At 35.4% G+C, this 51,612-nt stretch overlaps 1 protein-coding gene across 1 annotated transcript; it reads left to right on the top strand.

The window, feature by feature from the left end:
* The first annotated feature begins 5,107 nt into the window (after positions 1–5,107).
* On the top strand, positions 5,108–47,653 carry LOC110027148 (ABC transporter G family member 31-like). Its single transcript, XM_020728459.1, is given in 25 exon segments — positions 5,108–5,643; positions 6,103–6,223; positions 7,126–7,214; positions 7,297–7,381; positions 20,620–20,779; positions 20,850–20,926; positions 21,008–21,061; positions 22,830–22,920; positions 23,048–23,349; positions 23,444–23,725; positions 26,344–26,660; positions 26,753–26,913; positions 27,031–27,134; positions 34,261–34,417; positions 34,499–34,618; positions 38,081–38,175; positions 38,261–38,593; positions 38,675–38,965; positions 39,271–39,354; positions 39,483–39,616; positions 39,687–39,914; positions 40,116–40,287; positions 40,369–40,623; positions 47,251–47,458; positions 47,461–47,653. Coding segments are annotated over 25 exon segments (4,332 nt in total). The 5' UTR covers positions 5,108–5,368; the 3' UTR covers positions 47,598–47,653.
* The last annotated feature ends 3,959 nt before the right edge of the window (positions 47,654–51,612 follow it).

Raw genomic sequence — 51,612 nt, 5'->3', positions numbered from 1 at the left:
CTTTTTGATTTTCATCTTTAATACACTTTACTTGAGTTAAATCTTTACTTTTCTTTTCTCTTTATTTGGCTAGTTTATACATATATTTTTCACCCTCTTTAGTATCTAATCTATTATAAAGATCATTAAAAAGAGAATTTTTAGCGTCACAGATTGTTCTTCTAGACTCACTACGTGTTGTTTGATATTTTTCCCAATTCTCTAAGTTTTTACATTTAAACCAATTTTTATAACATAACTTCTTATATTTTATCTTTTCTTGCACATTATTATTCCACCGCCAACTATTTTTATTTATAAAAACTTTTTCTTTTGATTCTCCAAGCACATCGATGATGAGTCTTAGTATTCTTTATTTAACAACTCTTAATCTTAAAATCTAGAACTAATAAACGTTGTTAGGTACTTAAATTTTCACTTAGAATGACCTTTTCACTTGGAATGGTACTTAAATTTTCACTTGGAATGACCTTACAATCTTTACAATCGCGACGATCTCTTCTTTTCATAAGAAAATAACCAATTTGTGTTTTATTAGAGCCACTCTTATAATTAATAAGAAGCTCATCTCTTTTCTTGAATAGAGTATTAGTAATAACAAAATCATACGCTAAAGCAAAATCTAAAATAACTCTACCTTCTTCATTAGTTCCTCCAAAACCGTATAATTAATAAGAAGCTCATCTCTTTTCTTGAATAGAGTATTAGTAATAACAAAATCATACGCTAAAGCAAAATCTAAAATAACTCTACCTTCTTCATTAGTTACTCCAAAACCGTAGCCACCATGAGTATTTCTGAAGTCTTCTACCACTCTACCGACATGTCCATTTAAATCTCCTCCAATAAAAATTCTTTCCTCAAGAGATATCATTTGTATTAAGTCTTCTAAGTCATTCCAAAATTTATTTTTAGACCCTGTATCTAAACCTACTCGAGGAGCATAAACACTTATTATATTAAAAATCTTAGTATCAATGATAATCTTAAGGACTATAAATTTATCTCCAACTCTATTAATTTTTATAACATTATCTTTCAAACTCTTATCTATAATTACACCTACACCATTTCTAGTATGACTCTTACCAAAATACCAAAGCTTAAAAACTAAATTATCAACCTCCTTAGCATTTTCTCTAACCCACTTAATTTCTTGAATACATAAGCTCGTAATATTATATTAATAAGAAATTCTATTGAATGGTTACAATTTAGTTTATATTTAATAAGTCACTAACAATAATCTTATACACCATTTCAACAAAAATGTGACTAAATGTGTGAAATGTTTAAGAAATGCTTATAAGCATATAAAGAACTAAAAAATAAAGATGCAACATCAAAATGACATTTATTAAATAACTTTAGTATGAAAAAAGTTTTATTTAACTTGATTATAAAAGTTTGAATGATTTGTACAACTAAGAAATAAGGAAAGACAAATGATGTCTAAACTTCATTATAGGTCTGTTTGAGGCAGCTGCAGATTATGAAAAAACAGTTGTGAAAGCTGCTAAAAATAATATGATGTTTAAAAACCTGCGGCGACTATATATATATATATATATATATCTATATATATTATCACCTATTCACCAATTCAATTACATCATTGTTACTTGTAGGTAATTAATCATTCTTAATATAATCAAATAAGAATGATAATGGATTAGAAATTATTTGATCATATAAAGAATATATTTAAAAACGGGAGGAACAATTTTTCCAATTCCTAAATGATAAATTTATTTCGAAGCTCTTAAAAAATAATGGGAAATTATCTTTACTGCTCGTTGAAATTATTCTGCTACTGCTATTTTAAGTACTTATTTTGTAATGAAATGAACATAAATAGTGTGAGCTGCTCCATAAACTCTTTAACAGTACACCATTTTGAAGCTTTATATAAACTTTATCTCTTCATCATGGCATATAAATTCAAAAAACTAAAGCTTTCTTTTTTAAATTCATCGTAGTGGTAAACCGCAGAAGTCGAAGTTTGTAGTGGTGAGGAGGGAGCTTTAGGATTTCATAGAAAGAACCTGTCGACGGGGTATTGTTACATTATCTTCGGGGGATATCGTTGCACCGTATGTGGGGTAGATGCGTACATGTTTACACCATCGTTGAGGTGTGTAGTTATGTCATATTTAGGGTGCATTGTGACACTATCTTTAGGTCGTATCGTTACACCATCATCTGGGTGTGTTATTGCACTGTATTCAAGATGTGTTGTTACATCATCTTCTAGGCATGTCGTTATACCATCATTGAAGTGCGTGACGTGTGTCGTTGCACCATTTTCGAGAGGTGTTGTTACACTATTATTAATGTGTGTCGTTGCACTATATTTGTAGTTTGTTGTTACACCATCATTGGGGGCGTTGCTACTTGTGTACTGGACGATGTATTACTCTGTCGGGCGAATCACTGCTTCATACTGTATATTGAGATTCCACAATGCACATTATGACTCCACAAGGGACTATTGCAAGGAGCAAATGGTGGCTAAATGTGGTCGACGATGGATGGCATACAACGCTCCGAGTTGGATGGAGGCGATGGTTGGAGCTAGTTGGAGGGAGCAACAGTGGCTGTTAGAGGCGACAATCGAGTTAGCCGACGACGTTGGCCAAAGGCAGCGGCGGCTGCTTGAGTTGGCGACGACGGTTGTTAGGGTATGAGTTATTTGCTGGATTTGTTGTGTCAAATCCATGCAAAACTTCAACTCCTCTACCAAGTTTTAGTCTTCGTCTGACTCCAGGTTCGAGTCCCCTCTCAAGAGTGGGGTATGATTTATTTATAGAGTCCAGATTGTACATACGAAAATAATTCAGACCGTTCTATTGAATGACTCGCAGATATTCCCTTAATCAAATAACTACTGGTGGACCTTTAAGTGTCATAATGATGTCAGAATTGAGTGATCATGTAGGATTCGTCTTGTCGAGACGCTCAATTCAACTATAAGCATGTCATATTTGAAATCTATTTGACTTTTCAATTATACAATGAAAGCTTTCAAAAATAGTTTAACTGCTCGATTTGGGCTTTATTTGACTCAAATTGAATAAATTTTGGCCCCATTGTTCTGGCTCCTTGAACAGATCAATTTGACTATAAGTTTACTAAAACATGAGTTTTTGAGGCCTTTTGATCGAAGTTTGAATATTTCCTGCTCAAAAAATTGCTGATGAAAATTTGTTGATGGCATATCAGAGATGGATATTATTGCAATCGTTTTGGATTTAATTGGTTTGTTGAAAAAAAAAAGTAATATAAAAGAAATGTAGTGAAAATTAAATTTAATACATTGAAAATTACATATTGATATTTGGATTAATACATCACAAACACATCGATTTTATTACTATTTTTTTTGAACCAAAAATCAAATGTTTTGCAAAACCCTCAAGTGATAGCGGACAGTGACGACAAGGTAGTGGTGGATGCTGGCTGGCTAATGATAGTCGGTCATAGGGGCCGGTAATCGCTAGATAATATAAACTTATGGTCAATGATGACAACTAGTCGTATGGACAATGCGATGGCATATTGTCAGTAGCGGCTAACAGTGATAATGATAGTAGTAGTGTTTGGTAGTCGGTGGGCAAAAGTGGATGCCCAATAGCAATGATCAATTGATTAATGACCATGTTGTAAAGGGTGGCCATAATGGTTGCAGCTGATTTTATGACCAATAATAATATTGCTGACAACCGCAATTTGTACTGTATTTGAAAATGACAGAATCCGATGAATATAAAATACATTAAAATATTGTAAAGGGTGGTCATAATGGTTGCAGCTGATTTTATGACCAATAATAATATTGCTGACAACCGCAATTTGTACTGTATTTGAAAATGACAGAATCCGATGAATGTAAAATACATTAAAATAAACATAAATATGACATTTGAAATTCATTGCAACTTTACAATCCATTCATTTTTTCCTCAAATCACACAACTAAACTTTTAAAACCCCTTCATTTGGAACACAATACTCTTTTTTTTCCAGCAAATCAAACAACCACATGATAAATATGTCAAACTTCATTTAAATTTTACTCATTTATTTAACAAATGAGATTTAATATAATTAAAAAATAATTTAATATAATTAAAAAATAATATGCCATTATTTATTTATTTATTTATTCATTTTACATTTAAGTAACAAGCATTGATGTTTTTTCTGACCAATTGGGCTGCTTTGAATTAAAGTGTCCATCACTTTTTTTTGGGACTTTTACACACATATCACACAAATCTTATGTATTTACGTATCTCATATCTAATTTTCATATTTACTCAAATAACAGTTAAATTTTTAACATTACATAAAAATAATATTATTATCACTTTTAAAAAGAAAATACATATTTTCATATCAAAATTTAGAATAGAAAATGCATTATATAGACATATGAAAACTTAAGATGTGATATATATATAAAAGGAAATTAATATTTGGTAGAGGCCCAAATATCAATTTCCTCTACGCAATCCAGCCCATGATGAGAGCTCACGCCATGTGCCTATAATTCGACTTCCCACGCATCACGATAGAGATTGAATCCTTGCCAGAGGGGACTTACGGTGACCCTGCTTACCAACTGGACAAGGAATATATGAGTCATGGTAAGTTATTTTATTTTATTTTTCTTCAATAAAGCGAGCATTTTAGCCACACTCATTAAATTTTATATTTTATTTTCAACTTACACCCCATCCACCATAACTTTAAGATATACTTTAATTTTTCAAGGAATAATTACATCAACAGCATAAGAAACACGACTATTTACAAATTAAGCATATAGCTGATTTCTTGAATTATGAAATCGATATATTTACACGTGTCATGATCAAATCATTATAAATTTGTTAAAGAAGAAAAATCTGAGTTGGATTTTTATCACGACGTTTGAAATTTGTCTAAGTAATTAAAAAATGGGTGAAAGAGAGGGTTTGATTTGTAAATAATAGTATTTTGTGTGACCTGATTGTAATGGCTTTGTTTAAACGCCGCGCTATCTATCCCGCATCGCGATAAAACCCTAATAGTTCCCAACTGTAAAATCTTTAGACCTGTCGTTTTCTCTTCTCCATCTGTTTCTCAACTGCCTGTGCTCTTTTTCATCCAAGTGGAGAAGACAGCGAGAGAGAGAGAGAGAGAGAGAGAGAGAGAGAGGGTGTGTGTGTGTTAATGCGGGTTCGTCTGGAAGACCCCACCTTCGCTTTGTTGTGTATTGAATCACTCACTGGGCGCTGTCCTCCACTCCCCATGCCTGCGTATTTAAAACCTCACTCACTGCTCATCTTCAACCAGATTTGGCCGAAGGCTTGGGTTGCTCGGAATGTGGAGCTCCACGGAGACCGCTTTCTCACGATCCAGCTCGTACCGAGAATGCGCGGAAGAGGAGGAGGAGGCGCTCCGGTGGGCGGCACTGGAGCGACTTCCAACATTTGCTCGTATCCGTCGTGGGATTATCCGGCGCGAAGCTGGCGATTTCTCGGAAGTTGATGTGTCGAATCTCACAGCTCGTGAACGCACCAGCTTAATCGACCGCCTCCTCGGCGACTTCGGTGATCCCGAGCGGTTTTTCCAGAGAATCCGGCAGAGATTTGACGCGTGAGGCTTTTTTCCTTTCTTGCTCGCATTGTTCTCACTTTAGAAGTTTTGCTTATTGAGTTAAGTTATGAGGTATGTTTTGCTTGCATTGCATTTTCATTGGATATTTTAATAATTTTTGTTATGTTGCGCTTGGATTTTTTAAGTTGGCTTGAATCCTTGTTCATCTTCAACATTGGTTTGTATCTCTGTAGTTGTGTGCTTAATTGGTCTTACCTTTTTTATTGTCTGTATTTTAAGCTGTATTTGGCTTACTAGTTGGATGTGTCAAAGCTCTGATTTTGATGATTTTTCTCAATGTGTTTGCAAGCAATTCTGAGGAAAGTAGAAGTCATAACTCTGTGTCGCATGTCGTTGGGTCTTTTGTGACACCATTAACGATTTGTTGGAACAGAAGCTTACTTTATGCTTTTATTTTATTGGTGAATTCTGCGTCACCTTTTCCTCATTATTTTGTAGAGTAAACCTTGAGTTTCCCAAAATTGAGGTTCGATTCGAGGAGCTGAAAGTTGACGCATATGTTCATACGGGAAGCAGAGCTTTACCGACGCTTCCTAATTTTATTTATAACATGACAGAGGTAATTTATTTCTCTTTTGCTTTTTATTTCTTAATTTTTTTTTATCTTGTTGCATGTTCTTTTTTAAAATTTTTATATTTTTGCCCCTATGATGAGAATTAGTCAGCGTATCCTTTGGTCTAAAGCTGGATTATTAACCAGATTTGCGTTTATTTGGCCTTCTTTGAGTGTTCTGATGCCTTAGAGTGCTTGTCAGATCATATGGGTCAGCACTTTTAGATAATAAATGTATTTTTCATAATATTTTTGAATTAGCACAGCATGATTTTAATCATAATATCGTGGAAGATTGAGTTTATGGATTAACTTCATGTATTATGTATTGGTTTCATTTTCATCTTCATTTTAATCCGCTCAATTCGTAATGGAGTCATTTAAAATTTTAGTTCTGAATACAGTTTTTTTTAAAATGAAATTATTTATTCTTTAGCAACTCTTTATGTATGTCAATGGTACCATTTTAGCTAACTATCCTACAATTACTTTGAGTCAAAAACACAGCCAAGGCAGCTTGTCTCATGATGGAATGCCCCATACCATCTCAAGTCTTAAGTGACAACATGCCTTGTGTATTATAGCCCTTTTTTTCAGATGATTTTTCTTAAAAGTGATGGAAGATTAACAATGTTATTTACTCATGCTGCCGTTCAGGTTGAGTTATTCTTCATTTAATAAAGAATTCCATGCTTTGTGTCAAAATTCTTAATGAAATCTTCTTTTTATGCCCTAGCGGGTTCTCATAATAACTATTTCCTAATTTTAACAATGGATTCACTTTATAGGATGCCCTTTATGGATGGTATTTTTATGGAATACATGCTGCTAAAGGTTTATTATTTTATGAATGTGGTTTTTGAAATTTATTCTGGATTATCTGACCTGCTTTTAGCTGTCTTGGCAAGGCCTTCTTGAGGCAGTTAAAAATTTTTCCAGGTAGGAGAAAGAAATTGTCCATTCTGAATGATGTTCGCGGGATAGTGAAGCCTTCTAGGTTAGTGGCAATTTCACTAAAATTTATCCAGCATCAAAGTGGTACCTGCTGCTAGCTTATATGTTTTTTGTCACTACTACAGATTGACACTACTTTTGGGTCCGCCGAGTTCTGGAAAGACAACTTTACTTTTAGCTCTCGCTGGCCGGCTTAGTTCTGATTTACAGGTAAATGATCCTTAACGAACTTCTGAAATCTCAAATAACTTACCAACAACATGCTTGTGCATCCTCTTTCTGTTAGGCCTTTTGCAAAAGTGTAAGAATAGTCATGTATTACTCAAAAATTAGCATAAGAACATTTATTATAATCTGTGCATAGATTTCATACGCCCCCTCATAGTCCTTTATTGGTTTAAGGATCTAGTCATAGTAATTCACTTGTGTTTGTTTGTTTTTAGTCTGTGGGAATGACATTGGTTGTCTTCATTGTAAATTAGAGGTCATGCGTTTCAAATCATGTGAATTCTACTCTGGAATGTACATGTAATTGTATATGCCAAACTTTAGCAAGACAGAGACTAGAAAGAGCCTCGTGAAATGAATACAGCATTTTTTTGTTTTTGGATAATATAAATTATTGAATTTAGTCTTATTGGGTGTAATTTACCAACTTTACCTTCAGATTAGTCATTCAGTTGATGAGAGTACGAGTCGATGTAGGATTTAAGCGTATGATTAATCAATTGCTATATTAGTATGTGTATGCACCTATTAGGACATTAGATTGTCCTTTTTATCATTTTGATTTTTTGTATTAGAATTTCTTATCATTTTAGTTGAAGTATTTAAGTATAAATGTAATGTAATAGATTTAATTAATAAGAATAGTATCTATTGGGGTTCTCTTTAAAACAATGATTTGACTTAGGACTGCTCATTTATAGTTTCAAAATTTATAGAATTTAGAAGCAACTTCTTCACGGGTTTTCTTACCCAAGTTCAACTACATAAAGTCAATACCATCCCCCAAATCTATCATAGACCACTTTCCATTGAGTCAAGGATCCAAGTCTAATCCCACCACCTGTTTTCATTGATCTTGGAATTGTTGAAGTCATTTGGTGATGTCTCCTGAACAAAAATGTATATGTTATTGTTAAAGGGCCATAAATCCGGGAGGATTGGGGAAAGAGCTAGATAAGAAAAATTAAAGGTCATGGATTTATTACTTATCAGGGAATACCTCTCTCATAGATTCATACGCCAAAAGGAAAGATAGAACCTATGGATTGCTCCCTTGGAATCAATCGACAATCCCTAAATGATCAATTGTCAAATAGCTATGGGCATTTTTTGTGTTTGTTATTGTAATTATTTATTTATTTTTTATTTCTGTGTCTATTTTAGGTAGATAACCATTGATAAACAATCTAAGCTTTCTTAGCCATTTGTTTTCTACTGAGTGCCGGAGCAATGTTATGGGTAATTTCTTATTACCTTTTTTCTTCCTACTTTTTTTCCCATCCTTTTCTCATCGGAGCTCTGCCTTTTTTTATTTATATATGTTTTTTTGAAACTTCTCTTTCGATGAGGCAACCATCATGAATGGTGAAAATAAGACTAAAGGTTCAATTATAGAAATTATTGAAGTGGCATTAAATCGTGAAGCCTTTCTTGAAAAAAAGTAAAAGATCTTCTGTTTTGTGTATACACCTCCAAAGTTGAAAGACCAAAGGTTTATACTTTGGGAAGAAATATATTCTATGAACATCACATTGCTGTGGAATACCATGATATTAGAAATCAATGGGCCATATATGTTTTTATTTACTACAAAAGAATATTTGGATGCTGTCAAACAAGCATACTAAAAAATTAATGACGCTACACTTCTTTAAGAGATTAAAATGAAAATTTTTACTACCAAATAAGGTAATATTCCCGCAGTTGAATATTTTAATGACATGAAGGTTTATTGGCTTGTTGGATTATTACTAATATCTCAATATCACTTGCTGTGAGGATGTTATAATTCTCAAGCAGTTTGTGGTAAGAGAGAGAATTTGAGTTTCTTACATGACTCAAAATTGATCTGGATCAATTTTGAATTCAAATATTAATAACTAATACCTTCCTTCTGGAAATGAGATTTTCTTCTCCCATGCAAGCTGAAGAATGAAGAAAAAGAATGATGTTCATCTGTCATGCAACCAGTAAATCCCATGATTAGAGATTTGCTGCCATAATTTTTTTGTGTATTTTAGACCTCACTATGAGAAAGATTGCTAGGTAAGCTAAAGAGAAGAATGAACTATAATTTTTTTGAGGATCAAAATTAGTTTTTATACTCCTTCATTTTCATCCACAATGTTGGCATAATCTGAGACATCATTATAATTTAAGACATCCATTTTTTGAAACCCTTTATTGTATTTTTCTTTTTCTTTTTATGAATTTAAATATTGAGAATTTCTATTATGAGATCTTTTAACTTGCAAAATATGTTCATTTTGCTTTTCTTGAAAGCAATTTTAGATCTCCTATTGTTTTTATTTAAATTCACTTTGATATTTGACAGCCCCCCAAAATTTTTATATTTTTGTTACTATCCCATTTGTCACCTTCACTGATGATTTGTACTCCAATGGATTAGGCATATTTATTAACCAAAAATTCGATATCAACATTGCTCTTCTCTTTTTTATTATCATAATAAAAACTCATTTTAATATAAATATTAACATACATTTGGATTAATAATGCTCATTATTAATTTAATCACACATTATCAATTTTTTGTCATAAATAAGGTATCATACACCAATCATCATGGAGTGACATGATGGAAACATAGCTACCTTTTACAAGTCAACATGATTCTTTTCCTCCATAACTATGTATGAAATCTGTACTGGATAGAAGCTATTCTTAGTATCACTTATCTGATCAATAGAATACCCTCCAAAGCGATTAACTCCAAAAGTCCCTTAAAATATCTGACTGTAATCTGACACAACTCACTTTATCTTAAAGTTTCCTTGGAAATTTTTTGGGTGTATTGTCAATGTTCATATCCACAAATAATATTGGGGGAAGCTAGATACAAAAGTTTTCAAGTATGTGTTGGTCAAATATTTCTCTACTTAGAAAGGATACAAAATCTATCATCCCATAATAGTTTAAATAAAAATTTTTTTCTTGTTAAAAGTGACTCCATTAAAGCAACCAATATATATATATATATATATTGGTTGCTTTAATGGAGTCACTTTTAACAAGAAAAAAAATTTTATTTAAACTCATTTTTATGGGGGAAAATGTCCAGAAAGAACTAGGTTTGGGGAAATTTTAATCTTTAATGCTGACATCCCTTGACCTAAAACCCAATAAAATTCTAGCAATGTACCCTTTCAGGTCTATACAAGGAGTACACCCAACTAAAATCTCTAGTATGCTTAAAAGTTAGTACTCTTATCTGGTAACAATGATAAAACCATCACACTCTTTTTTATTCCATCTCTTAATATACAATCATCCAAAGTTTTTTCTTTGCACATAAAATTCACCTTTTAAATATCAGTTCCAACTCTATTACAACACCACATACCTATTTGAAGCATTAGACAATGAGAATTGGAAGAAGGTTATGAGAGAAGAGATAAATGCTTTAGATCAAAATCATGCTTGGAAGATTTCAGACCTATCAAAAGGGAAAATATGGAATGATAGTAATTTTTTTCTTATAAAATATTATGTAGATGGGGGTTTATAACGCTAAATGGAAAGATTAATATGCACAAGATGCATCATTTACATTATGATTTCCTTAGCTACTAATTTTGATTTGTCCATGCAACTTTACAACGTGAAGAATGCTTTCTTACATGAGAATTTTGAACACGAGGTCTCTATGAATTCACCCCAAGATTCAATTATACTTTCACAAAGACTAAAATGTGCAAATTAAAAATGGTTTTATATTGACGAAAGTAATCTCTATGAGCTTATTTTGATAGATTCACGAAAGTTATGATGAAAGTTAGATATAGACGAAGCTAAGGAGTCATATACACTTCATAATGTACTTCTCTGATGGAAAAATTTTAATCTTCAATATATATTTGTCAATGAAATCAAAGAGCTAGGCAAATTCAAATAATTTATCAGGCATAAAAGTTGCCCAATTTGAGTTACAAATATTTTTCTCCCTGCCAAAATATGTCAGATCTAATAAAGAAAGCAAAAATGATGAAGTGCAATTTGTGGGAAATCCTAACTAATTGGTTTAGAAGTTGAAAATAGACAAAAAGAAAAGAAGTAGCACGGTATAATATCAAATATTATTTAAAAATTAGTTTCTTTATTTCACACCCGGTTTGACATCATATTCACATTAAGTTTTTTCATCCAATTAATGCAAAAATCTAAGGAATCTCATTTTTAAGCTGTCTTTTGAATTCTTAAATATCTTAAATCAAATTGAGATAGAAATTCTATATAAAAAGCAGAATATTTTATAAATTGAAGGATATACTTAAAGAGTAACTATGACACCCAAAAAAGGGTGGGTAAATTGAGTGATTTTTTTTTAAAAATTACTTTTAAAATTACTTTTGAATAAAAATAGGTTATCCTGATTGAAATCTTTTTTTCTTACAATGTCATGATAAGATAAGTATGTGTAGTAAACAAAAGAAAATGGCTGGAGATGATCACATTCACAAATGCCAAAAAAATAAAAAAAATTGAAAAGAATATGCATAAAATTTTTTTTATGATTTAGTCTAAAAATAACTTTAAAGCCTAATGTCATGCCTAACCAACCCTAGGTTAAAAAAATCATTGTCAACCAATAATCAATTATAACCCAAGTGTTCATTTCACTTGGCCTATTGATAGTGGAGTTAACCTAAACCAAAATAGGAAAAACAAATATTATTACTGAAAATAAATTGACGTTTACAACCAACATACTTGAAAGGAAAAATACAACAACTCACCACTCGAAATCTAAAATAACAACAAACATGCACAAACAATCAAACTAGGCTGGGATCTTGGGGTGGTGATCAGCAGGGGCTTGTAAGGTGGGAGCGTGGAGCAAGTGAGCATATATGACAATGGAACAATGTGCCCTTGTTGTCATGGGCGGCAACAAGGTGGAATTTGGGTTTCTGAGGGTTGGAATGGCGGATTTGTGGTAGGGAGATGGTACAAGAGGGCTGAGGCAGCGGTTAGGTGGCAGAGACGTGGCCCGAGATGAACAAAACAACAATTGGTGGGAAGGGGAGAGGATTTGTGGTTTTTGGAATAACGATGATAGAAAGTGGGAGCGCTGAAATTGCAGGAAATGTGGGTTGGAATGCAGAGACTGTAGGAAGAGTAGTGTGAGGAACTGTTCCGAGTAGTTACAACAGAAAACTATGACAAGGAGTGATGTGGGGAGGCTGCAGAAGGGGAATAGAGAAGATAAACACCACTTCGGAAGAAAGATACAGCCGGAGCACCACCCAATCTCTCTAATATAACCATTGAAGGGAGAAACGGACGCCGATAGATGTTCTAAGCAATACACATCAAACTACTGACTTTGAAACCCTAATACAACACATATATAGAAAATGTCTAAAAAAGAATGAAGGAGAATAAGAAAGAAAACATAATAAAGGAAAACAACATTATTTCAGCGCAGTACTGTTCCCACGGTACTGTAGCAACTACAATACCAAGGTAATTTTTTTTTTTGCAGTAACATTCCGCTTCAATCTACCAGGGTTGGGGGGAGCTTCTATCTCATCGTCGAAACTTCTCTCATCGTATGACATCAGGTCAATCACATTGAAGGTGACATAAATATTGTAATCTCCCGGTAAGTCAATCATGTTGGTGTTGACATTCCAAAGAACAATTTGATATAATGGGTATCCATCCTATTTTGGCACAATCATAACTAAAATTGTACGTGAATGAGTATCCTCACGAAGCAAGCATCAAGCTAAAAGCCATTAAATATGTAATTGGTTTCTTCAACTCTTCGTACTCATCCAAGTGTATCTGATAAATAAGTATGTTAGGAGGAATCAACTATGTAATGAAATCTATGGCACACTAAACCACGCTGAAATATAATCACTCAGGAGAGGTCTCTTCTCATTATTCTCTGAAAGAACCTGAATCCCATTGGAGAAGTTTTTTCCCCATAAGGCTCTAAAGATAATTTTCAAAACCGTGGTTTATCTTTTCTGTCTCGACATTTGATGATAGATACACTGCTAAACTGAATCTAATACCTGAACAACTTCATAATGTAATCTTGACATAAATGGGTCTCTTTCCTGACATGATGGATCTCCTTCAGTAGTGGGCAACTCAGAAAGGAGTATAAGTTTGAAAAACCTAAATTTCTCTTATCCAACGTTGTCATGCCTTTGGTATCGGTTCCTTGAGCTTAGGACTGCCTTGGATAATCGCTGTTAATTTTGTTGGAGTCTCTCTCACGGGCTCAACTGGAACTATTTGCTTCTTTTGCATATCATTTGAAAATTGGTACTCTTTGTCACCATCTTATTTAATGTCTAATATGTCATTACTCCTTTCTTGAATAGCTCCCTGCTAAGTGAAATATATCATCCCCTCTGGTTGTACAATCTGCTTCAATATGCCCAAATCTATGGCACTTGAAATGCTTCCTGGCTGGATTGGATTTGGGAATGCAGATTAGTGCCCTTTGTTCTTCACTCTGAACTCGTGTCTCCTCAGGCGTGTTCAGCTTGGATGTTCCCCGGGGTGTATTATGGATATAAGATGCTGTGGTTAAACTCTGTTTATAAGATGTGGTGGTCTCCCGTCGATGCGGCCTCTCCACTTCTAAATTTGGTGTCTGAACATCCAGTCTACAGCGGGCTAGTAAGAACTGACGCTACATCTCCTCTTTCATTTTGGACGATGTAAAATTTTATTATTTCATTCTCGTTGTCGAAGAACCTTCAAGTATGGCCACCACTGAGATGCATTTTCTGTTATTTCTTTTTATTTGTATTTCTTAATTTATGTCTTTTCTTTTTATCTTTTGAATCTTATTAGAAAAGATTTGGGTATTGTATTTTTCCTTTTCTATTTATATCCCTTTTGCTGTTCAATAATATCATTTTGTTCTATTTTCTAATTCTACATAATATAAGAGCATGGATTTAACCCTAGCTACCTTCAGGAGATCAACCTAGCCCCCAGTCACTTCTTCCTGCAAGTCTTCCTTGCCTTTTTAGAGCTGACGCTTTTCGTTTCAGCTGCTGACACTCTTTTTTCCAGACTGTTGCCCCCTCCTTCCTGTAGAATCTACTGCTAGTCTTCCCTGCAGGCCCTCCCTTCGACCTCCCCCTGCAGGCCTTCTCGTCAAGCTACCCTGCAGGAATTTGCCGCTGAACCCTTTAAGAAATTGTCGTTGAACCTGCAAGCCCTCTCGTCAACTCATCTGCTGCGCCTACCTACTTGCAGGTTGTTTCTAGCATCCTGAAGGACCTTTTATTTATGATCTTGTCAACCATAATCCTTTTATGTCATGACATCCCAACCTCATCTTTGGCTCGGTTGGAATCATAGTGAACTCCTCCCCCATCAAACTTCCTTCTGGCGGTGTACTTGAGTTCTCCGAAGGATCGACACCAACTGCAATCCTTCCGCAGAGCAAAGGATCTGAAAATCACATGAATTTCTTGATCACTGCCCATAAACCCAACAACTCTAATTTTTTTCCAATGGTCCCAAACTGTGTCATTGTTCGTCAATGGAAGCTAGAAATTTGGCAATCTAACAGGGATGATTCGTGAAACTTCGAAAATTGGCGTATGGAACATGAGAAGTGGAGAATTTCATCGTCATGTCGTGGTTGATCAATTTCATGGAGACTACGATTGGTTGTCCGTATCTGTTTCTTCCATCTACAATTGCACTATGGAGGACAATTTGAAATACCTACTCGAACATAAGAAACTCTGGCCAACTTTATGATGTTTCCAAGAAGATCAGCGAGGGATCAAGGACTGCGACGTAGTACTACTGTGGTTTGGTGGTCTTATGGATGAAATGCGATCTTTACCTACCGACTACACATGAGACTCTCAAGCTGATTTTTTCCTCTTTCAGAAAATTTTGAAAAAGTATCGTGTTCCAATTCCTGGTGGTTCTAAACAAGGATCTCGACGAAGTCCGGGGTCGTATTCTTGGCTCGAATCCCTTCAACTTGTGCTACATTCATCGGGGTACGCCGTGAAGAAATCTAGATGTTTCTCATGCTCAACAGTTACACTCCTTCAACCAAACTGCCCGCCTTGGTCTCTAATAGTGCTCAACCCTCCACGCAATCACGGGTCAATCACTTCACTTGTGATTACCGTCACAAACCCTATCATTCTCACAACAAGTGTAGGAAGCTCTACTGGAACCTAGGGAATAAACCTTTGACCAAATCTTTCACTACTAAGGGTCTCGCTACGACCTCAGAAGCCACGACAATACAACCGACTCCCAACATTATGAGGTTTTCAAAAAGATCCATGAGGCAAAAAAAAGATAGAAGACTGTGACCCAGTACTGCAATGACTTGGTGGCCTTATGGATGGAATGCGATCTCTACTATGACTATACATGAGACTCTCCTATTGATCTTCCCCTTTTATACAAAATTATGGAAAATGATCGTGTGCTCCAATTTATGATGGGTCTAAAAAAGGATCTCGACGAAGTTTGGGGGTCAAATTCGTCGTCGGGATCTCCTTCAACTCGTGCTGCATTCACCAAGGTACGTCGCAAAAAAAAAGCCGGAGACTTGTCATGCTCGACACTTCCACTCCTTCAGCTGAATTGCCCACCTTGGTCTCTAATATTGCTCAACCCTCCTTCATGTTATCACGAGTAAATCACTCCAATTGTGATTACTGTCACAAACTCTATCATACCCATGACAAGTTGAAAGATTCATAGAAAATCGACAAATAAACCTTCGACTAAATACTCACCGCTAAGGGTCTCGCTACGACCTCAAAAGCCATGACAGTTCAGTCAGCTCCACTGGGAACATCCCAGATTCACCAAACTCCATTAAAAGTCAGAGGGAGACTTGATCAAACTACTTGGATTTAGTCAGATTTCCTCGGGCCCGTCGACCTTCCATATTTGTCAAGGTAACATTTTGATGTCATGCTCTTTTTGTTTCTTCTAATTCGTGGATTATTGATTCAGATACCACGAACCATATGACTGGATGTTGTCACATATTTTTCTAGCTCTGGGAGAATTACCATTAAAATTATTTATGGCTCATATAGTTTCATTGTTGGTAAAGAGTCTGTTGTTCTAACAACAACGTTACTCTAGAATCTGTGTTACATTTAGCTTCGATAAAATGTATTCTCTTGTCAGTCAGTAAGTTGACATATGACCTTGATTGTGTTACTCATTTTTCTCTTGATATGTGTGTTTTTCAGGATAGTTATTCGGGGAGGATGATTGAAACTGCTAAGCGGGTAGTAGAGCTCTACTTTTTTTCAAGGCAAAAGAAGTGTTCATGAGGTCACTCCATTCAGTAGTTTTAATCTTTCCTAATAAACTGAATGCCCTATTAATGCTTTTACACTGTCATTTGGGCCCCATCTCAGTTTTCAATATTTAAAACATTTATATCCTTTGATGTTTACAAATAAAAATTTATCTAGTTTTAAATGTGAGATTTGTCAGTTAGCCAAACATTATCGAGAACCATATCCACCACGCTCTTACACTCCTTTCACTCCTTCACTACTTTATAGTGACTTGTGGGGACTCTCTCGAACGCCTAATTTACCAATAAATGGTGGTTTCTTATTTTGATTGATAATCACACTCAAATGACGTCGATTTATATCTTAAAAGAAAAACTTAAGCTGCTGGCACCTTAACAATTTTTATTTCTACATTTTGATCTAATTTAAAACATCAATTCAAGTCCTTTGGACTGACAACGACTGTTAAATTTTTAACTCTATATTAGGGGATTTTTTTTTGGTAAGGGCATTCTCCATCACTGCTTCTATACAGATACTCCTTAACAAAATGGGCAGCCGAGTGAAAAAACCGTCACTTTCTCGATATTGCTCATTCTATTATGTTTCAATCAAATATCTCGAAATGGTTTTGGAATGATGACGTACTTTCCGCCACATATCTCATTAATAGAGTTCCCACAAAAATTCACAAATTACGAACCTATTAGCAGTCTTTAGGTCGTGTTTTCCTACCATTCGGTTCTTCTCTTTAGACCCCAAAATATTTGGGTGCACGACTTTTATTCGAAACATTGCCCCAACTCATGGTAAACTTGATAGTCGTTCAATCAAGTGCATTTCCTAAAAAATTGTCGCTCAAAAGGGCGATTGGTGCCTCTATCTTATTGCAAATAAACTCTATGTGAGTGCTGATGTCTCCTTATTTAAAAGTATTCATTACTTCCCCATCAATGCCTCAAGTGAGGGGGAGCTAGATACCTTGGACGCTACTCTTTTCCCAACTCTGTTGGATATGCCACCTGCTTCTCTAGCCACTGTACTCGAGGATTCATTTGCCACATTGGATTGATTTACCCGACCGACATCTCTTCCAATCACTCTCCATGTCTATAATTGGCACATCAAATCCTCGGTTGAGACCCGTCCCAATACGCCTACTTTTGAGCCCGCTGCCTCTTTGCAGGCTTTGAATGTGCTCCGAATGATATCCCTGACACTACACTTGTGGAGATTACTCTTGCTCAAAATGATGAGGTGAGTTCTACCATTGTGGTATGCAATCAGTCTTGCTCTCTTTATTCCATGACAAAATATGTCTCATTTCAGAGCTTCTCGCTTACCTACAAAGCTTTTTCCACTTCCTTGATGGATGCTTGTCTTCCTACTTGTAAGGCTGCAGTAATGGATGAGTTAAATGCCCTTCGGTGAAATCATAAGTGAGATGTGAATTTTTCTCAGGGAAAGAAAGCAATTGATTGCTGATGGATCTTCAACACCAAATTTAACTCCAATGGAATCTTTGAATGTAGCAAAACACGATTGGTCACCAAAGGCTACTCACAAATCTATGGAGTTGACTATGAGGAGACGTTTGCTATGGTTGCTAAACTGAATATTCGAGTCCTATTTCCCCTCACCATACTGAAGTTTCTCTTCAGTCGGGCCATTCAACTGGATAGCAAGAATGTCTTTTTGAACGGCGACCTCACAAAGGAGATGTACATGTCTCTACCTCCAGTCTTCGACTCTACTTTTTCCCAGGGACAGGTGCGTCGATTGCGAAAGTACTTCTATGGATTGATGCAATCCCCTTGAGCATGGTTCAACAAGTTTACACAGTTGTTAGTGGGCCATGAGTTTTTCATGCCCAATTAGATCATTTCTCTTCTTTCGGCATTCCTTCAGGCCAAATTGCCATTGTTATCGTCTATTTCGATGACATTGCGCTCATAGGTAATGATCTGCTAACCTTGGAATCTCTTAATGACATCATGGTCGCATCCTATGAACTTGTATTCTCTCTCATACTTCTTAGGCATGCAAGTTGCTTGATCCTCTCGGGGCATTTTCCTTTCCCAATGCAAATAGGTGATGGTCCTATTGACAAATTCTAATCTTCTACTTTGCCAACAAATAGTTCCAATGAACCTCAATGGGAAATTGACTGATGTTTCCAATATGTTCCTGTGAACAAGACACACTACCAGTACCTTGTTGGGAAACTCATTTAACTTGCCCATACGATATTTGTCACTCGGTAGGTATTCTAAGTCAGTTAATGCATGACCCCTATGAGCGGCATCTCATAGATGTCCATCGGATCCTCCACTGCTTAAAAGACACACCAAGGTTAGGTTTGTTGTTCTCGTGCCACACCTCGTTTTATTGAAGTTCATACTGGCGCTGATTGGGCAGGATTTGTTCATGATCGACGATCTACCTCGGGGTATTGCCAATTCATGTAGGGGAAGCAAAACAATTAGTGGTCGCTCGAATCAGTACAGAATCTGGATTTTGTTCTATGTCCTTGAAAATTTGTGACACGCTTTGGCTATGTATCATGCTCCATAAATTTCATATGCTGGTCTCTGCTCCTCTGCAGTTGTTCTGTGATAATAAAGACACAATTAGTATTGCTCATATTTCAATCCAACTTGATTGTACCAAGCATGTAGAGATTGACCGTCACTTTATCAAGGAGATGCTCGATTATGGGGAGATTTGTGTTCCATTTGTCTCATCCAGTGGTCAACTCACTGATATCCTTACAATGAACTTCCCTCGGTCGTTGTTTGACGACTTTAAATCCAACTTGAACGTGATTGACTTGTATGTTTCAAGTTGAGGGGAAGTATTAGAAGCAATTTCATTTTATTTTGTTGCATTTTATATAAGTTGTTTTTATATGTATTTCCTAACTTATGCATTTCCTTTTTATCTTTTCGGTATTATTAAGAAAAATTTGGGTATTATATCTTTACGTTTCTATATCTTTTGTATCATGTATTTATACCCCTTATGCTGCTCAATAATATTATTCTGATCTATTCTCTAACTCTACAATATTCTTTCTGTGCAGTTATATATATATTGTAGAGTTAGAGAATAGTTCAGAATAATATTTTTGAGCAGCAAAAGGGGTATATATATCCATTGAATTAATGAACAATTTAAATTTGCCTAGCAACATGGTTTTTTAGACAGCTATTTTTTTTTCGTTGGCTACTCTCTATTCTATTTTCTATTATTTAACTTCAAACTATATGTTTCGCTGTCAAAGGATTCAATTATTTATTTTCCAACTGTAATTGCAATTAATTTAAATTAATTTCACGAAATGGCGATTTTAATTTCTAGGGGCATTTACATACATATCACACAATTCATATGTATTTACATATCAAACATCAAAATTTAAATGTTTTTATTTAATATCACATAAAAATTCCATATTTCTAACTTTTAAGATTGATATACACTTTTTCATGCACAAACAAATTGTTATAAATGTAAAAATCGAAGTTATTGTCTTAGATATGTCAATACATGGGAACTATGTGGTATTTATGTAAATCTTTCTTAATTTTATTTTTTTTGAATGAATCCAAACTTGTTATTTCCTAGAACTTACTAGCATATGATTGTCTTTTGCTTTTCATTTATTTTACTATTTGGTTATAACTTGTACTTGAAATTGATTTATAGTATACTTTTTATGTCCATCATTAGATTGATACTATTGTAATAATGGTATAAAGTTATTCAAAAATTGATATAATTTATCATAAAATGATTATAATCATAATATTGTTGAAGATTTAAGGTTAAAGTATTAATTTGACTCTAGAAAGTTAAACCTGCCATCTTTTCGTTTCATGAACTTTTTTTTTTTTGTGTTGTTAGACTACCTACTTTTTATGACAGATGTCCGGTAACATTTTTTACAACGGACACAGTTTAGATGAGTTTGTTCCTCAAAGAACATCGGCTTATGTTAGCCAACTAGATTGGCATGTTGCTGAAATGACAGTCAGAGAAACGTTAGAATTTTCAGGTCGATGTCAAGGAGTGGGAATAAAATATGGTAAAATTTATAATATCGAAAATTGATTGTTTTTTTTTTAACATGTTGCTGAACATAATTTTTGCCCCAGATATGCTCACGGAGCTTTCTAGAAGGGAGAAGAATGCCGGGATTAAGCCTGATGAGGATCTTGATATATTTATGAAGGTATGCGGTTGCAGATGGAAACTTTTCATTTATTATTAGATTTTTTGGCTAATTTAGATTAGTATTTTTTTTCTAGTTTAGGCATTAGCTTTGGAGGGAAAGCAGACCAACCTTGTAGTAGAATATATAATCAAGGTACGAAAGTTCTTTAATCATATGCTATTTATATTTTAGTAAAAATGTTTGATGGGCATAAATCCAATTGATTAAAAGCTCACTTATTTGGTTGTCTGTTTATTAATTTTGAAGTCTATTAGGGTAATATCATTTATATTTGAAAATCATATCAGGAACCGGCTATTTGAACTAATCAAATTTTATCCAAAGGAATCAACTATACTTATAAACTGTGATTTAAATTCAGTGGGAGCGCAGGGAATATTTAATCTCCTAATGTGAAGCACAAAAGCTACAAATAATCTCCATGAATTCAACTAAACCTAAATATCAAGAGAAGTAAAGCCCAAATATCTCAGTACAAGCAATTAGAAAACTCTACAACAAGAGAGGGATAATAGACAGAATGTTTACTGTAGACCTCCTGTTTGTATTTTAAATAATAAAAAATAGAAATGCAGAATATTATGCAAATCCTGTTGATGGGTTATGCAGTGATAGTTGGCTTAAATTTCTTATGCAACCCCTATCTGAAATCCAAAATAAGCTTGATATTGCTATATTACAAATACCATTGCCATGATCTTGGATGACGGTCAACCGCTTGATGTTTAAGCAAAAGGTGCAGATACTCAAATGCTATGCATCTTATGCATTTCATTAGAGGTATATGATAGGTCCCTTGAGATATTGCCTCCATTGATCATCTTTTTGATTCTATACCCACACATTCAAGTCAATCAAGCAAAAGCAACATGGTTTTGGTTCTGTGTAGTACTTTAAACTGCCATTGAAATTAATTATAAAAAAAAGTTGAAAGTGAAATGAGAATCTGTAAATTCAATAAAACAACCCTTGTTCAAAATTGTATGTCTTGTGCTTTTCTTGTTTGAACTTAACTTTTCCTAGGGTCAATTTTCCAAAAAAATTTTCATTCATTACAATTGGGGAGTAAACATTCTTTGAAGCTTCATGGTAAGGAATTTGACAGATTTCTCTCAATCAAGTAAAAATATCTTCTGTAGTAGCTGGGAGAGCACATTTTTCATGTTAAGTGGAAGCCTGTTGGGGTCAATGTGGTTTGGAAATCCTGTTGGTTTTTGGAATCCCATTCTCTAATGGTAATTTTGCTTCTTTTTCTAAACAATGAAGCTTCTCCTTTCTATTTATGAAAGATGCATGTGCTACAACTAAAAACTCTCATATCCATATCATTTTTCCTTGAAGATGATTTTATTTTATGAGATCATCATGTTGTTCATGCTGCTTAGTCCTACATTAGTTTCTTGGTAAGACTATGCTTAAACCAATTATTATATGATAATTTTTTTTAGCTCAAAATGAAGAAGAAAAAACTTTAGGCTCTTATTTTATTCACTTTCCATATAAAAAATTTTAATTATGTTATTCTGTTTAAGCTAGAGTATTTATTGAAGAAGCAGGCAGCTTTTATTTTTTTCCTCATTTTTCTTTTCATTTAATGTAAAATATACTAATTGACGGGGTGATCAAAACAAGATAATATTCTGAAACTTATAGAATTTTTGTTTATTAATCAATTAGCACGAACTAATAAATATTTAAATTTAGTCAGAATTATCGCTCAAATGTTTTAATTTATTATAAAAGAATGTCTTACAGATGTAATACAAAAGTGAAATGATCATTGAGAATTACTGACATTCATTTAGTTAGATTTTCAATATATTAGATGTATTTTGGAAATATTTTCATTTGTGAATCAGTTCTTAATATTCTCTATAGTGCTAAGTTTTACCCATGAAAGATTTTAGGCCTAGATGTTTGTGCTGATACACTGGTAGGAGATGAGATGATCAAAGGGATATCCGGTGGTCAAAAGAAGCGTCTTACCACAGGTTTAAAAACATTCTGATTTTCTTTTTATTCGGATCACACCTTTACATTTCTTCATTCTTAATCACTGCTTCCTGCAACTCAAGTTGCACCTTATGTTATGGTATAATCGCATTATCGATCACCCAGGTGAATTACTAGTCGGTCCAGCTAGAGTGCTATTAATGGATGAGATATCTACAGGGCTTGACAGTTCAACTACTTTTCAAATCATCAAATATCTTAAGCATTCAACCCAAGCTCTTGATGGGACAACAATCATATCTTTGTTGCAACCAGCTCCAGAAACTTTTGAATTATTCGATGATATCGTACTTATATCTGAGGGACTGATTGTTTATCAAGGTCCCCGTGTTGCAGCTTTAGACTTTTTTGCAGCCTTGGGATTTAGATGTCCTGAGCGAAAAAATGTGGCTGACTTCTTGCAAGAGGTTAGTGATTTCATTTCTTTCTTGGTAGTCAGTGTGTTTTAGTATTCTATAATTTACATGATATCTGTTTTCTATTCTTAATTTGGTAATCCAGGTTATATCTAAGAAAGACCAACAGCAATACTGGTCTTTTTTGGACAGACCATACCAGTTTATACCTGTAGCAAAGCTTGCTGCATGTTTTAGATCATCAAATATTGGCAAGATATTGAATGAGGAAATGGAAGTTCCATATAACAGAGAACATAATCATCCTGCTGCTCTATCAACTTCTAGCTACGGAGTTAAAAGGTTTGAGCTTCTCAAGGCAAATTTTCTCTGGCAGCTGTTACTGATGAAACGGAATTCATTTGTTTACATCTTCAAGTTTATTCAGGTAGATATGACTATGCTCTTGTAATCCTTTATATGAAGGAATAACTGAATTGGCTATATCAGGGTTGGAGATTGTCATAGTCAATCCCTTACAAGGAGGAAATAACATGTTATTTGTAATTTGATCATCTCTATTCTTATTCTTAGGGAAGAGTTTGCTTGGCTAACTGAGGCGAGGTTTTTTTGGATGAAACTTTCAATCTTCAGAATTACCAATGACATTATATTTCTCTGCGAAGAAATTTAATGTTGATATCCAAGTTTTATTAATTTTAACGTTAGGGATAACAAAGAACTCAAATATATAAAAGACAAAATAAAAACAAAAAAAAACTGACACTAATGCCCCTTAAAATGGAATTGACAATGTGGGTTCTTCATGCATTCGTGTAAAATACCTTGAAGTAGTCTCAACTTAAAATTGCAAATGCTAGGATGTTGCTCTTGTTGTGTTATTCTGAAAGTATGAGAAAGGAAATGACTTTGGTCTAAGATTTCTAAGTGGTGTAGAAAGATCAAGGGATGGGTTAGGATATTACTTGGATGGATAATGGCGGAGAAAGGGGTAATGTCGGCTGAAATTCATATCAAATGACGGCTGGACAGCAGCTTGGTAGTAAGAACCGCAGGGAGACAACAATGTGGGTGACCTAAAAAGTTTTCAAACATCTAGGAGAGATCACCATCCTACACGTCACTTGAGAAAGATCCAAGGATACAATATTTTGTCAAGAACTAGAGAAAAATAATCTCTATTGCAAAAATTAAAAGCTAAAAGTTCCTGAAACTAGGTTCTACATAATATATTTATATTAGGATAGATATAAAATTCTAATTATAACTCAAAATAAGCAAACTATAGGGCCCAAAAGACCTGTCAAAGTCAAATAGTTGGGGATCTCCCGCTAAGGGACTCCTGGGACGGAAGTTTTGTCTCCCACATCTATCTCGCATAAGAGGGGATGCTCCTACATCACTTTTTCAGGGTAGGAGGGGCTTTTTCTTCTTTTCTGATGTTTCTAGATACTTGTACCATGACAACAACGTAACAATTTTAAAGGTAGCAAAATTATTATAGTCATTCGACATAATTAATTTCGTATGTATTATTATTGATCTTAACAATTCTAAATGGGTCTTCAACTCTAGACTTAAACTTTCTAAATAAATCTACAAAAAATTGCTCATTGTTTATCCACTCTAAGTCATCCTCCTTATTGGGAAGTTACAATAGGTCCAACACCCTTAAGATTATCTTCTTCAATAATAGTGAGTGGTATAAGCACATTTGGATCTGTATATGTTGTATGGTGTTCTTCATTAGGAACTGTGGTGTTGGAAAAAGGATCGGGTTACACCTTCTCAACAGGGAAAGTAGATGGCTGATCTTTTGCGATATTCAGCCTTAAATGAGAATGCAAGCGATAACAAATAGTAGAACTTTGGCCAAACATACTACAATGAGAGCAATAAGGAGGGTGTGGTTCTATTTCAATATTTTGTCAATACCCGTTGTGAGTGGTGTCAATCTATACCTCATCCGAAACTGATTGAGTGATATCTCTCTCAACTAACACACAAGCCACAGAGGGTCTGGTGACAACAAGCGTATGACTATCCACCTTGAGAGGTTTACCATAAACAGCTGCTAATGAGTAGAGAATTTCCAAGTTGAACAAAAGTAATTTTAACCCCGAAAGTTTTTATCCAAACAGGAATGATAGGGGACTCCGCTTTTGGATCAAAATAGATAGTCTACTTCAAAATTTTCATAAAACGGTTGTCGATTTTGATAACTTTTTGAGAAAAATACGAGTATAATCGACATCGTGAGATAACTGAATCATTATATATTGATCGTTAAGTAAATCAATATTCCAACTACCCAATAGCTTCATAGCATCAAAATCTTTCCGAATAATATCAAATTTTGGGTGACCATAGAGGAATTTCCCCACTAGAGCAAAACGCTAAAAGGACGCGAGAGTACTGGTTTCAACCTCAGTGAGAATAAGAGCAGACTTTCCATTTTTTTAACCAAGCTTTTTAATGAAAGTGTGATCACCGCCACCTTCAAGAGCCTCGTGGAAGGATTGTAAAACAATGCAGAACTTACCAATACCAAAACAAGGCTCTGAACCCGCAAACACAGCAGCGGCGTAACTCCGCTCCATCAAAGCAAGAGAATCGCAGGGGCGTGCAGAATGATGGGAAGTCGAAAAGGATAACGTGAAACCCTTCTTCGTCGGGCACGAGGAAGCCGGTGGAGTGAAGCCGAGAGATTCAACGGAGGGATGTCGTCAAAGCAAGAGAATCGCAGGGGCTTGCAGAATGATGGGAAGTCGAAAAGGATAACGTGAAACCCTTCTTCGTCGGGCACGAGGAAGCCGGTGGAGTGAAGCCGAGAGATTCAACGGAGGGAATACGGAGGGAATCGCCATGAGGCGAAACCCTAGCTCTGCAGCCCGCCATCCTTTATGTATCTATCTATCTATCTATCTATCTATATATACTTTCTTTAAGAATTAAATGATACATTTTTCTTTTGGCTTAATTGTTTCTTGTGAGCCTTGTAATTTGATTATACTATAATGTAACTATTCAATGCTGTTTTTGCAGCTTCTGCTGGTCGCTCTTATTACGATGACTGTGTTTTTCCGGTCAACAATGCATCACAATAATGTTGATGATGGTATTTTCTATCTTGGGGCATTATATTTTGCGACAATTATGATTCTGTTCAATGGGTTCACAGAAGTTGCATTGTTGATTGCAAAGCTTCCAGTGCTTTACAAGCACAGGGATTTGCATTTTTACCCTACATGGACATATGTACTTCCTTCATGGATCCTTAGTATTCCAACATCTTTCATAGAGTCTGCCATGTGGGTGGCAGTGACATACTTTGTGATCGGCTTTGATCCACATATTAGTAGGTATTATTTTCAATTTCTTTTGCAGTAATTATGATTGGGCCCTGTAATTTGGTGTATAAATGAGTTTATAATCTTAGCGATTTAACATGCAGATTTTTCAGTCAGTTCCTATTGCTCTTTTTCTTGCATCAGATGTCTTTGGCCCTCTTTCGTGTAATGGCAGCCTTGGGTCGCAATATTATAGTTTCTAACACCTTTGGATCTTTTGCTATGCTGGTTGTCATGATTCTTGGTGGATTTATCATATCTAGAGGTCAATGCATATCCATTTTGTTTGGGTTGCCTTTTACGTGCCTGACTGCATCTTCTTGGTCTTTTTTATTCCTTCAGTTGTAGTTTTCATCTGTTTTTTATTTTTTGCTTTTAACAGAAAGTATTCCAAGCTGGTGGATTTGGGGTTATTGGATTTCACCATTGATGTACGCTCAGAATGCTGGTGCTGTAAATGAATTCCTTGGGCATTCATGGGATAAGGTATATTCTTATATAATATATTAAGCCTTGGTTCCTGTTCAATATTTATATGTGTGTGTGTGTTGTGTCTGTTAATTCTGACCTGGCGGTATGAACCGGTAGAAAATAACTAATATATTCTATGATTTTTAATAGGAGCTATTTTTTCATGATAACAATTGTCTGAGTGTTTTTTTGAAAAGATTGCAAAGTAATCAACATGAATGGCTAAATCTTTGTTTACTTGGGAACTTAAAGATCTTAAAGAGGATGCAAGTGAACTAAAATGTTTGATAAACAGTTTGATATCTAGTCAGTTTTTTTCTCTTATGTTTTTATAGTCTCAGCTAATCAAGCCTAATAAAAAATAACGAAGCTTGATATATATTAATCCACTAAACCATGCTTTTTTATGTTTAATGCTTATAATCATTTGTTTTTCAACAAATGGTTTCAGCATCCATTGAAATCTTATCAACTCAATCGTAGATATGCTTAGCTTTGGTTGAATCTCTATATTCTTAGTCTTTTGAATGCATATTATCGTATCTCTTGAAATTCCATTAGTCTTTTGAATGCATATTATCGTATCTCTTGAAATTCCATTTGTTCACCTATTCAGGCCTATATTCCTGCATGGCTAGATATGTCCACAGAAATGACTCTCATTGATATTAGCACTACTGCTATGATCATTCGATTTTTCTCGCGCCGAAATCAATATTTTAGACCATGAAATCCTTAACCAATGAACTTTTGGTAGATTCTAGATGAACATTAAAGATATCTAAAAACTTTAAATTAGGACTAATATCACTATTTGTTGTATTTTTACTAGTTATATCCTACTCTAAGGTGGTGATGTATCTTCCATTTTTTTCTTCCCTAACCCCTTTTCCACTCATCTTAGTTGTCGGCTTGCTGTTAGCTTTTTCGGCCTTTGTTTTCCCTCATCAGTTGCAATCCCACGACCTTTCCCATTGTTGTCTGAACTTCCCCGCTTATTGCTGTACCACCTCCCAAACTTGCTACTCCACCTGCAAACCTACCTCCTAGACGCCCAACAAACCTTTTTGGCCACCCTAACTTGCTGCTTCTCCTCCAGTTCACCTTCCAACCCCTGTCGACTCTCTTCTGCATTCACCCTTGTTGCCCCAAGTCGCCAAATCCACCTCTCTGATCTCCACCTCCCTTGGACTACACCTTAGAGATGTTAGCTTGTGTCGTGTATGTTTTGTGTTAAATTTTTTTGTGTTGTTGTGTTGTAAATCTATCTCTACATTAATAAAAGTTTGTTCTGTGTGTTTCCACTGTTTTTTCTACTAGCTCCAGTATCAGTCATGTTGCACATGATTTTTGGCTATATGACACAGGAGCTTATCGGGATACAGTACTGTAACTGCTGCAATACAGGGGGGCGCGTTACTGTAGCTACTACAGTACTGCAGTCTCTTTTTCTTTGTCTTGTTTAACCCTTCATTTTATAGTACTTTCCTTGTCTACCTTCTTCATTTTCCATCATTTTTCTATTTATATTCCTTACATATTCTATCTATTATTCTTCATTGTATATAGGTGATGCTTGCTTTGGTTAGGGTCAGTTTTTGGTTTTCCTTATTTCATATTTTTGTTCGAACAGACGCCAGTGTCTGTTTTCTCCTTTGAGGGTTGTATCTGAGGGATTGGGTGTGCTCCGACTGTATCTCTTTCTCGAGGTGGTGATTGTTTTCCCACTCCTTTTCGCATTCTCCCACATCACTCCTGATCAAAGTATCTTGTTGCAGCTACCTACAACAGTATTTCGATTTCTGTTTTCTGCAGGCGCCAGCCTCCAAACAACCTCCCCCTTTCGGTGTTGCTGTCACCCACACCGCTCCTTGTTCCTGTTGTCTTAACCCTCCCACTGCGCCGCTGCTGCTCAGGACAGCCAGGGAACGCATCCTTCTTGTTGTCCCGCCCCTATCCACCCCAATTCCTCGCTGCCATCACCCAAGACAGCCACCATACTGCTGCCTCTACATTTTTACACCTTCCCCTCGCCGCCACTAGATTTCCTTTGTTGCCGCTACCCTTGCCAGCCATTCTGATTCGCCTAACCGACTTTCACAACCCTTGGGATACACTTTAGTGGTGTTCACTTATGTTGTATTATTGTATTTTCCCTTTCAATTGTGTTGGTTGTAACCAATTATTTATTTTAGTAATATTATTTGTTTTTCTGGTGTGGTTTAGGTTTACTTCGGTATCATTATAGTAATGGTTGATTGGCTTTCCATGAACATCTTAACTGTATCTTTCATCTCAACTTTAAGTTCCTTAATAGCCTTTGAATCCACATTTTCTCACATATTCTTAGATTAAGAGCACTATATTCATATTCCGCACTAATCTGAGAGAAAAACATGTATTTTTTACTTCTCCACGTGACAAGATTGCCTCAAATGTGTGAATAGTATCCAATAGTTGATTTCCTTTCAATTACCTCTCAAGCCCAACTAGCATTCGTGTATATCTCAATCTCATGGTTTTAGATCTTTTGAAGAGTAAAACATATCCATGAATCTTCTTCAAGTATTTCATGATTATGTTCATTACTTCCAAATGATCCTCATTTGAATTATTCATTTGTTGACTTGTTGCACTGACTGAGTATGTAATATCAGGTCTTGTGTGTGATAGGTGAATTAGTTTTCCCACAAGTCGTTAATGGCTTCCTTTATCAACATGGTTGCTTTCTTCACTTTTGTTAGCATTATTTGTTGGAATCCATGAGTGTGTCAGCAGATTTACACCCAAGCATACCAATTTACCTTAAAATAAGTTTAAAATATACTTTCTTTGAGATATGAAAATCTCTCCTTAGATCGAGACACCTCCATTCTTAGAAAAAATCAGAGATTCCCGAAGTTTTTGATCTGAAATTCTATTACAAGCATTTTTTATAGCTTGATAATTTCCTCTGAATCATCAATCATCAAAATAATAACATTTGCATATACTTTGAGAAAAAATAATTTTGCCTCTAGTATTGGATCTAACAAATAGTATGTGATTAGCTTGATATTGGTGATATCCATTTATAATCACAATCTTAGCAAACCTACCAAACCAAGTACGGGGATATTGCTTCAAGTCATATAAAGACTTCTTCAACTTGCAAAACAACCTGTTGTTCGATCTATTTTCCAAACCTAGAGATATAGTCATGTAGATTTCTTCATCAAGGTCCCCATTCAAGAAGATATTTTTGACATCCATTTGGTATAAAGGCCAATCCTGATTTACTACAAGAGGTTCCTGATGGTCAATCCCATATAACTGAGTGAAGCCCTTTGCTACTATTATGGATTTGAATCTCTCTATATTTTTATTTCCTTTCTATTTGATTATGAATATCCATTTGTAGCCTATAAGATTTTTTCCATGAGGCAACTCTGTTAGTGTCCTTGTTTTATTATTTTCTAGAGCCGAATTTTTTCCTCAACAACATGTTTCCATGCTAAAACTTTTAGAGCCTCTTGAATAGAGTTGAGAATCTGCACACTATGAAGATTTGTCATAAAATTTGTACGATGGTAACAATTTTCCATAAGCTACATATCTTTCAAGTTGATGATCGGTGCACCTTTGATCATGAAATAATGAATCCATACCATTATGATTATGAGATGGAGGAGTACTTGATTAAGATTCTTGATAGTTCCTCATCTGCATGATGTGCTCTATATGCTCAGTGGTCATTTTTTTCTCGTATCGACATGAATTTTTTTATCACTAGTGTCACGTTGAGGTGGAGTAATGACAATCCACACAATTTCAATAATTGAGTTTGGATCTTCAATCGGAGTCGGTTGAGTGGTAGGATTTGGTTCAATTGTTTAAGTGATTAGATTTGATTATGTTTTAGTCTCTTGGAGAAGGTCCCAACTTTAATGCTCTTGAATTCTCCCCTGAATTTCAAACTTGGGAAAATAAATTTTATTCTAAAAAAAGGGTGACATCAATGGAGTTATATATTTTTTTAGTAATTGGAAAGTAAAATTTATATCCTTTTTAGTTGGACGAGTAACCGAGGAAGATGCACCTGAGAAATTTGAGATCAAATTTAGTGTGGTGTTATTGGTGGATGTGAACAAATGCTGAACACCCAAAGACTTTCAATAGTAAATTAGAAGAAAAATAGTGGATATGAGGATAAAATTTCATGAGAACTTTACTAGGAATTTTGAATCCTAGGACATGATTAAATATTCTATTTATAAGATATGCAGTTGTGAGTATGGTTTCTTCCCAAAATTGTTTAGACACATGATTAAAGATCATAATGACACAGACCACTTCAAGTAAATGCCAGTTTTTTCGCTTTAACGTCCTCATTTTGTTGAGGAGTCCACACAAGAACTTATATGGATGATACTATGCTTGGAAAGACAAGGAGCAAGAATGAAATAAAAATATTCTTTAATATTATCAATTTTAAGAACTTGAATTTTATTTTGGAATTGAGTAAATTTCATGGAGTGAAAGGATTGAAATATGGTGGCGGTTTTAGATTTTTCTTTCCTAAGGAATGTCCCAAGTCAATTTATTATGATCATCTATGATTGATATAAACCATTGTACCCCATTTATTTATTTATTTATTTATTTATTTGTTACTTGGAAAGGTCCCTAGATATCACTGTAAATTACAACAAAAGGACGTGATAATTTGTATTGTAGTTTATAATATACTTGTTTGACATGCTTTGCGAGTTGACACGTTTCAGATTGATTAGAATGATTTTTTTTGATAAATTGATGTGAAAATATTTTTTCAATATAAGCAAAATTTAGATGACCAAAGCGATAATGCCTTAACATAACTTGACTTCAACTAAAACAATCTTGGAATTAAAAACTAGATTAACAGATGTTGTAGTAGACTTAGAAATGTAACTTGACTGATGAACTTATCTATCAATGAGATTATTTTTTTAGCAGATATGGGTCATCATGCATCTCATCATTGCTAATTACCTTCTTCGAATCCAGTCCCTAAAAATATCAAACAATTAAAATAAAATTTAATTACACATTTTAAGTCACGAGTAAATTTGTTGATTGAGAGTAGAATATGCAAAATAAAGTAGAGATGATGGTCCTTTGTCAATTCGATTAATTCATTTCTTGTTACTAGAGAGAATGAACTGTCTGTTGTTCGAATTGCAGAGTGACTGGTGCATAGGTTGTAATTCTTCAAGACATTGATATCACCTGTCATATATTCTATGAAGTTCCGGAGTCAACTATCCAAGGTTTTAGTATTTTTGTTTTGACCAATAAGAGCATGGGGTAAGATACCTTGGTGTGCCAACACACCGATCATTTGCTCAGTAGAAGATTATGTTACTGATCTATAACTGTAACCATGACCTAACATTTTCTACAATGCCTCAATTTGCTCTTTGGTGAATGGATTGGATTCTACATTACTGTTGGTTGTGGCAATTATATTTGTACGATTTTCCATATCATGTCTTCTATTGGATGACTTCCAATCTGTAGGTTTTACATGTAATTTCTAACATGTTTCCTTCACGTGATCAGATTTCTTACAATGATTGCACCACCATGATTGTTTCTGGGTTTTATTATTCTGAGAGCAGTTGTGAAGGCTGATGGTGTGATATAATTGTCAGTCACATTAACTTATTTTTGCCTTCCTCCATTCAAACTTCAGCAAATGCCTTCTGATTGGTAGGAAGGGGTTTAATTCTCATGATTCTCTCCTGACTTCATTTAGGACTTTATTGAGGCCAAGAAGGAATTCGATGGTCCTCTTTTGTTAAATAATTTTCTTATACAAGGCAAAGTCGTCAAGGCTTTTCCAAGAATAATCCTTATACGTGTCTAGTTGCAGCTAACAATGTGTGTGTTGAAATATTAACACTCAATTCCTCTTGTCGTAAATCATGTAATTTGGTCTCAATCTCAAATAATTTCGAGGAGTTTTTAGTTGCAGAGTAGGTCTCACATGCAAGTTTTCATAAATCCTTGACATTCTTATAGAGTGAAAAATTTTCTCCAATCTCCATGGTAATGAAATTTATCTACCATGACGTAACCAAGTGTTCGTCAGTTTTCCATGCCTGATATTTAGAGTTTATTATTTATGGAGCCAAAATTTCACCTGTAAGATTCCCATCTTTCCTTCATCTGTAGACATACATGAAGGTAGACTGTGTTCATTGAGGAACATTCTGGCCATGCAGTTTATGGATAGTCCTCTGAAGAAGAAGATGTGAGGCCATGTCGTGTTTGACCATGATGAGGTTGTGAAGCCGTAATGGTGAAGGCTTGATGCTCGAATGAAAGCGAGAAGAGTTCTCTTAGTTTAACTTTGCTTGACTGGACAAGAAAACATAAACTAGAGGAAGAACCCTTGGTTCGACTGCTCAGCTGGACAAGCGAACAAGAACTAGAGGGAGGACAAATTCATTACTCGGTGAGTGGTGGTCAGGCTGGCGACACATGTAGTGGTGGCTAGGGCAAGGATGAATTTTCTTGAGTGGCGACTAGTGTACAAGTCTCATTTGGATTCAAGAAGAAATAAGAGAGGATGATTCGTGAGTGGTTGCAAAACTTAATGGGTCATTCAGACAGAGCATTCTATTGAATGGTTTTGCAATCCATTCGAATGGATAAGATAAGTATTTCATTCGATGGATGAGGCGAGCGAGGGTTGTGCTCAAGTAGGAGACGACGTCAACCATGTGTCTGCGTACGAGCAACTTCACTTCGAGTCGACATTCAAACAAATTAAGTTTGTAGCTCTGATACCATGCTGTAATTCTGAAAAGAATTTTATTACTCACTCACTTTCATGCATTATACCTTGCTACATATATGTAATAATGAAAGGAAATCAAATAGGAATCCCTCCAAAATAAGAAAAGAACATAAGAAGGAAATATCTAATAGAAAAAATACAATTAGTGAAATATATTCTGAGGAAAGGAAACAAATTCTTAACTAATGCAGATTGGCACTTTTCAATAGTTTTGTTGCAATGCGGGTGAGTTTACTTGCAAATGTAGAAATCTAGAATTTAGTGATGGCAAGAAGTTTTTTTTTAATTTTTTAATTTGCTGTTTTGCTTTTGCAGACGGTGGGAAACAACAATCTATCTTTGGGGAAGATAATTCTGAAAAGTCATGGCATGTTTACTGAAAGTTATTGGTTCTGGATCGGTGCTTGTGCCTTGGTTGGCTATGCTGTCATACTCAACATCTTATTCTGTTTTTTCTTGTCCTGCCTCAACCGTGAGCTTTTTTCTTGACTTATCAGCTCTCTTTCATACCAGTCAGATCACTGAACTTCTTTTTTTTTTCTCATTTTAAAAGCTCTAGGAAGGCCACAAGTGGTTGTTCCCAAGGATGAACTTCATGAGAAGGGTGACAAGAAGAATGGCGAGACTATGATTGTTGAGCTAAGATCTTATTTACGATCAGATGCATTTGCAGGTGAGGTTTAGTTTGAACATTTTATAACAACATATAGATGGCCTCCACATGGTTGTAATGAGATTTATTAATTTTAAGGAAACAGATGATAGTTATGACAGAGCAGAAAACAAAGGTTAAGAGAAAAAATCCTTCGCACAAAACTTTACTGGTTTCACTAGAAATCAACCTACATCAAAGTGGTGAGGAGGCAAGGAAAATCTAACGCTCCTGCACCTATAAGTCAAAAAGTGTCACTAAACAGTTTACTTTTTTTCCTCCGACATAATTATCTCACGCTCTCTCTTCTCTTTGCTTCAACATTCCAGCCTCAATTTCCCTTATCTATTTGGTGGGTGCGACTGGAAGGTGAAGAGATGCTAGGGATAAACAATTTTTTTTTCCTTTCTTGTTCTTTCCTATTTCTCTCATTTCTAATTAGTTTATTTTCTATTAGGGGATCTTTATGTAAGTTGTATTCTGATTTTTTTTATTTTTAACTTGAGTTTATGTATTTCGATAGTTCGATCTCTAATTTTTTGCTCTTTGGAGTGTTGTATCTTTTTCCTATTGCCAGTGGTGTGCTGTATGGTTCTTCGGAATAGGTGGTGAACCTCCTGGTCACCTGTTTTATCCTTCGAAGATTCATTTGAATTTGGATTTAATTTAGATAGATGGGGTATAATTATAGTTTTAGAAAATAATGTTTAATTTTGAAAAGTAAAACCGAGCGGACCTCCCATATTTGATAGTTTAAGAGTTCGAGCGTGATACCACAAGTAGTACACTATCCCGAAGGATATGCATACAACTTGTTGGCAGACTTAGCCACCTAAACTAAAAGATTTGTGATATCCGTTTGGTCCGTGAAACTTTTTTAATAAGCCGACAAGTTCCCCTATTTAATATAGGAGATTAAATAGGGTTTATTTTAAGCTGGGTTCTTAAGTTCCCTATAGAGTCAAACCCCTATAGTTAATTACATTTTAAATAATTGAAATCACTTAAAAAGACTCTTGATTAAGATCAGTGGTTTTGCCTTCAAGATTATAAAGTTTAAGTTTTTAAGGATAAAATATGAGGCAATCAAGGGGGGGGGGGGGGGGGTAACTGTTATTTTCAGGAGTCAACAGAGTGAAAGGTAGGGGATATCACAGATCAAGGGAGAACCCCGACGACTGCCCAACTATCCTACGATTTGACCTTAACTCTAAAGAGACATCTTACACCTCGTCGTCGTGGTCTTGATCGGCGCCCTCCGTCCGCTTGCTTCCATGCTCCGCTTCTTGGAAAGACCACTCTAAGCTTCTTAGCAGATGGATTATAAGTTCAGTGTTGTGGTGTGTATAAATGTACAATTATTGGGTCAGTGGCTCGCTACAGGGTACCTCCTAAACTAGGTGTTCTACTGGCCTCTAACCTAAGTCCCCTGCAAGTCTGTAAAAACAACATGAGTTATAAAAGGAAACATGCTACGAAACGCAATAAACAATAAACATTAATATTGCATGCATGAACTATGTGTATATGCAGTAGCAAAAGTAAACGATGTAAACTTAAAAGAAACCTGTATACCTGACGGGTCGGCGGCTTCTGAAAAGACTAAAAAAAAGTGGCAGAGGACCCACAGTAACTCGAAGAAAACTGTCGAAAACACGAGGAAAATTCGGAGAAAATCACAAATGCTTTACAAAGATTTCGATAAAATTGTTGGGCAACACGTAAAAACCTGAAGAAAGAAAGAAAGTCGTAAGCATTTGGGTCGGGCTAGCCTCAGAATTAGGTATTCTCGAGGGACTCCGAAGGCAACTATCGGTCACCTATATGTATAGAACTCAACATTCAACTAGAAATGTGTCATGCTATACCAACTTAAGAGAACACTCTTTAGCCCAATACCGACGATTAAGAAGTGGACAATTGAATTGTGTTATTTAAAACTTATATTTTAGCATGCATATAGGCTTCATGCATACAAGAAAAGTAGTGTCAATTTTAGTAGCTAAAATACTTTAGAAAATAGTGTATCATCGTATTTGTTCTTATCATATCTTTTTTTTTTTTTATAAAATATGATTGTCCACAAGTCGATCGAACTGTCGGGCCGGGAGCACCAACAACTTAAGAAGGCAATGGTGCCCTACTAGCCTGGTTAGACTTTGTGTGATAGAAATGTACCGCTTAGACTGAAAGGAAAATTTTATAAGATGATGGTGAGACCTGCAATGCTCTATGGCGCTAATGTTGGCCTTTAAAAGAGAAGCACAATACTAAGTTAAGTGTTGCTGAGATGAGAATGTTTAAGCGATGAGTGACTTTTCACTTAGAGACAAAATGCGAAATGAATATATCCATGATAGGGATGGTATAGCTCCAGTGACAGACAAAATTAGAGAGAGTCGTCTTAGATGGTTTGGTCACATTAAACGTCGACCATCTGATGATCTGATCAGGAGAGTAGATGTTTTAGATTCGACTTATGTTAAGAAAGGCAAAGGTAGACCTAGGAAGACTTGGGCTTATTGTATAAAAAATTATCTTAATTTATTAGAACTAAATGAAAATATGACGCTAAATAGGACGCTATGGAGATTAAGGATTCATGTATTCGGCCCCACGTCGTGGGATTAAGGCTTTGTTGTTGTTGTAATGAAAATTAAATTCACGAAAATTTTAAAGAATAACGAACTCTGTCATGGAATTGGTCCTAATTCATTGAATCATAGGTAAGTTCTTAGGATTTAAGCCATGATGAAATCTCCAAATTTTTTGTTGAATTTGTTAAAACCATAATTCATTTTAAAATCCTTGAAATTAATCCATAAGCCTACTATTGAGGGGTATAAATACATAAAAGAACTATTTTATTATTCATTGATGATAATAGATTGTGTTTAAGTTTTCATCTAACTTTTTTTGTTTTAGGGTTTTGGATTTTCCTTCTATAAACAGAGAATTATCGTAAATTTGACTAAATTCATGAGTTCCTCACAATGACTTGGTCTCTAAGCCCTCAAAATGCCGAAGATCCAATGGCCGATGATCTGTCGTCAACCAAAATAACAGGAAAACGATGAATAAAGGGAAAAGGTGAAGGAAGATCCAAGAAATAAATGGAAGTATGGAGAGAGAGAGAGAGAGGGAGAGAGAGAGAGAAGAATGACTTAGTCTCACCCTTTGCTCATCTAACCTTGTCTGCTTCCTCATTTTGTTTGCTAAACACTCTCAAAATGCAAATGTGGCTAGCAGTTTCGTTGATGGAAACCACCCACCACTTTTTTCTCGTCCAGTTCAGTTATCAGGGAGAGGGTAGCAACTACTCTTCCATCCCATTTGGCAAAGCCTGACTATATTTTATTCTGGTTCATTTAGTAAATTTTTGTTGATCCACCTGCAGTATATCTGGTGTTGTGTTTTCTATTGTCCAACCTAAAATGCTTCTTTGTTTACCCCAATTGGTATATTTCTTTCTTCGTGCTGCAGAAATGGGTGGCAAGGAACACAAAGGAATGGTCTTACCTTTTGAGCCCCTTACCATGTGCTTTAGCAATATAAATTATTTTGTGGACGTACCTGTGGTAGGTCCAAACCTCTGTATTTCTTATGGATGCAAATAGAAGATCTATTTAAGATGTCTTTATTCTTATACAGTACTACTAGCAGGAACTGAGACAAGAAGGCATTTTGGAAGATCGATTACAGTTGCTCGTAAATGTAACTGGGGCTTTCAGGCCTGGAGTCCTTACGGCTCTTGTTGGAGTGAGTGGTGCTGGTAAAACCACCCTCATGGATGTTTTAGCTGGGAGGAAAACTGGAGGTCTCATAGAAGGAGATATAACTATCTCTGGATATCCTAAAAACCAGAATACTTTCGCAAGGGTCTCTGGCTATTGCGAACAAAATGATGTTCATTCTCCTTGCATGACTATTGTAGAGTCACTTTTATTCTCAGCATGGCTTCGGTTAGCATCACATGTTGACCAAGAGACTCAAAAGGTAAAATTTTATCCTTTGCAATGTAGTTTGCTTTTACAGAATTGACTTTTAAATATAAATAACAAGAATGGTTTTATGCAGCTCTTTGTGGAAGAAATTATGGAACTAGTGGAGCTTAACACATTAAGAGGTGCACTTGTTGGTTTGCCAGGAATTAATGGTTTGTCAATAGAACAGCGCAAACGATTAACAATTGCGGTGGAACTTGTTGCAAATCCTTCCATCGTTTTCATGGATGAACCAACATCAGGATTAGATGCCAGATCTGCGGCCATTGTGATGAGAACTGTTCGGAATATTGTAAATACAGGGCGGACAATTGTGTGCACAATTCATCAGCCTAGCATAGATATTTTTGAATCTTTTGATGAGGTTTTCCATCTTTGCTTTGTTTCATAATTGATAGTTAATTGCAAAGATTTGTATTTCTTTATAATTATAAATTGTGCATTTCACAGTTCCTTTTTCCACTATTATAGTTTTAAAATTTTAGTCCCCAATACTTGTTTTGTATTTCATTGTTGTACCAAAATGTACCCTACTCATGTTTTGTTGGTCAACTCCATTTGTATTCTTATGTCTCGTTATTGAAGGAGTTATGAATTTATAAGCATTTGCTAAAGGATGCATATTATATTGTAGTAATAATATAAATTCTTACTGTCTTTATTTCATAGCTTTTGTTCATGAAGCGTGGAGGGGAACTTATATATGCTGGTTTGTTAGGCCCGGATTCTTGTAAGCTAATTGAATTCTTCGAGGTATGTTTTTCAAGTATCATTAAGTTTCTAGTTTCAAATAAGCAAATTATCTTCTTGATTCATTAAAAAATTTCTGGACGGAAGTGCTGTTTTTGTTGTGCTCATGGGAAGTGGTACTTTTTGTCTAGGCAATACCTGAACTTCCTAAGATCAAGCATGGTGAAAACCCTGCAGCTTGGATGCTTGAAGTAACAAGTCCTTTGATGGAAAATCATCTTGGCGTGAACTTTGCAGACTATTATCGAAGTTCGAAACTATTCCAGTATGTATGGTCTTTCAAAGATCGTGCCTTCCTTCAAGCTTTTTTTTATCTAATTTTGTTAAACTTTTAGACAAAACAAGGAGTTGGTGGAAAATCTTAGCAAGCCTGAAGATGGTACTAAAGAGTTGAACTTCCCAACAAATTACTCACAACCATTTGTTTCCCAGTATCTTGCCTGCCTTTGGAAGCAGAATTTGTCTTATTGGAGAAACCCACAGTATACTGCAGTTCGATTCTTCTACACTATCATCATCTCATTGATGTTTGGTACAATCTGTTGGGGTTTTGGTTCAAAAAGGTATTTACATGGACACCTACCATTTTTATTCTGCTGCCCATCTGTGAATTCTGTCACATGGCGTTAATAAAGCATCCTATTTGATTCAGTTTAGTTAAATCAACCATGAGTATTATGAATGGTTTCATTTAGCTAAGATACTATCATCACGTTTTAATTTTCTTTTGGTAATGCCTAGCATATGATCTTCGCTAAATGCAGGGGAACTCAGCAGGATATCTTCAATGCTATGGGATCTATGTATGCTGCAGTACTGTTTATTGGAATTACTAATGCAACTGCTGTTCAGCCTGTGGTATCCATTGAAAGGTTCGTCTCATACCGAGAAAGAGCAGCTGGAATGTATGCTGCATTATCTTTTGCATTTGCCCAGGTTTGACCCATTTCTTAATCTTAAAATTGCTTGTGAATCTTCATATGAGCTAATTAATAGCCAACTTCTTTTTGTGGTCAGGTTTCCATCGAGTTTCCTTATGTTCTTGTACAGACACTTATCTATGGTACCATATTTTATAGCATGGCATCATTTGAATGGACAGTGCTGAAATTTTTCTGGTATTCGTTCTTTATGTACTTCACTTTGTTGTACTTCACATTTTTTGGCATGATGACCATAGCAATCACACCTAGTCATCTAGTGGCACCAATCATTGCTGCTCCATTCTATACTCTGTGGAATCTCTTCAGTGGATTCATGATTACACGAAAGGTATAAAGCATATTACCTAACTTTTATATATTCTTTAATGCTTAAGCAAAATTTATGGTGTTAATCTAGACTCTCTAATAATGGAACATATTTTGTCGGATGTGTACAGGACATATTTTGTCACAAGCCAGCCTCGATAAATGTCGAACACATAATCTACTCATCCAATTATAATACACATCCCAAAATAATAAATTTTAATTTAAAATATGATTTATAAATAACTCTAGCCATATGTTCTTTTTTTTTTTTTTTAATATGTTACTTGAATAAAGTAATAGCTTTTCAATACTAATGCAATTTTTCTTATTTTGCTTAGATTTTTTTTTATTTTTTAGTTTTTGAATTTTTTTGTGAGTATACATTTTTTCAACTTCAAATTAATAATATATAATATTATATAAATATTTTTTAATTGAGGTTATGGTATTTAATAATGTTAAATATAATTTACTTCATGTGTTATTGAAATAAATTTATTATTATATGAATTCATTTCATATTTATTTAATGAGTGTTATTGTATAATTTTCTTAATTTTATAGATTATATTAGCTAGCATTCATTTTTTGGTTATATTTATTTTAATTAAAATATGCTTGATTTTTGTACCACATTATGTTTTTGCCATCCTGTTTGTATTAGTGTTTCTACTATTGATGATAGTGGCAGCGGGAATGCATTTTCAATAGTAGTTGCCAACAACCACCGAGAAGGGCAAATTTGATTAAGAAACACCATTTTCACTTCTGTGGAATTTATTGCTTGATTCATGCCCCATGTAGAACTACTACATCGCAATAATCTCATATGAGACTTTGTCATGATCTATCCCGAAAGCCGTAAATGGCTAGATGAGAATAGAAGATCAAATCAAAAATTTAAGAAGATTCATAATATCATTCAAATGTTCAATCTTCTATTGTTAAAACATCTAATCAAAACATACAATTTTAATTATAATTTTATCACAAAATGAACTTTATTTCTGAAGTACATTGTTACAAAATACAAGTTAATATACATGCTCACTAATTAATCTTTAGATGTTATCCTTTTGTTGTAAACGAACTTTTTTTTTCACCTGTTAAAAATAATGGAGACTTTCCTCGATGTATTAACTATTGTGTGAGTTAAACAATTCAGTTGTTAATTTTATTTCTAAATTATAGTAATTCATAGAATAATTTATATATGCATGCTAATGATTTTATGTAAATCGTAACGCATCGCATTATCAAGAGCATAATTTAAAAAATGCATTTGTAACTTTCTCAATGGTGAAACAATGAATCCATCATTTAGCAGTTTTTTATTCTTTTTATTTTTTTTTTTGAGAATTTTATACATCACCTTATAGTATGATACGCCCAATAAGAGCATTTTCTATATGTATACCACTAAAATCACATTCATCTCAATTGCCTTGTTCAGCTTAACCTTTTGCTGTATGTAATTAGTTTTTGTTCAAGTACAAATCTCCCCAGCTTGTAATATCTAACTACATCTTTCAACATATGAAAGCATTTTTTCCCATATAAAATATGCTCTTTGCATTTTTCTCATCATGCATTTCCTTAAAGTAATAATTTTTGCCTATCATATCATGATATAATTGTTAGAGGTTGAAATGTGAAGATCATTAAGTAAAATTCATATTATAATCAACATTTTGTGTGAGAAATAAAATCAATTGGAACACTTTGTCACACTCTGCCACTTTCAAAGAAATTGGCAAGACAACCATGAGATGAAATATTCTAGAAAAGACCAAATGGAGGAGCACAATCCAAGTAACTCTAGAAGACTCCACCACTTTCTAGAGAATATTAGAATGAAAAGCTCCAAAGATCTAGGGCTATGTATGTAAGAGAATGGTGTAGAACTATCTAGAAACTAGGTTATTCTAATGTAATCTAGAAGATTCTCTTAGACTTAGAGAGGACTGTAAATGGAAATCTCTCCCCCTCATTTAAATCCATCCAAGGGTTCCAAGCATTCAAGTGTTGTAATTACTCTTTCTTAGTGAAGTGTTTATTTCTCCAATACTTCTTCCTAATCTACTTCCTAGAATGCTTTCTGCTTACAAGTCCAAGCTTTGTGAGAGTTTAGCTGATTAGTGCCAATGAAGAGTACTAAAGCTGCACTGGTGACTTGAGATAAGTTAATCCGTGATAGTTGGTATTAGGGCCTTGATTTGAAGGTATGACAATAAAACATCAAATAGCACATAATGAAGTCGGAAGTCACTATTGTGAAATCATCTCAACAAGGGCAAGGTCGTCAGGAGCAACGAGATCCAGTTGCATCCAAACCACATGAGAGGTCCAAGGAGATCATGCACGGCTTTGATTCACGTCTTGCTCGGGTGGAGGAGGCAATGAATGGCATGGAGACCCAGATAGAGGACCTTGGCTAAAAGGTTAATGGAATCGAGGAGGAGGACATCTCAATTCATTCGACGATCATAGGCGTGATGCTCCAACTGGAGGAGCCCTTAAGGGACCAAATGACAAAGATGTGGAAGGACTTGATGGAGGGAGTTCTAGGAGATACGAAGGGACTATGAAGACAAGATGAATGACGTACGTGCTAGTTTGGAGGAGATGCGTGGAGATATTTTGCTATGCAAGAGGACACTAACAACATCTACCAGCCATCATACCTTTGAAGCCAATCGTTTTGAAGTGACATAATCAAAATAGTCAACTCAGCAGCTAGGCCAATCCATGGAGTAGTCAAAGGTGTGTCGGAGATTGTTCAGGTACGCTGAATTTCTCCATCATTCCTATGAATGATTTCAAGTTAGTCGTTGGTCTAGAATTCTTGGATCAAGTGAGAGCGTTCTCAATAACATTTGTCAATAACATGTGCTTCATGGAGGGCAACCAAACTTGCCTAGTACTGACAGTATGGACTAGGAAGCTAGAAACCAAAATGCTATCGGTCATTCATTTCAAGAAGGGCATCCGACAAGAGGAGAACTACATGGCTATTCTTTATGACTCTGATGAAGAATTGAAGCCCAAAGAAGACATGTCAAGGGAAGTGGTAGCAGTATTTGAGGAGTTTAAAGATGTTTCATCACCGGAATTACTAAACGACTACGACCAAGAGTGGAGATCGATCACCAGATCGAGCTGGAGCCACCTCTAGAGCTGTTAGAGCTACGCAAATAATTGGAGTTGCCAGAGGCAGGATTCATCCGACCATCTAAAGCCTCATATGGTGTCTTAGTTCTATTTCAGACAAGGAAAGATGGTTCCCTACGCATGTTCATAGACTACCGGCCTTTAAACAGAATTATTGTTAGGAACAAATACCCAATTCCTCTCATCGTCGACTTTTTTGATCAACTGGTCAGTGCAACATACTTCTCAAAATTGGATCTCCGATCAGATTATTATCAAGTGAGGATAACAGAAGTGGATGAACGGAAGACCACTTGTGTGACCGAGTATGGATCGTTTGAATTTTCGCCTATGCCTTTCGGGCTAACCAATGCTCTTGCTACATTATGCACCTTGATGAACAAACTATTCCTACCATAAAAGAGCTAAAAGGAATCATTAGTATGGATTGTTAGGAACATAGTTCTTGCTACACTATGCCTTTCGGGCTACCATTATTGTTGCCTGTCTGGATGGCATAGTGGTGCATAACAACACACTTCAAGACCACCTGAGACATCTCCGAGAAGTATTCAAAGTGCTAAAAGGAAATAAGTTATACATCAAGAAAGAAAAATGCTCATTTGCCAAAAAAAAAGTGATATTCTTAGGGCATAAGATAAAGGATGGAAAGCTTATGATGGAAGAAAGCAAGGTCAAGGCCATCTAAGATTGGGAGCATCCTACTAAGGTATATGAGCTAAGATCCTTTCTGGGGCTTGTAAACTACTAGCGACGATTCATAAAGGGCTATTCTGCAAGAGTTGCTCTGTTGATGGACCTACTAAAAAAAAATAAGTCATGGGAATGGAATAGCAGGTATCATGAAGCATTTGAAGTTTTCAAGAAGGCAATCAGTGAAGAGATATTAAGGCATATGAAGTGCACACTAATGCATCTGACTTCGCTATAAAGAGAGCTCTCATGCAAGACGAACATCCAATTGCCTATGAAAGTCAGAAACTTATTGAGACAGAGTGTCGCTACATAGTCCAGGAAAAGGAGATGACGCTATCATAATTGTCTTAGGGTATGGAGACACTATCTACTCGGCTCTGAATTCATGGTCATGACAGATAATTTTGCCACCAGCTACTTTCAGACCCAGAAGAAATTCGGTCTGAAGCAGGCAAGATGGCAAGATTTCTTGGCAAAATTTGATTGTATCTTAAAGTATAAACCACTAGTGTAGTAGCAGACACACTAAGTCGAAAAGCAGAACTTGCAAGCATTTCACAAGTCTCCAGCTCTCTCATAAGCAAAATCAAGGAAAGATTAAACTCTGTTCTACAAGCCCAAAGTATTATTGCTCTACTGAAGGAAGGAAAAACCGGAAAGTTCTAGATAGATGAAGATGGCATCTATATATTAAAGGCCGACGCATCTACATATCAAGGTGGTGCAACTTAAGAAAAGAGCTAATCAAAGAATGTCATGACTTTTTATGGGCAGGACATCCAGGTATGAAGCGAACCCAGCACTTCTAAAAACAAATTATTATTGGTCAGGGATGAAGAATGGGGTAGAAGAATATGTTGTCTTGTATGCCAACAGGACAAAGTTGTCCTTCAACAACCAGGGGGGTTGTTGGAACTACTACCTATCCCTTGAAGACCATGGGAGAGCGTCTCTATGGACTTCATCTCCAGCTTGCCAAAATCAGATGGATTTGGAAGTAGCATAGTCGTGGTGGATGGGTTCAACAAGTATGCAACATTCATTGTTGCTCTCACCGACTGTACTGCCGAAGAAGCTGCAAAGCTCTTTCTGTGCAACATGGTAAAGCTCTGGGGAATACCACAAAGCATTATCAGTGATCGTAATCCTCGCTTTCACTGGTAGATTTTGGACCGAACTATTTAAGATGTTGGGGTTAGATCTAAACTTTTCTACAAACTTTCATCCTCAATGTGGTGGACAAACCGAGAAGATCAATGCCCTCTTAGAGCTATATTTGCGTCACTATGTGAGCGCAAATCAACAAAATTGGGCCAAATTGCTTGATGTGGTGCAATTCTCTTTCAATTTACAAACAAGCCAAGCCACCAACAAGAGTCCTTACAAGATAATCATGGGAAAGCAACCCACAACTCCCCTCTCCCTTATAACCAACTATGAAGGAAAAAGTCCAACAACCTTCAAGTTTGCCAAGGGAATGAGCAAAGGGAGCTAGCTCAAGCAACATTACACAAAGCTACAAGGAGGATGAAGAATTGAGAAGACAAAAAGTGGAGGCATATCAAGTTTAAAGGAGATCTAGTCCTTGTAAAACTTCTACCCCAACAATTCAAAACATTTCAAGAGGTACATAAAGGGTTGATTGGAAGATACGAAGGACCTTTTGAGGCAATGAAACAAGTGGGAAAGGTTTCTTAGAAAATTAACCTTCCACCAAAATTAAAGATACATTCAGTCTTTCGTGTAAGCATGTTGAAGCCCTATCATGAAGACATGGAGGACCCTTTAAGGGACCCTTTAAGAGGGATTTCCACAAGTGAGCGTCTACTATCGTAATCACTTCATTTGTTAAAGAAGTTGAAGAAATACTGACTGACAAAGTGATCAAACGACTAGGGGTGCAAAACTACATGCACTCACTGATTTGTGAGATAGAGGTTTCAAATTTGAGACAAGCTTGCAATGCTTTAGTATACTCTTTGTATGAAGCTCATGAGTTTATAATAAACTTTATGCCCTGATATAATCACCAAAATTGTATAGAATAAACTCTAAAAAATTAAGAAAAATAAGAAGGTAAATAAGGAGAGCAGATGACTCCATGTTGCCTGTAGTAATTGGGGTGGCCTCTCTGCACATGAAATTCTTTTACTCAAATTAAACCCTTGCTTATGATTAGCTCAAAGTTATTTGATTTGATCTTGAGCTGAGTTAAATTTAGCCATCAGTTGGTTTGTCTCATTTTTTATTAATGCCAAGAAAGACTTTTTCACTGCACTTAAACTCATTCAGCGAAAAAAGAAAAGCATGGTCTGATTTTGATCAATTTTCAATTTCTGATACAAATTCTTAGTCTACATGCATAGCTACACTAATGCATGTTCATGTGTTCATAGATGCAAACCATAGATGCATACATAATTAAGTCAAATCTTAATTGTTTTTCTTAATGTATGATGAATATAGATTCCATTATGATCTTGAGCTAGCTCTATCCAATCAATACTTGGCTCAATGCCAGTTTGATTATGAACCAGGCTTTGCTTGTTAATGGCTGGTTCGTTTCAATTTGGGCCAATAGCCAATTCGATTTTTTAGCAATCTTTGATAAAGCCAAATTCATAAGCTAACCTTTGCCCGTGATGGAATGAAATTGGCTCGTCTGCATCTTAAATTTCAATAACCTTCAAATTAGTATGTATTTTCTTAGATGCTCGTTGGACATGATAACATTTTTGCTATCGAAGCTTCTTTCATAAATTTTGGATGCTTTTCACAGAGGATTCCTGGATGGTGGAGATGGTATTACTGGGCTAATCCAGTATCATGGAGCTTATATGGCCTTCTCACTTCACAGTTTGGGGACATCGAGGAACCCGTGATACTTGCAGACGGAGTTCGTTCAATAAGTGCTAAAGTTTTTCTCGAAAACTATTTTGGTTTCAGAAATGATTTCTTAGGTATTGCGGCAATCATGGTCGTCGGCTTCTGCGTGATCTTTGCACTCGTGTTTTCTGTTGCAATCAAATGCTTAAACTTCCAAAAAAGATGAAGGCCTTGGAAAACATGGTTTTCTTGATAATAAGCTCCAATGGAATCCAGAAGGGCAGAAAGATATATACATAATAACATATCCTTGTTTAAAGTGTGCAGACTATTTTTTAATGACATGACTTGTGATTCTGTGTGTTCCCCATTTGCAATATCAGATAAATGCTTACGCTGTATTGAGTTTTTTGTCATGAAATTTTGCTTCTTCCAGTTAAAACTATGTTGCTGGCCCCAACCATAAGTTCATGATGATATCTGCTCACAAATAGAAAGATATGCGCATTCCTCTCTAAGCCTGTTTAACTTTCCACCATCTGCGTTCTGCATCATATTTGTCATGTGTGTTATGTTTTTGATTGAAGATGGACATAAATAATTAGTCATATGCAATAGAAAGTGTGCTGGAATCATAAAAGTTGTGAATTGGGATATTAGGATGTGAGATCTATTCGTTCTGACATTGGGAAATGCAAACTGAGTCCACCCTTTTCAATTATCACGTTTGATTTGTTTTATTGTTGCAAATATGAATCTAACATTGTGGCAGTTATTTTTTTTATTATTTTTTGTGTGTTTTCCAGTCTAAAGTTGCTTCCATAGAATCACAGTCCAGCAAATCTTAAATTTTTAGGAATTTGTTGTTCTTAAACATAGCCAAAATTTCATATATAAGTTAAAATATCGATCAACTCAATACCCCAGTCATTCATACCGTAATTTTTAGTCTAAACCTAAAATTTTCAAAATTTAACTGTTCTAAATACACCAAAATTTCACCTTGATACTGCAACCAATATCTAAGCATTCGACTAATTTTGATTTGCAATCTTACATCTGCCAGAAGCCTATTGGGGAAGAAAGGATGTCATGCAGCTGAGGAGAAACTCTCATCTTAATGTCTAGGAATTTATTATGGAGGATATGTCCTCAAACTGAAACAGAGATTTATCACCTTTGAGAGGAGACACTTAGTCACAATCATAACTCGGCATATCGAGAGGTGTAGTGAATTTATTCCACTAGAAAATTTGCAGTGATGAAGAATTAATATCCAAGTGATTTTGCATGGAACATTAAACAAAAAGTCATAATAATGGAATGAAAATGGATTTATTAAATTTTGATGGTTGCATGGATTTAGACGAATTCATTGAATGAATCCAATTAGTAGAACAAATCTTTGAGTACAATGTCATTCCAACTGGAATAATGATAAAACTAGCCGCCAACAAATCAAAGAGTAGTGTCTCTATGGTCGAAAAATTTTAAGCGCCTACACCAACATGAGAGAAAAATTAAAATGTTAACCTGGTCTAAAATGAAAACAGAGATGGAATGCAAATACATTCCCTTGCATTACTAGCAAGATATGTTCATTAAACTCCACCACATATATTAGAGAGATTCTTGAGTACACAATTGAATTTGATCAACTCATGTTAAAATATGAGTTGGTGGAAACAGATGAGCACACAAAAGCGAGTTATAGGTCATTTTTTTGGAATGTGGTGCAGATGATTTGTATGTCTCTACTCGATGTACAGACCCTAGCTTAGAAGATGAAAAATCAATTATATCACTAGGTGACAACCACACCTTACAAGCAGAGTTTAATCTAAAGATCAGATAACAAAAGCACACATAGTGGAGCATTCTAGCGGATCTTGCTTGAGTAAAAATTAATTTAGGGTGGAGAAAAAGTAGTGAACTTTAACACTTCCAAACTTTCCTAACAAAAAAGTGCCTCAAGTATCATAGTATTGAGCATATTGTGTCTCTTTACCTAAGCGGAATGGAAATTTTTTTTACTGAGAAGGTAATAGTTTATGAAATGAACAGTTACGCAAGAGAGATTGATGACGTAAGAGAAGATTCCTAATTTTTGCTAATGAGGAAGATATGTTAGTGATTCAAGATGAACCCAAGAGAGATCACAACATAATTTATATTGATTGTCCTAGAAGATAGTGTATTTGAAAAGTCATAACTTCAAATGGGGCAGCCCTTGTTGAAGGAGTTGTTAGATACCATGGTAGAAAATTTATCTTTTGGGTGGTTGCCAATATAAGTGGTTTAGCATGTCATAGATTTTATTCTGGGGTTGTTTTCTTTATACATATTTGTTTATTGGATGCGCCCAATCAAGTACGAGAAGTGGAAAAAGTAAATTATATATTTGATGGCTCAGGGTTTGGTTCATGCGAATGCCCATCTATGTTTAATTCCAGCTCTGATTGTGGTAAAAAAAGAATGGATACTTATTGTATCATGAATGCCCATCTATGTTTAATTCATTGTGGTAAAAAAAGAATGGATACTTATTGTATCAAGGCATTTTTTAGAATGACATGTGTTTTAAAGTTGCATGGAATAGACATAAGCATAGATTTTGTAGTGGCATAGCATCAGGCACAATAAGGTGATGCCTTTAATATGATGGGGTATATTAATTTAAGAAGCCTTCAGAGGAGGGTGAAAAATATCTGAGTCAAGGAGTATGATGTTGGAGCGCCTAAGATGGGTTATGCAACCTCGTTTTCATGAGATTCCAATATTTTGTGGGTTATGTCGATTGTGCATTATCACACATGTGGAATAAGCAAAGATCTTGTCTCGTTGGGATCATTGAAAACTTGTAATTGCAAGAATTGGGAAAGGGGTTGTTAATCTTCAATTTCTAAATATTGTTTTCTTTTTTTTTTATTTTCTTTCTTATATATTTATTTCTAATTAAGTTTTTCAATGAGGGAATTATATATATATAAACGACTTACAGTGAGTATAATAAAAAGTTCTATGTTCCATGACAATTTGTTGCTAATATCCATCATGTGTTGTGCCCAACCAGACTTCTGTAATATCAAATAAAGTGATATCCTTTATCACAAGTATTATGTTGCCAGAATACTTGTGGAAAAGACTATCACTTTACCTGATATTATAGAAGTTTGGCTGCTTACAACACATAATAGATATTGGCAACAAATTGTCATAAAACATAGACCTTTTTATTGTACCCACTGTAATATGTTTGTGCATACCCTTGACAAATGCCACAGACTCCATTGTAACTTGAAATCTAGAGTTCAAGTGCATAAGGATTGGCCTAACCCCACTGCTTTGGACACATCTACCCCACCTGTGGAGGAAATTACCACAAGACAGGAATTGGTGTCTGATTTAACTGCCCCTGAGCATATCGTTGACAAAAGTCACAGACTCCATTGTAACTTGAAATCTAGAGCTCAAGTGTATAAGGATTGGCCTAACCCCACTGCTTTGGACACATCTACCCCATCTGCGGAGGAAATTACCACAAGACAGGAATTTGTGTCTGATTTAACTGCCCCTGAGCATATCGTTGACAAAAGTCACAGACTCCATTGTAACTTGAAATCTAGAGCTCAAGTGTATAAGGATTGGCCTAACCCCACTGCTTTGGACACATCTACCCCATCTGCGGAGGAAATTACCACAAGACAGGAATTGGTGTCTGATTTAACTGCCCCTGAGCATATCGTTGACAAAAGTCACAGACTCCATTGTAACTTGAAATCTAGAGCTCAAGTGTATAAGGATGCCTATTGTGGTTACAACGGTTGGGGACATCTTTTTACTACGGTTCTACCACCCCATCCGAACGACCAAGTTGTTGCTGTTAGTCAGACACAAGGGTTTCATCAAATTATAAATGCCCGACAATATGTTGACCAACACATTAATCAGATGAGCCAGTCTTCGGAAGAGGAATGACAAGTTTACACATCCATGAGGAAGAAGAAGAATGGAGACCTACTTGTGCTCGGGAATTTAATGGATGATGCATTGGTTACTTTCGGGTAATGGTACACAACTCACCAATTTGTTAGCTAACTCCCTTCTTAGAACTAGAGACAGAGGCATAACTAAAGTGGGTCGTCCCAAACTATTTGCACGCTTTTGTGGTTTTTGTTTTTGATTTTATATGTATCTTTACTTTTTTTTGTGTGGTGTACCGTGTGAGTAGAGTGTCTTTTTGGGCCCACTCATACAACCTATCTGTATCTTTTCCTTTTTGATATATCAACCACTAGGCTTTTTTAATATATAT

Source organism: Phalaenopsis equestris, unplaced genomic scaffold (genome assembly GCF_001263595.1).
Source record: "Phalaenopsis equestris unplaced genomic scaffold, ASM126359v1 Scaffold000417, whole genome shotgun sequence".
Lineage (NCBI taxonomy): Eukaryota > Viridiplantae > Streptophyta > Magnoliopsida > Asparagales > Orchidaceae > Phalaenopsis > Phalaenopsis equestris.
The sequence above is the reverse complement of the archived record's forward strand: the minus strand, read 5'-3'. Positions and strand labels throughout refer to the sequence as shown.